A 64007-nucleotide genomic window follows, 5' to 3' on the forward strand; every position below is an offset into this window, starting at 1 on the left:
AAACGCTGATGTTGGCAACTACACCCCAGCACACAGTGGTCACATCGGCAAAGTGTGCAAACTTTACAACACACATGAGCGGAGATGCTTAGTTTAAAGTTGACTGTACTTGTGAAGTCTTGTTTCCATATAGCTGGATGCATATGTGCAAAAACAAATCGTAATACATGATGGTCATGATGTTGCTTTGCGCTTTTTTTCCGCGTGTGCACTAAAAACTAAAAGTCAAAAGGCTATGAGTAGGAAGTGAGGGAAGCTGCAGCCATGCCCTGCTTCCATGGCATTGTTGTGTGGACTCTGTGCGAAAGGAACACTGAATGGCATCTCATAAATGACACATAAGCGTGAGGTTCCTCGGGCATTCACATGGTCTTGCAGGTAAACATGGATTCAGAAATCAATGGAAACCATGATCCTCAGTTGTGAGAAAGCTTTGAGTGATGGACCAAATGATCAGAGCGTTGCGTCTCATTTCCATTCCTTAAGCTTGGGCTCACTTTTGATTGTATACCAGAGCACTGATGTGATATTGTAAAGACCATTAAATAGGAACAACAAGGTTTACATTTGGTGAAAAATAACACGGTGGTGACACAGGCATTTTTAGGGTTTGATTGCTGGGTAAGAAGCTAAGTTATCTTGGTCAAATGACCTGGCTGGACCTTAAGATTTTATGTATATATAAATTGGCAAGGAGAGCGTCGATATTGAGAGAGACCAAGAGTAAACAGAGAGAAAGAGGTGCAGCTGCCTGTTTTCCACAGGGCTGAGGCCTGCTGGTAATGGCTCTGTGATCCCTGGCATCTGCAGAGAGAGAGAGAGAGAGAGAGAGAGAGAGAGAGAGAGAGAGAGAGAGAGAGAGAGAGAGCACTGTCACTCAACATGAGCATTGATTAGCCATTGTTCTGAGAAGGTCACATCATAATTCATTAACAATAATTAGGCCCGTAGTGCCACCTGCACTCCTTCCCTCGATTGCCCTGTTAAATTACGAGCAACCATCACGGTTCACGCGTGGAACAATGAAGATGTATCCGCAACGCAAAGGCAAGAGCTATTAGTTACATTATTTAAATGGACCCGTTTAAACCTGGGGAGCTGTCTTTATGAAGGGCAATTAGGCACTAACCATAATTGATAATTCGTGCTAATTACAATTAGGAAATATAAATAGTGGGTGAAGGATTAATCATCGTTGTGGTTAGCAGTGGAGCCGCCGTGGTGCAGGCTGGGTAGGTGTGATGGAAGGCAATGGATTATGCCCCATTCATCTCCATCTAGTGCAGAAACAGATTGTGTTTGTCCCTTTATATTTCTCCATTGACCATTATCTCTGTTTTGTTTCTGTGCCCTTGCCAAATGGTCCACTAGGTTGTGAAACTGTGAGGCTGCAGTTAGTGAGCTGCAGGGTGAGCACACAGTGGCACTGTAATGGGAGATGTTACTGGGAGGACTGGTTTATTTTCATCCTTCCCCGGCCTGAAAAGAGGACATTAAAGGCCAACAGAGGGCTTCCTTTTACTTGAGAGCAACATTTCCTTCTTTTCAGTTCTGGTTTGGTCAATTTTCAGCATGAATTTGGTGGCTCTGGTTTTAATGTGAATATATATAATTATTATAATTCGTATTATTATTTGTTTCTAATTCTAAAGTATTTTCTTCAAGTTATATATGTGTTAGTTATGTGATTATACACAGTTGCAATATATTTTATAGCATACATTATTAACAGAGGCTGTTATTTATAACATTTTCCAGAAGACTACTAGCTGTAGCTCACAAGAAGTATTTATAATATTTTAATGTATTGCTTTCCCGTCTGATGAAAGAAAGTGGTGCAAATGCAGCCGTTAATTGGCGTATTTATCTATTCCAGTTTCTAACAATCATCATTGTGCTCATTTTAATTTCCTCCTTGTTTTTGCGTGAACTTAAATTGCTTTGTGAATACCCTCGTGCTGTTTGCCGAGCACCGAGTCACATTTCCAATTAAATCTTGGCCTTTCACTTCTAATTAGATGATGGTTGTCCCAAGGTCACCTCATCTGACCTTTGAACTTGGCATCTAGGCCACAGAGATGAGGATCCATAATCTCATCCAGCACACTCACTTTCTTTTCAGTGCACGATGGCGACATCATGTGACACAATACGACGTGACCTCTTGCCTCTCATGAAAAGACGTCTCGTCGTCTTGTTGGTATCCAACTGCTTCATTTAAACTGCTATAGTTTATGGTATGAGCTAAGAGAGGACACCGTTTCAAGCCGCCCATGCGTGAGAGACGACTGCATTGATAAGTCAACATACATCAATTGACTGACAGTGTCTTTGGTCTGAGAAGAGACAAGAGTCTGATTTCAATACAAATACAAAGCTGTCTTAGCTGAGCAAACAAACGTATGGAAATGATCAGGCCGGCCCCCGCGGTGGGTACGTCGACTCAGATGAGGCCCCATAAGACTTTATTGCTTTATTCACGGGGGATTTGAATAAATCATTGGTGATTTATTGTTTTTGTAAAAGAGGAAGACGGCAGGTAATTCTGCTCTGCTGCATGTGTGTAACAAGCACGTCAAGGGTTTTGGTAAATGTTGAGAAACAAAAGGGGTAAGGAATTATTTATGATAATGAGGAGCACAGTAAACATACGCTACTCTCCATCCAGCAGGAAGCGACCTCCTTTCCCCTTTAAGATGTGCATTCATTACCATCTTGCCTCGACTCTTTTTCATTAGTATTCTGCAGCTGGTACGATAAAAAAACAACAACATTAAATAGGAAATCATGTAATTAGACTGAAAATGACAGTTTAATGGAAAGTCAGGAAGATTCTTCTGTTTCAGTTTGAATGTTGTTTTTCTTTCTCACAACTATTAGTCCAAAACGGCTGCCTCTCTTTCACGTCGTGGTCCTAAAATTGGGCCCTGCACCGTGCGGCCCCCAACTAACGGCAGGCGGCTGCTGATGGTAATTGCTACAGTGAAAGCTGCATCAGTGGAGCTGCTCTAATCAATAAAGTCTTCATCAGCCGTTTCCCCCGATGATTCTCCCTCAATTCTCCTTTAATTGTTCTTTTTCATCAAACAAAGTCTGTGCCGTGAGCATGTGTGTGGGTCTTTGTATGTTTGTGTGCTCCCAGGAGTCTGTGCTCCAGTCCTCCCTCTCAATGGACTGCGGCTAACAGATTGCTAATGGAAGTTGGGCTGAAAACAGCGGAGGGAACCATTGCCTCCTATAACTAGAAAGTGACCTCCATGGGAGCAGGATTACTGTTGATCCAAGCTCGAGCTTCCCCCGAGCAGCTTCTCTTCTGACGCTGAGCACGACCACCGACTCAAATAAAGACCTAAATATGTTCAGCTGTCTTGTACTTTAACCTCAGAGTGTAGTTTCAGCCAACAGAGAAAGCAACGACTATGATCCAACATGCTCTTTAAAAACCTTTTTTGCAATTAGCTGCAGCTATCGAGCATGTATTTTACAAATGCACTGGCATATGTTGGCACCAGTTGTTTTTAAATCATCTGTATTTGTATTTAGCTGTGCAGATAGTTTGGGTTTTATTTGGGTGGAATACATTAGCTTTCTAAAAGCAAAACACTTTTTTTATTATCATTTTGAACCATTTTGTTCCTTTACAAAGCTATACATATTCTCAGCATCACTCTCTTAATTAGTGACTGATATTTCTGTTGTTCTGTTTGTAGTTTCTGAGCAAAGTGTTGGTCAGTGTTTGTAGTTGCCCTCTGCTGCTCTGTAACCTTCATCCTCAAGACCATTTTGGCCCATGACTGTCAAAGAATCGAAAATGATTGGGGTATAATTGTTTTCCTTTAGCACTTATTGCCCTTGTGTGCTAGTAAAACGGTGTGGGTCCTCTCTTCCCCCAGGGGGAGGAGTCGCCGGCTTTCATAAGGCGTCCGTCCTGCCTGTCTGGCTCTGCAGGCATCATTGCCCATGTGGAGCATCCAGCAGTCAAAGGACCAACCCTGATGCAGAGGAAGGGAAAGGGGAGATATGTTGTGTCTTTCGGGTTAGTTCATTCGTACCATGACAGTCATACCTGTACCTTTTGATATGAAATGACAATTAGAGTCACTAGTTCATTCAGTCCTGATTGATATAAAGGGAAAAGCAGAAAAGTTGAAATAAAAGCTTTCAAAAAAGGTGAATGAGTTTACAGATTTTCAGAAGTCAATGCACATTAAGCACTTTTACTAAATATTCTAGGTGGGAGGGACAAGATATGACTAGACAGTCTGAAATTAAAACTAACAGCCATCCCTTTAACCTCATTGATTTCACATTCACAGTAGAGTATAAACACCAAGAAAAGCCACTGCCGAAATATTTTTATTTCACTATTCATTCCAAAATTACACAAAATGCACAATAGCCAACCTTTGAGAGAGAAGGAAGTTTGTTATTAAAATTGTTTTCCATTCCCTGAATACAGATTCTCAATATAAAATATACACCCTTGGTCAAAAAAATCAAAAAAATCTCATATTTCTCCTATTAACTAATAGTCTCAATGGAGTTAGAATGAAATTCAACCTGAATACTTGCAGAGCTAGAATGACTGTGTATGACATGCTCCACATTACAAGAGGAAAGGGGCTAATTTGGCCATTAGCGCACACATAGTGTAGGATTAATGCTGCAGTGGCACTCTGCCATAACAATAAATACGGTCTTGATGAATATGTCCTGCATTACGATTTATGGAAGCTTTAGGGTTGTTGACTTACAGGGCTTTATTGAGAAAATTAGATTTGAGTTGTCTAACAGCCGGGCCACTCATCTCCTCAGTAAACTGCCGTAGATTGTGCCGCCGTGGGTTTTATCGACATATCCCATTACTGAAGTCTTCACATTTTATGACTATTTCCATAAATTCTCCGTGGGACAATCTCTGCTCTCTGTGAGGCTGATGGAAAGATCATCTCGGGGGCTGTCGTTTGACGCTCCAGCACCTCGCACATACACATTTACACATACACGCACACACACCCACACACATTCATTGATATACACTATGAGCTGTGTGCCTCCCTCAAACCCCCCCAAAATGATTCAGATTCTTCCCAGCCATCAAGGGAGAGAGGACGCAGAGTGTTGAATGAGTTTACAGATGATGAGAGTCTTAGTTCAGGTCAATCTGTATTTACAGCTCAATCACTTAACAGAGCGCAGGCCTCTCTATTAGACCGCTATCTATCTGGTCGGGTGACAGTCAGCAGCAAATAGAGCTGCCTAAAGGACGAGGGAGCAATTGATAAGACCTGCGGGACACAGAGAGCACTCTCAGGGGGGTTGACTTCATTTTCATCCCATCCCCACTTCACTATTAATGCATTTATGGCAACATTAAGCTATCCATCAATTATAGGCCATGCCCTTGATTACAAAGGATTGGTTCGTATGGCTAAATTGGCTTTAAGCAGTTTCCTTTTTAAAGTCGAGAGGGAATCATTGTATTTTGGTTTGTATATAGAAAGAAAAAGCCAAATGTAATCCACCCTGGGATCCAGTTTGTCTCAGTTAAAGCAGCATTACAGACTGCTGAATCATACTTTTCTGCACATATGGTGAGATGTTTTGATTGTTTCATACAAACCCCCATTAAAATCAATGCAGCATACATTTTAAACATTTATAGGAATACGCATGAGGGCAACAAAGGACAATTCAGTCGCGATACTTCAAAGTGTTTATTCATCCAAATTACAAAAAAAGAAAAGCTATTTCACCTCTAATTGTATCCATGGAGAGATTTTTTGGGGGGGGGGTTGTTCTATCGCTGAGCGTCCTGCCTCCACCTCAATACAAACGAGGTGAATGTTAAATTCAGGCAGTCGTATTATTATTTCAAATTTGGCCAGAGGCAATTTCCAAGATCTATATCTCGAAACCCGGACAAACCAAACCATCTGTGTGGTTAGATACCAGTCGAGGTAAGAGAGATGAATCAATGGTTTGCAGCCTGAAGTACTCTGGAGGGACATGTTGTGTGAACCAAAACATATTTTTGACAGAGGCTTTAAGCAAGGGTTGGAAAGATAACTCAAATATTATACTCATGTAAAAGAACCTTTACGTTAAATACAAATAAAATAACTTTGGTGAAATGTGCATGAAGAAAAGTAGGTCAGTGCAAATGTAATGAACATAATTATGTTACAAAATATAGTGATTTAACATCAATGTATAATGCATCAGACATCCAAACAAACAAACAATCATTTCCTGTTCTATAAACACACTTTGCAGCCAGTGCACACAACTGAATATCAAATATACAATGTCCTAGTGTCGCTTCTGAGACAAAGACAAAAAAACAGACAATTTAACCAAAATGGCCATTTAAAAGGAGCATGATGGTTGCGTTATGAATTATGCGAGAATTATTAAGCCACATACACTAAACAAGATGACACACATACATGCATTACAAAAGATGCAGTACACACATATGCAAACCATTATTCTCCCCTGGAGAAAGTTACAACCTCCACACTGTGTGTTATGAAGGCCGACTCACCGGTCGTAACGTGATTCTGTTGAGTCTCGAGCGTCGCTTTGCGATCAATTCCAGGTCCAAATGCTCTGCTCGTTCACTCTCAAAGCACAGATAACCAGCAGGCCCAAGTATATCCAGTCCACTCTGCGTCTCTGTCCCAGTATAACCAGTCCACTCTGCGTCTCTGTCCCGGTATAACCAGTCCACTCTGCGACTCTGTCCCGGTATAACCAGTCCACTCTGCGTCTCTGTCTGTATTATTTATATATAGTGGCATACAAACTCTGATTTGATTCTGGTTCTGGTTTTCGATCATGAAACAGGGAAGAGTTTGTTGTTAAATAGCACGTGAGCAATTTTATATTTAGATAAATGAATGATCTTAATGCCTCAATTAAACTGTCAAATTATTTGCCCCACTCTTTTACGTCCTATAAGTCATATTATTGACCCAGTGGAGGAAGCTACTACTTGGTTATATTTTTCTGTGTCACAAGAGGGAGCAGTTACCTCAGAGATCTCTCCCTGAACATTGATCGGAGGAGTTTCTCTGGAGGTCTACGTGTTTTATGATTAATAATAAATGACTCAATGATAAGCAGTATAAAGTTAATTTCATCATATGTTTGCGACATCCAGTGCTTGTGACATCCAGTGGAGCAATGTGACACACCAAAATGCTCCATAAAAAACATATATTTTACAATAAGGATGAAAAAGCTTGCACTCACAAAACCTTTTGAGGACGAGTCAGTGTGTAATATAAGTAAAGTCTGGCTGTGCAGTTCGTGTGGTACGCGATGACTTCGAGACCGAACATTGAACTCATCACCTCGTCACATATAACAGAAAGATGGTGCCACCTGGTGGTTCTGCGCTGTAATGAGGCACTTCAGAGTGTGCTGGATGAAGTGTTCCTCCACAAAAATGAAACACATTTTATAATGGCTTTATTGTTTTGGTCACTGGATTTGGCCTTTACATAATTAGTCACAGTTCTAAAATGTAAAATGTTGCTAAAACGTGTCGTGGCTTGTGTACTTTGTGTGTGTGGCACATGGGAGGCTGCTTCCTTTCTTAAGTATGAGTGTTATTGGCAGGACAGTGTGTTCCTTGGAGCCAGTGAAAGGTGTTGTGCAACAGTCTGTGAAATGATTACTGACCCTGACTAAGACTTTTAAAAGATGAGCACCTGGTAGAAAGGTCAGGAAAGAGTTATTAAAGGCACACACACACACACACACACACACACACACACACACACACACACACACACACACACACACATATATATACTCCCTGTCACCTGTCACCTAAACATTAGCATTGTTAGTCTGGGTCATTTGAACAGGTAGATGAAGGAAGGTTAACTGCCATATTGTTGTTGAAGATCAGTGCACAGACACACACACACACACACACACACACACACACACACACACACACACACACACACGTATACACACACATTGAGCTGCCATTTTGAAGTCAAAGCCATGCAGCTACCCACCCAACTTCATCTATCTTCTCCCACGAAGGCTCCGCTTGGGTTCAAAGCCGTGGGGAGCGTCGACTCCAGATCCCTGACAGCTGCCTCTCGGCCAGCGAGTTGAATAATCATCGCTGGCTTTATTGGTTTGGTTATGGCTTCTCAAATTCTCTGTCCTTCTGCCAGATAGGCATCTCTGGCTTTTTTTTTTTTTTTTTTTTTTACTGGAACACAGTGTAATAGAATGGCATTTCAGGAAGGGGATGTAATACTGGTGGTAAATATATTGTGTGTCTATGTACATTAACAATGCACTTGAATGCCATTTGGAATGTGATTTATTTATTTGTTATTTACTGCCTTGCCCAAACCATGTTTATGGCTTGCTGCGTCAACAACGCACTGCTCTCTCAATTACCTCCAGTGTGTATACACGTTCTGCAGGGGCAGACCAGCTGATCAGCTGAGATAATTGGACTAACCTTTTCAAGTCAACGGTGCCACCACTTCACTCTGTCAAAGCAAATCTCGGGAGATTACCTGCTGCTCAGGGGGATTTGGGGTGGACTGACATCAATCTATTTGCCTATTTTCTGAATTGTGCAAATGGAAACTGGAGTGAGGAGGGGGGGGGGGGGGGGACTGTTCATTTTGGGGTCCCGGTTGTTTCCGGATACGGTTTGTGTACATAATGTAAACAGGCAGAAAGGAACATGTGGCCCCTGCTGACTCGCTCCCTTGTGTGAATGATGCACTTGCCCCGTGTGTGTTTGTGTAGTCGGTCCTCGTTCCAGGTCGCCGTGGTGGAGCGGAGGCCATGTGGCTCACCGTTAATCTGTTAAATTTACAATACCTCTATAATATTTCCATGCTGATTTGTTTTGGTCTATTCTGCACACACGTCATCTATTGCAGTTTCTTCTTTCTCTTTTCCCTGTCAAAGGTGTACTTTGTCGGGGCGTAAAGCCCAAAATTGATTCATACAAGGCCTGCATGAATGGCTGGAAGGACAGCCATAAACAGAGCGAAAATCCCAAGATTGAAGGAGAATGTAATGCATGTGATATTTCATGTGGTTCGTGTGCATGGCTTAATGGAAAAAACAGTTTCCCCCATTAACATTTATACATTTCTTTGGTCAGCCTAACATCAACAGAACCCATCTGCCGGTTGATGTTTCCCAGACTCATCGACAAAAAAAGTTGCACAAGTCAAAGAAACTCTTTTTGTTATCGCATTGGGGTTCAGGTTTACTCAACGTTTTCTAACGAGCGTGAGGTGAATAACTTGGTGACGTTTCCAGTGCCGAAGGTCAAACGATGGGTCAGCATTTATCTGACGCAAACAAACCACTGGACTGGTTTTTACCATTGTTATAAAACCACGTCATTAAGATGTAAAGTAGAATGGCAGTCTGCCAGTTACATGCATAACTGATTTGAACAGTTCAATATTAGATCAGCGGGATTTATAAAATCTTTTCCTGTATCGACGTCCTGATTCTTGTTAAATCAACAACACCCGGAGCAGACTCTGTGGTGCACGATGAAGAGGAGGAACATTAATAGCAACAAACCAGCAGAGTTAAGTTCAAACATCAGCTCTGAGCGAGCAAACAGTTTCTCGAAGCCAAATAAAGAGAAAACTGCTATTCGGAAAAACATTCAACTTTCATCTGCACTCTGGATGATACCCATCAGCAAAGCTCTGTGCATGCCATCACCAGGAAAACCAAACACACATATCAGTAAATGACGGTCAGTGTGAACTCCAAACATCCTCAGGAGCTCGTGCCGCCGCCGCCGCCGCCGTGCTCTCAGTTTCCCACACGCTGTCTTCTGCTGTTTATTGAGTGTTTTTCCTCCTTTAGATTTATAATTGAGCAAAGATTATTCAAATGTGAGTAGATCTTATGAGACATCCTGCTTAGTTCTTGACTTGTCTGCCGTGTCCTCCTCCCCATCCCTTCCAGATAAGTGCTGGCTTCCTGTGTTGTTAGGCCGGCCTTCCAGGCAAGCAGCCACAGGGACCCAGTCCGGTCCGCCAATGAGGCCGAACACACACACACACACACATGGAGCAGAGAAAATGGAGAGCGGGGAACGTTAAAAACACCCAGAAAGTGAAAACATGATGATTTAGGTTGGTTTTTTTTTTAGATTTGCCTCCACCGTCGTTATCACAAAGACTTGATCGCCACGTTTATTTTAATTATCTCTCAATCCCTTAATCACCTAACAATTTGCACAAACATATGAATACCAGGGAAGCTCAAAAGGTTGGTCTGTTGCACCTCCGTGAGAGAGTAGGTTTAAATGCTTTCTGCGCCTTTCAAGTCTTTAATCTGAATGAATTGTTTTGTGTTTTGGTTGGCGTCAACCCAACTTATTGTGCAGGTAGAAGATCAGAATCAACAAATTATTTGTGTGCAGTCACACAGACAGACAGTGGTTGAACCAGATACTGTTTCCGAATGGCAGTTATGGCAGCCGGCCTAAGGTGGATTGTGTAAACTCAAACTGTTAAAACAACACTCACACAGTGTTAGGCTATCGCGCATATATTTACTGATAACAGGAGCTTCAAATTGTGTAATGTCACACTGTCACGACACATGATATTAACACAGTTAACATTCAAGCACAGACATAATGTGTCAGCCTACCTGTCGACCTCCACAGATCCAAGCTTTGCTTGCGCTGCATTATTCTCCGAAATGCCAGCGGGGGTACAAACAAAATTCACTGTGAAGAATCAAGAAGACAACTTCCATCACCGTCTTGGCTGTCTTCATTGTCTTCAATTCCTTACCGAAGTGTGAATCATCCTGTTCTCATAACGTAACGCATCCCTGTGACCCCTCCAGCTCAACACCCATGTTGCCCTCCCTTTACCCCTCCTCCCACAGCAAACCTTGACTCAGGCACCCCAGGGGCCACCCAATGTGAAAAGGCAGACAACCCACCCCCACATCTACTCGCCCATGACCCCCTAAGACCACAACAGGAACCACATTCTTTCCTTTGTGGCTGGTCTTTCATCCTTCTCCACGGCCGGAGCACCAGAAATAACCTGCAAGGAGCATTGTGTGGCAAAAAAACAGGGCCTTTTGTTCAGGCCGTGCCACCACGAGCTGATAAAGTAAACAGACCGTGCTTTATCTTTCCCACTTTATTTTATGTGTCTCCACATGTTAATCCTCCATTTGTTTGTGTGAACGCCCAAATGTGTGGGAGTGACAGGTAAAGCTCACCTAAAGCATGGTTTCATCAAGGAAATGCTCTTTAAGAAATCATGACATCATGCGTTCTTAGTTTTGAGTATGCTTCAGGGGTGAACTCCAGCTGAAACTGAGAGAATTGCAACAGCTTTGATGCTGTCAGGACAATAAAAGCTAAGCCGAGCAATTTAAAAAGTCAGGTATATGATGCTGCCAGTCCTGTTGCAGGAGGCAGAGTGAGACAGGATCTGACAGGACAAGACAGTACGAGGTGTGGTGTGTTTATCTTTTAATTAGGTTTCCTTCATTACACACGTACTTCCTGCTTCACAGATAACCCCCCGGAATTGTGGTTAACGTCGCCCTTTTTTGTTGCAATGTAGCTTTCCCTAAGGATGTGCTCATTAAAGTACCGGTCTGTTGCATACATTTAAAGGTTGACTTGTTTGCTTTCTGGTGGAGAGAGAAGCTATATGTACAGCTCACTGTGAAATATAAACTTACAGCCAGCGTAGGGTTAGCTTAGCTTAGCACAAACACTGGAAACAAGGGGAGGCAGCTAGCCTGGCTCTGTCCAAAGACAACAAACTGTCTTTATATTTCGCTGCTGAATCAGTGTGACATCCCGAATATCTTCAAGTCTTCAAAATGAATATTTCTTCAGGGAGGGCAGTTAGTGACAGTGTGGGCTCCATGGTGACTGAATGCTTGACGGATTAGCAGCGGGGGACTATGCTAGGCAAAGGGTCAGTGACAACAAACTGTTTTTATGCTCGCTTGAGGTGGTCTTAAACAAAAACATTGATGCACTAAATGTAGTATTGAGATGCCTTTACGTTGTAAGTTCTGTAGCAAACATTTAACTCACATTACTAATCAGCTGTGTCAGTTTTTGGCGACCCTCGTTCGTGCATTAAAATTATTGCATCAATTTATCTCCGTCTCCGACGATGTGAAAGGACAATTTAAACTTGCCAACGTCTGACATAACTACACTTTATGGAGCATAGTTATAGCATAATTTCTTTTAATGCAACATTGTAAAAGTTCTCTTGAAACTCGCTTGACAACTGAATGGAAACACGGCTAATGTCGTCTTTGGTAACTAACCTAAAAAAAAAAAGAGGCCAAAGGTCATTTTAGGTCACAAGACCTGTTGCAAATACACAATCTGACCAGAATATTCATAGAGTGTTTTTAAAAAAAAAAACCTCAGTCACTTCTAATTAATAAGACGAGTGATGATGCGAAATATTCATAATAGCCATTACACTCTCATTTAACCATCAGAGAGAGTCAGGCGCCTGACTAGCTGTGTGACTAGCTGTGTTTCTCATGACCAGGTATTAGCTTAACTGAGTTACTGACCAGGTATTAGCTTAACTGAGTTACTGTAACACAGTTTGCATGTGTCACACCAGGTTATTTGAACATGTTGAGTTAGAGAGACTTGTCTGTGCATTTATATTAGACACAACCAGTGGTGGAAAAGAGGGACGGGGGAGCGGGGGAGGCAAGCAGCCGGACAGATGGAAGGAAGAAACCGTACACCAATCTGTGGATGAGGGGGCGGGACCTGCCTGAAATGTTTAAAGGAGAAGATCAATAGTGATTCAAGTTGTTAACTTGCGATCTCTCATCTTTAGCATCGCTTTTATTAGTAAAACTCATTTTGGGATCCCCATGATCAATCCTTTGACCGACCGTTGACAGTTTAAAGTTAGCAGTCGTTAGAGAAACCTCCCTTCTGGATTTTACAAAAGAAGGAAGAGTGCTGTTTGTTTTGCATGTCAGCTCACTCCCTCTTTCATAAACCCACAATTTCCATGTCAGAGCGCCGAGCTTTTCCCTGTCTGACACACTCTGTTGGACAAACACCTTCGGTAATCCGAAGGGCTTTATGTCAGAAACAAGATGGTGTTCAGGTAATTCCAAGCAAAACATACAGTGCAGTGAAAGCAGCAGGCCTGCAAGGAAAAAAACTGCCATCTACAAAAACAAGTGTCACAAGTCTGGAGTCCACCCAATCAAGGAATCGTAGATAGAAACTGACAAAGGAAAATTATTTTGGAATTATCTATTAATCCATCATCCCTGTTATCCACTGTGGATTTGATAACTTTAAAGCTTAACTGATCAATAGTTTTACATTAATTATGGCTTCCATGCCTATATGTAATGTAAAAGGTGAAAGGATCACTTTATCTGTGCAGATTGACTCAACTGAACAGGGCGTTTTCAGGTGATTGTTTTGGTTTAGCTTCGCTTGGTTCAGTCTCACTGCTCTCCTCAACCTTGTTTCCAGCTGTAGCAGCCAGATGTTTTTCAGCAAAAACTAAGCACCAAACAGAAACGTGCATAGTGTGTGACTAGCGGGTGCACATAGTGGCCAGAAACACACCTCCGACGCAATTGTGCTCCATGTAAATAATCAACTTTATGCTATAACACTCTCCATAACTTTAAAGTAAAAATACAATCAATGAATGTAGATTTAAAGGTTTTCCCTTTGAACTCCGTTAGATCACAGCCCCGGTCATCGTCTGCACCAATTTAACATCATGTGCAAAAGATTAATACAAATCTAAATCCAAACCTCTTTTCTTTCTGTAAAACTGCATATGAAGTGTGATCACGTAAACGATAGTGCCAAATAAATTCATCCAGTATTACCAAGATGTTCATCCAAAATTGCATACCCAAACTAAAAGGGTTGAATCTCTACAACCACGAGGGATATTTGAATAATTTGGGTGATAATAAAAGGCTACACATGTGAGATTGTGTTGAGATGTGTAAATATCAGTCTTTATGCTACTGGTTAAACATATCATAGCACAATATGTGAACATTCTCTCTGCAAAGGTCGACTTTGATGAAGTGAAGCGGAACAGAGTTAGAGAGGGTTTAGTACAGAGAAGATTGTTTTTCAAAAGGTTCAAATTAATATAATCAAAGCATTGAGACACACACATCACCACCCGGTGCTGTAGTTATTTTTACTTACATCAAATATAGTGCCGCTCTGACAGCTCACATCCTTACAGGATCACCTGCCACCGCAACTGTTTCAATGATTGGCTGCCCTCCAAAATCTGATGCTTGGGAGGGATTTCGGCCTCACGTCCTGCACATGAAATCTTCTGAATAGGAGGAAGTTTTCAGTAAATATTTACATACAGCTAAATTACAGATCAGAAAGCAGATCAACTGTGTTGTACGTGAAACTGTCAAAACAAAACATGCAGCTCATTCTTCCTTTATGTCACGGTGACTATAGCCATATGACAGCGAAAGCACTTTGTGGCTGGTTTTAGCAGAAGGAAACACACCACTATAGCTCTCATGGTATGCAACAGGGGAAGATAAAATGGAAGGAAAAAAATTAAAGAAAAGTAGAGAATTGCTATAAGAAATCTCACATTTTTCACATGTCTCTGTGTCTACCCAGAGCTGTTGAGATGGCTCCATATGGGCTTGGATTGGCGAATATATGTTTGCCGTTCTTCCCCAGTGGAGGATATCGGAGAACAGGAAAGCAAAATCTGATAATCTCCACAAGTCCACAAAGGTCACGCAAAAATAATTCTCATTTCATGTGAAACATGAACCAATTTTTGAAGCAAACACAAAGATCCCTTTGAAGCTGCACAGATACTTTACACATGAGGTTTGACTCAATCAGCTACTTTGTTCCTATCACTCCACTGACGAGGAAAGAAAGAAGAGAAGTTAGTGGGAAACAGAACAAGGAAATCATGATGAACACTGAAAAAGAAACTGGAGCCTACAGCTCATAAAGCTCCTTCCTCCTGCTCTCCTGACACCCAATCAATCTGTCCCCGGCGTCCTGCTCTCTGCACAGGTCCGGCAACCTATGGGCTTTTTCACACGGTACCATTTTGTTCTGCATAGGTTATGGAACAGTTTATAAACAAAACAGGGTCTGGATTCCTGTCATTCGCTGACAATAACTTTAATTTGTGACTTCAGTGTGATTGACAAGCTGTGGAAATACAAGCATGGACCTTTTTTTACATGTCTACCTTCTTGGCGCAATCAAGTGCCTGAGGTACCCTTCATAGTTTTCCAATTATCTATTGACCTTATAAATGTTTGCATGTTCAAGTCCATCTTTATAGAATACTCACGTGTCCATATTGAAATCTGTACGGTCACTTTTGTTGAATAAAAGAAAGATATACAGCCACAGGTAAAACTGTTTAAGGTAGAATCTCTAATGTAGTATTTATAGTTGTTTTTTTACTACTCTATACTCTATATAGAGTGTTTTTTTGGGGGGAGGAATATCACATTAGTGAAATGTAAATGGTATTTAGTTGTTAATCATCAAAAAATTAGTCTCCAATTGGAATATTCCCTTTTTGTTATGACCCGTTGAACAAATAAATAGTTTTACAAAAATGTCAGTGATTAGCCAGCACTGATGACATACATTCTAACACCTTCCAAGTATGTTTCTAATGCATTAAAGACAGAAAGTGCAACAGAAAATGAGTTTTGTATTCTGTTGATGGCCTCGTGAACCCTTCAGATTTCTCTTGTGACCCCAGATCAGAAATCTGCAGCTGTTGTGTGTCATAGGCTTCATAGAAAGTCCTCCATGTGCCGGTGTGTCTGGAAGCCAGCTTTTGTTGCCCGCATGTGTTTTTTTGTCTCCCTATCTGGCAGTGGTACCACAAAACGAGCTGGTGACTGGTATCTCACGCCTCTTGCCAAGATATGTTTTGCTTGCTGACCGTTTCTTCACTCCTTCTTTGACTCCTCTTGTTTTTTTTTCTCCTCTCTGCCCATGTTTTCCTCTTTCAAGTCATTGTTTGTTTACATCCTCAGCAGATGGAAATCACAGACTCCAGGACGATGCAGCCAGTAACAAGGCTGTTCTCTCATTTTCTTTGTCCCTTCCTTCCCCTTTTTTTCCTTCGCTAAAATGCAGGCTGTCGGGGATGCTTTGGGTTTCCAAACTAGCGTCTGTGTTGGGGGTCCCTGGAGAGCAACCCTGCCATAATAGCCGGGCGGAGTGGGCTGGAGGGAGCAGGGGAGGGCCATGAATGGCATGCTATGGGGCTTTCCAAACCCAAACTCCGTACACGGCCTTTGTGCTGAATTTACCCGTATTTACCCCCGGCTTACAAACCATCCAGCATGTGAAGAAGGACAGAGATCGAAACATGTTTCGTGCCTTTCTTCCACTCTGTGGTTCCTGCGTGTAACACTGTACATTTGCAGAAGAGAAGCTGTTTGAAATCCTGTTTGTTTGTGTTACATTGCTGACCACTTGGTTCACTCTTTGGTTCAACTCTCCCCTACATTTCACAACTCATCCTCTCCCCGTTTCCTCTTTTTCTCGGAGCGAGACGTGTGCCGAGAGCGTGCACACGTACGCCGTATGGACGCCGACATGATAGAGTGCCTGGGGTATGCATGCCACAGCCCGTGACTGTATGCACGGATGTCTGAGTTTGCGTGCGTGTACGTGTGCGCGCGCCTCACCATTCATAGCGGCCTGTGGATTGTCGTGCAGAGGAGTAGACCACGGCTGTAAATCTTGAAGGGAAGCTGATAAATTGACGCACCAGTGACAGTTCGACTTCCTCCCCTTGAATGGATTTTGTTCCCTAACCTTGAGAGAGAAATGCCACGTGCTCAACGGAGGAGGGATCCGACAACTCGGTGATGGAGCAAAGAGAAAGACAGAAAAAACAACAACAACATCTCCGCTCTCTGCCCCGACACTAATTGCCATCCTTAAATCTCCCCGAGTATGAGTGTATGTCAATGGAAGGGAGGAGCAGTAAAAAAAAAAAAAAAAAGAGCCAGAACATGAGGAAACTTGCAAATCTCAGACAGGCGTGAAGTGCATCAACTGACTCACCCGGTGCGACAAACACAAACTTTGTGACTCCGGCACAGACGACAGCATTGTTCGACTGCTGAAAGGCATGCACAGGGTGTACACAAACAGTACAGAAGCAGGACGCACTTGGAAAGACAACACTGTGCAAACACGGGGAGAGGCCTTTCTCTTTTGTCACAGACATGCAAACCTACAGGGAGGCAGAAATAACAGACTCCAGTGCGGTCTTACTTAACCATGGAGCTCTATCTCCCTCTCCATTCTTTCTTATTTACTTATGTCTCTACGATGGTTCAGTGAACATTATAATGGCGCCGACCATCCGCACATGACGAGGACATTGAGATGTAAAGGGAAGTGAAAAAAAAAAGAGACAATATGCATCCAGTAAGCCTCCCGAGCTCGCTCTCTTTGTCAGTTACAGGTGTCACGTCTCCGTCTCTCTGTAGAAAAGACAAAAAAACCTTGAACTCTTTGCTTAGCGGGAAAAAAGTAAAATGAGCATGACACATGATGTACTGAGGAGATAATGGCAAGCTGCTGATGCACCACCAAGGATTTTCTGAGCACTCTAATTTTCTCTTTTCCCAGCTACATCAAAAAGGACTATCCATGCCTATCCTTGACAGAGACCCACACCAAAGCAACAACACTGGCTCATACAGATTAGTAATCTGTCAGTACTCGGTGGGAACCTGAAACACTGGAACCAGCCGCATCAAGAATATTTTCTCCCACAGGATTTGAGGGCATTCCAACGTCCCGTTTGTTCTTCCTCCCCTCCGATTTTGGGATCCAAAATGAAAACATTCATCAAACTGAATCCATTCATCACGCAGCTACAGTCGCTTAATGAGCACTTTTCTGAGCAAAATACGCAAGTTGTTATAATTATCTTACAAGCAGAAAATGAAATAAGGGTTCAAATCCAAGAATAATGCTCCTTCAGTGCTAATCAGGTTTGCAAGATACATTTCACCAGCTTGTGAGTCTCACAATAGTTCATTCTTAGCTAATGAACATGACTATATTTCATATTTAGTGTGTGTGTGACCCAGTACATTTCAGATCAGATTTAAAAAAAAGAAGTTTCTTAAAGAACGGTTTGGACAACGGTTACCAATATGTTTACCCCCTTTAAACCATTCAAGGACTTGAAATAGATGTTGAGACCATGAACGTCCTGAAGGATAATTTCAAGGAGGACTAGTCTGTACCTTAAAGTACAACTTCAGGAAAGGTTTGGACAATAGTTCAAATATTTGAACCCCCTTTAAAGTACATGATGTTTTAATCCCATATATAGTATTTGGAGTGTCCTCTGTGTTTGTTGATCAGTCAGAGGGACTCAACGCAGGGACTAAATTGTAAACTAATTACTATTTTCATGTTCACTTGCTGTCTGCCTGGCGGCTAATGTCTTTGGCGATAACATCAGCATCAGCTGCCTCCTCGTCTGCCCATGTTTACAGATGTGTGACCGGCGGCAGGCGCCTTTCCTGTGAACACCCTCGGGACCCAGTTGGAGGGTGGCAGAATAGATCTGATGGGCATTAGCTTCTTATTCTCAGTCTGACTGTGTAATTTATACAATGCACCTCCATAGAGCTCTAATCCATAGTTTACTTGCTGTAAATTCATTTCAAGTCATGTAGACAGAAGCTCTTTGAGGCTCTTTGTGTGTGTTGGTCTGCATGCGTACACTTTAATGAACCACCTTTTTAAAGAGCTGGTGGAGTTTACACATAAACATGAATGTATGCTGGGAAATGTGTCCTTTATTCATTTATTCTCTCTTCAGGGGAAGAGGAAAAAAGCAATATTAACACAAATTGTTCATATCACATCTTAAATATGTTGCTTCCAGCTGTTTTCCCCTGTTAGATATATAATTGACCAATCAGACCTTTGAAAGTAAGATTAAAAATAGTGGTTAACATTTGTTTTACGAATTATTCCGCGGTACCTATTATTATTTAGCAAATTCGGTTCATGCTGTCTGTGTAAATGGATGATGGATTGTGCAAATGGTATCTCAGAAGAAGAGCAAAGACTCATTGGAGAAGTTCATTCTGGGTTTTAAAGACACGTGGCATTACAGACTGGGGAAAAAGTAACAGGCAGCCTTTGCATGTATGCAGAATTGTACTTTGCACTATTTATAATCACTGTCCTAACCTGCCATATGAACCCATTTGTGATTGATTTTGTTTTTGTCATTCACCTCAACTAAGAGTTCAAAATTCGAAAGAGCGAGTGTCGCTTATGAAAAGGTCAAGATCAAATGCAATGTCCCTACTGGAGGCTTTTAATGACGGCTGTGAAAAAGTTTGTATATCTTGTACCTCTTACGACCTGTTCATCTGACGTCCAAAGGTACAAGATACGAGATTGTGAGCATTTCCATTGCTTCTCAAAGGCTCTCGACATGATGGATGTGAGCTGGCAGCTCAAGGCTGTAACGATGTAAACAGAGCTAACAGTGCAAACAACAGGGAAAGTGCTGAAAGAGCTAATAGCGAGTCGGGGCAGCGTTACTAGCTGTAACCGCCGTGTGAGAGCAGTGGCCGTGAGTTAGTCAGTGGGACACGATATGTGCGTGTTCGATGCACTAAAAGCACTCACGGACAGCCCGGCTATATCAACAAACCACCCAAAAAGCTCAGATAATAACACACTGAGTGAGAGGGACTTCATTCTCTGCTCAGATGAACATCACGCAACTTTATACCTCGGTGTTTAGTTTATTATTATCAACAAAAAAGGAAGTGACAAAAGAAAAAATATATAACAACAAATGCATATAATGTGCAGGAGAGGTTAGAACACCCTAAAAGGGCTTGTGGGATTTATAATTCATCCTAATATCAAGGATAGTTGTTATCTCAACATATTAAGATGAATTAATGTCTTTGCCAAACAGCCCGATCTCTAAAACTCTGTATATTTCATGTCGAACCAGGCCTCACTTCACATCCATTATCACCCCAGGTGGTAGTCTCTCCAATTCAGCCTCTATTAGCCATGACCAAGGCAAGACTCCTGAAATGACAACCCCCCACCATTACCTTTATACCCAAGGTCAAAGGTAAGCAGGCAGGCTGCAGCTGTGCTGGCTGTTGTCTGATAGTAATGGCTGATTTCACTTGGACTACAGCTCAAATGTCCTGACTCAACCCGGTCTGTTCGGGTCACTCGCATCGTAAACTGGAAGTGGAAAACAAACCTCAGGGATTTTAACTGGACGGAGCCGCTGATGTGAAGCCAGATTATAAATCAAGGTGTTTTTTTTTTTATAAAGAACAGCAATACAGAGCTGGTTACTCTGCCTTTGCATGATTCAGTGATTTAACCTTGTGCCCCATGTTTTCAGCAATTTTATGGAAAGGGTTATACGAGTTGCTGCATACAAACGAAGCTGTTGCGTAAAGGCTGATGTTGTTAACAGACAAATGCCTTATTTGCCATGGAGCAGTTCCAGCAATTCATTCGTATCATGTTTTCAGGAAGTGTCCATTACTTTTATATTCACTGACAACACTGGATTTTTTTGTCTTGATTCATGAGCAGCGGCCTCACGCTTGCAGGCAGCACTAGTCGACCCAGATGTGACTGGAGTAATGGATGGATGTGGACCGGCCGCCGCAACAACATGTCTATTTCAGTCCCCCATTGTTTGGCCCTCAGTCATCACTGTGTATGTAGCAAGTCAACAGGCAGTCTCTTGTGTGTGCTACCCTTTCACTCACAAAAGAAAAAGGATTCATCGCAAAAAAAAAAAGGAGGCATGTGCTTCCTCTCTCTCAGCATGTGTCCTTCCACTGAGTAAAAATCCCACTTTCCTCTCTCTCTCATATTCTATCATTCAGAGCACAAGCAGAATGGGAAATGTTTGGCTGACATGGAAACCCATTTCCAAAATGGAATAAATGCTTGGCAGCATATGCGTTGTCAAATAGTCTGTGGCCCTGTGGCACTCCTGTTTTCTTATAATAGGAGAGTACTTAGCAGGCCTGGCAGCATCGGTCCTTTGAGAAACACTTGATTTGAATGAGCTGCTGTGAAAACCACAAAGCACATCAACGCCACACAATGTTGCCATCTGCTCCCCATAAACTCTGCTACATTTACAAGCATTTCCAGACGTTTATCTCGACGAGCAAGTCAACAACAAGTACCGTTGAGGTGACCCTCACTATCTCATTCTCTGTTCCTCTAACTGACAGCTGCGAGAAAAAGCCTGCTCCCTCTCTGTAGAGACATTTTGCATCAAAAGAACGTTATTTAACGACCGAAGGAGAGAAATAGATGATTAATAGGTCTCCTTATTCAAACCATTAAACAACAAACTGTTAGTGGATTGTTTTTTTTAACCTAACTCCTCGGGAGAGTTAAACAAATTATGGGATTCCATGTCTGAGTCCTGCAAGAATACATATTAAAGAGCTTTTCCTTCATCAAACAGGGAGCATAGTGGCTTTAACATTTGCTTTAACGCGTGTGAATCTTAAACAAGAAAGAGGGAAAAAAAAGGGTTACTTGTTGTACAGGGATTTCCAGGTACTCTTGGGTGGCTGGCATATAACAAAACCAGTTATTACAGTGTGTTAGGAAGATGTAAATCACACTGTGAAGCAAAAGGTGGCGAGGAGGGCAAAGCATTCATGGCAACCATGGTGATAAAGTGTTGGGTTGCACTCTGCCACCTTTGAGTGGAGAATTAGTCAATCGGTGACATGTGACACTGCCGGCCACCTGTCTAACTACGATAGCTGTCCGCTAACACACGCACGTACTAACAAGTACACATGCAGACCCAGATAAACGCAGCTGTCTGGGTATAGGGACATGATATATCCAACCCAAAGCACAGAATGTATCTTCAGTAAGCTGGAGGGGTTCTCTGAAGTGGTCAAAGTTGTCAATTATTTTCATAAATTACCTTGTTGGTACTCAAAATAAAACTGAGTTATTTACTTGTAATCATGTTGCTTTTTACAGGTATTTATCAATTTTTGTACTTTTTTTTCCCTGTTTTTTTTTATCAGCTCACAATGTCTCGTCTACCCTGTCTTTAACAACTCACACGTCCTATGTCAATTCCCCCAGACAACCAAGCGAGCGACCTTCACCCAAAACACAAACACACCCACCAGAAGAGAACAAGAGTCTTCGAGGCCTAAATTGCGTCAGTATTTCAGAAGAAATATTCTTCCAAAGTTAAGATGCAAGCGTGGTTCCCACTCAGTTAGACATAAACACTAGATTACACCTTAAAAGGCTGATAAATGATGTCATTATTCTGACCTCCTCTGAAGTTCTCAACGAGTAGTTCAAGTTATTTTGCTGACAGCGTAAAACACAGCTTGCTTTGAAAACACAGCCAATGTTTTCTCACATGTAATCGAGGCTTTGTGCAGGCCAGGGCGCTGTAAATGTGTGTGTGTAACGTGGCCTTTCCCGTCTCCCTCTCTCCAATGTCTACATTTGTCAGCAGCAACTACAATGCTCCCTATTTATAGCGCTTTTACCTCAGATATTAACTCACTCCCCCACTTCCTGTTAGGGAGGAAACGTGTGTGTGTGTTTGTGTGTGTAGTTCACTGACCTCTGGGAGCAGCGAGCAACCAGACTGCGCTTGATGGCAACGGGATTTTTTTGTTTGCAGCCTTTTTGTGTCAAGTCAGAAGTGAGGCGTTAACGGACGTCTGAGCCCGTTTTTAAGCAGTCTAAATTTGAGCTCACTGTCCTTTTCATCGACTCATCCTTATTGTTGCAACATCTAGAGAAGGCAAGACAATATCTCAAGTATTGGGAATGAGAACGTAACAGCTCGTACAGTTTTTGTGTGCCGGGCGACAGGTTTTCTGCATAGACAAGCCAAGCACACTCTGTATCCATTTCAGGGCCTTTGAACGAGGGTGTGTGATGTATGTGTTTGGTTGTGTGTTTGTGTAAGCCAACACCTCAGGGTTGAGATGTCTGAGTTCACCTTCCTTCAAGGCCACGATTGAAGGAAAAGCTGCAACTGGCTGGAACATCCTGTTTTGGACGTAAACACTGTTCTGCAGCCAGGGCTTTCCTCCCGGTGTCGGAAAAACAATCTGTCCTATCTGTTTATGTCAGCATTCAGCTTCCCCGGTGGCCAGTAATAGTGACGACACAAGCCTTTAATGCCGTTTAAAGAGAGAGACCCCGCAAAGACGTAGGGCTTATAATGGGTGGCAGGTGCTTCAAGTTTGTTTTTAGTGACTTGGACAGACATAAGAGAGACATGATAGGACATCCCAGGGAGGAACACACTCTTCTGTCTGCCAAACAGGTCCCGGGACATTTTATCCTGACATCACATCCTCTGGTCAATGCTGGGTTACAGACCAGGGGAAATTCATGTCTAGACTTCCTGCCTTTTTGTTTGGGGCTTGTGGGCAACAACAGGGCTTCACACAGATGTTTACTAAACTTGCCGTCTTTATCGAGAGCTGTAAAGTTCCTAAACAAAAGGATGTCAAAAATGCATCTGACATTCAAAACAATGACGTTTGAATGAGTGAGCCTCAGTAAAATGCTTCTGAAATGTGAAGCAGGAAGTGGGCATAACTTCTAAATGGTATCTGGAAACATTGGCGCCTATTCAGAGCTTTGATGTGTCATAGTGAAATCTGTCATCGTAGCAAGCATTCATTTGTGAGCTGAAATGAAACCAGACACACGAGTGCAGGTTGTACATTTATTTTTATGTCCATTCGGTTAGAGAAAAGGCCTTGTATTCTTCCTCCTTCATGAACAACTCATAAAAAACAGTTACTTAGAAAAATATACATTGATATTAGAACTGAAAACTTTAGATTCAGTGTTTAATTCAAATATACAATTTGCATATTAAGAAACTACAAAAAAAAAAAAGGTCAGAAAAGGTGGCTTCGATTGAGGCGAGAGAACCGGTAGAGCAAACATCCAAAAGAAGGCACTGTCATTTTCCAAACTCCTCATAAAGCTTATTGAGCCTACATTCAGCAAAAAGATCAGATTTTCATGTGTGCACAAAAGACAAAGAGGAAGGTTAAGGGTAAGAGTCTTCATGTTGTTTCCCCTCCTCCCTGTTTTAACCCCTCTCTCACCCCCACTATCTTAAAAAAAAAAAAAAACTCAAGCTAAATACAGGCGAGCCCAGCTAGTGCTACAGTACTACAAACCTAAGGTTAGCTGACTTTGGAAAGGTCATCAGGTTGTAAAGACAGTGGGGGCTGTGAATTGTTTTTTTTTAAGACTAACCCTCACTTTCCTTCTCCTGAGTTAAGCTGAATACCCAACAAAAAAAAAACAACTAAGGTCACTGCTTCTTGATTCAAACAGTGAGAATGTTCAAGGCAAATGTGTCATTGAAAAGGCAGTCGTTAACAACATACTTAGTCCTTCATCATCCATCACTTCCTTGTTCTTTCCCTTTCATCATCCGTCACTTCCTTGTTCTTTCTCTCTCAAAGTCCACTCCTCCACCCTTTTCCTCGTTCCCTAAAAGCCATCTCTCAATGCATCCTCAATGTCCAATAACTTTCTCCAACAGTCCAGACTCACTCTTTTTAAATCTCCTATACAATGTTCAGTTTCTCTCGATCTGGTCAAGATCGAGCTCTCCGCCCAGCTGGAAAATGTCCCTCTGTTTCCCACCCTTCCAGAGGGTGCGTCTGCCGCCCGCCGTGCCGACGGGAGAGCCGGGTCGCGAGTCCACGCTACAAGCCGAGTCGCTATCCAGCTCCTCAAAGGAAGAGTCTTCTTCCTCGTCATCTCCTGCCACTTCCTGCCGTGACTCCAGTATCAACTCGGACGCAGCGCTGAAGTCCAAATCGGGTTGGTTGCAGGTGGGAGGGGGCAGGCCTGATTGGCAGCCGTCGGTGGCTGAGAATCCAGGGCAGCTCAAACTCTGAAAAGTCTGAAGTTTCTGTAAAGAGGAGACAAAGAGGGAAAATAGATGTTTGTTTGCGTACCTCAGCTCATGTTCACATTCTGGCTTCAATCTAATGAGGCTATGGAAGTGCAGGGGTTTGTCGGTGGGAGAGGGTTGAATCAGGCTCAGGGTTTTCCAAGATGTCAGTTTGAAATTGCGTTTCTTGTTTGGGCAGCCAAGAGCAGGCGTTCCCTTTCATCGGCCGGCATGCGAGCATGTAAACACGCAAGCACACGCGTACACACACATGCCGCCGGAGAACATACACGAAACCGTCTGGCTTTAGAAAAACACACAAAACATTGAGATGAGTTGCAAAACCACACAGGTATCGCGTTTCAAACGTGTGCTCCGGGCCTATTTGTCACAGTGGAAGCCAACGTGAAACACATACTGGGAACCCAAACTTGTGTTTTATAGTTTTGCAGTTCTGCCCCCAATGGAGAATCTGTACGTGACCTGCAGCCTGTGTTTTTGCACTTGACCTCGGGGCGGGAGGGGGGATTTAATTCACTAAAAGTTGTCTTTCATGCTCTCTTTCCACCCTGAAATCCTCGGCGCAACAAAGAGAGGCGGCCGTGCAGCGCAGTGAAGGGGTTAATGATCTCTGCAGTGCCCCAGCAACAGATGTTGGAGGCATGGAGGTGAATAGAGATGAGGTTTTCTCTATAGCGCCTCGGTTTACATGACGGACACCTCTAATGTTCCTTCGTGTGTTAGGACATTGCTTTTCCTGTTACAATGAGCTGGGAGTCTCCCTTTCTTAAGTCGGCCTTCAGTGGACTCACTCTTTTCCTTGCTCCGATTTAACACGGTCCGAAAGAAGACTATAGCACAGGATTTTGGCTGTCTGAGAGTTGGCCCACTTTTGCTGGATTAACTTTACATGTAAGATGCTCAACCGCGGGATACCTCATCTGTAAATGCTTAGGGTGCTTATGCGAGGAGCACGAGGCCTTTTGGCTTTTGCCGTAGTTACCCCACTGGAGTGGAAAAAAGGGATTTCGGAGCCCTCGCTCTTTCTGTTCAACCCCCGGTATTACCCCACTAGTAATTATCACAGCAGAGCAGGAGATGAGAGGAAGGTAGAAAGGAAGGGGGGAGAGGCAGCTTCTCCACAATATGCTTTCTATAAAAATGGACGGAGGCTGACTGGGATTCGGGTGGGTGTGGTGAGAGGTTGGGGGAGCAGGGTTAGATTTCTGCTGTGTACCCAGCTTTGTGTTTTTTCATTTCACTTGAGCAGACCCCCACCCAGATGGACACACACACACACACACGCACACGCACACACACACACACACACACACACACACACACACACACACACACACACACACACACACTTAGCCTCTCTAACCTCATGCTGTCGTGTCTTACACAAGTCGCAGCCGTAACAAGCTGTGAGGAAGGTTACTTTCTCAATCTAATAATTTCCTAATTAAATAATTGGCACTTTGAAAGTTGTAATCTCCTTAAAAGTGTCGGGCCCGTACTCAGTGGAGTGCTCCTTTCACCGTTCAGCTCCAGCCGATTTGGCACTGGCGCTTCAATAGTGTGACACGTGTGTCGGCCACTGGGGGCAGCGAACACGCCAGACATGCAAAAGAAGAAGTGCGGGACCGCGTTCCAGATCACATACTATTTTTTTTACTTGTTCTACATGCTGCAGCTGTCCTGATAAAGTACATACTGTTGCATGCAGTTTACATTCAGTTGGGACATATTACTCTGTCATACTATATATTTGCTCGGCAGAAGTTTGTCGGTCAGAGTAGTCAGAAAAGCATGCTGGCTTGTATTCTGCAAAATGCGACTTGCTGCAATAAAGGGCACCCTGATATTTTTTGGCACGCTGTATTTAATATACTATGTATTGGAACATACTACATATTTTTCTGTCACACTAGGGTCAGGGAACGCACAGCAACTCTTGTATCGGTTTACAGTACGTCCAAACAAACCGAGCAGATTCATAAGGTCGCGTCTCAAAATCTCAAATGAAATATGATATGTTTAAAAATCTTAAGGTTTACGCCATTCACACCATATTACATTAAGTGCACTTTTACACTTTTTTTATACACATAACTGATATTCTGGTAGACATCGTCCATTATTCTAAACCACAATCAACAAAACTGAAATATATAATATATTTGTAACAACATTGAAAGGCAGCTGATGTGGGAAGCACGAGCAAAAGCCGAGAGGTTAGGCAAATATCCTCCTGATAATTAGGGCAAGCACCAAACAACACCCCGTTAAGTACTCTGGCAAAGGACCTGCTGTGAACTTGAGACTTACACACAGATATGTGCACACACACACACACACACACACACACACACACACACACACACACACACACACACACACACACACACACAGAAAGAAAAAACAACATGTGGGTGCATTCTATTGACAGATTCAAAATATGAGTATATTTGAGGTCAAATTAACAAAACCTAGCCACAAACGGCTACCAAGAAGACCGGGAACCGGCCCTCCAACAGCAAACAACTATAAAACAAAAGGAGAGGGCAGAGGTGCAGGCAAAGACAGGAGAACTTAACTCATTCCTGACTGCCAGAATAAATACTTGCACACCTTCGCATCAATTATCTGTGCTGCTGCCTGTCTGCCTTTGCTTTGTTCTTTGTATTTGTCTGGCATTCACTGTACCACACAGTCAATGCCTCCACGTAAGATTCAAAATATATAAGATAGATATGTTTAGATGCATCAAGGGCTGAACCAGCCGGGGTGAATGCACGCACAGCCGTTTCTTCCTAACAGAGCGCCTTTGGGACAAGTCACGTCATGTCCTTTTTGAACCTCGAGCGGCGCACCTCAAGACGCCCACCTAGGTAGGTGCTCTAATGCCCGCGGGGCTTGACGCTCAGCTATGATCACCATGTGTGCCATCCCAAGAATGGAGAAAGATGGAGGGGAGAGCAGGTTGAACTTAGGCCAGGGAGAAGATATTAATAGAGAAAGGGTGAGGAGTGTGTCTGCCAGCTTCCCTGCAGAAATAATACCCCCTTTCTTCACCCTGACATTTCTCTCCTGAATGCACAGGCACACACACACACACACACACACACACACACACACACTCACACACGTCCAAGCATTGGCTCAACAGGCCCCCTTTTACCACCCATAACGCTCTAACACAGCTAAGCCAATGATAGCCTCTGATTTTTCCTTAAAATGTATCACGAGGCATTTCACATGGGCCCTTTCCTCAAAAACAAAGTGCGAGCGTCGACCATCATTCAGCAACGTGACCTAGAATCAAGAGATAACATTCCCGGTCTGACAACTCGCTACACCCACTATGCAGAGGAAACAACAACGACGGGCCAAGTTGAAAAGGCGATCTGGGATCAAAACGAGGCAGCGGACGGAGGAATGAACTGGGACACGCGGCTGACGGGGAGAATATTCGAGGAATTTTGGGGGGTGGTCGCATGTAAATCCCTGCGGTACTCGAGCTACAGCCGCTAAGCATGACATGCATCCCCAGAATTCACACCCGCCTTCATTGACGTGGTTGAGGAATCTAGAGGCTAAATTACCCCATGTTCCACTGACAACACACTCGAGGGACTTGTAACATGTTGACCCCCCCACTCCCCCCCACCTCCCACACTAACCTGCAGCAGACTTTACAGCAACCTTCTGCGTTAGATAGTCTAACAAACTACACAAATAAACATGTCTGTAAGGGTGAGACAAGTGACAAGTTTGTGTTTGCCATCACAGAAGTGCCTGACTCATCCACACACACCTAAAAAATGAATAAAGTATGGTGTAGGTGTGAGAGAAGTAATGACTCTTAGTTTACACCCAAAGGCAGGGCAGAGAGTATCAAAGCATTTGGCGGAATAGCATTTCATTTCACACCTACCTGCTTTATACATGTCAAAGTTTAAATCGAAATCCTTTTAGCTACCAACAAGTAATCAATTGTAATGCAATTGTCTGTCAAATGCTTCCGTGGGAGTGGGATACCTTTTCAGTCTGAGAGTGTTGTGATGAAAGGAGTGAGAGGGAGAAAGTGTGTGTGCGTAGACAGGTGAAAAAGGAGAAAGCACGTCACTTAAATAACACAGGCTGTGGTCAGTTCATCCAGTTTCCCCCAAAACAGCTTAAGACTAATGCCGTGTAGGTAATAAGGAACTGAATGTAGAAAACAATTTTAAAAAAATGAATACAAAATAAAAAAAATTCAGGCAAAGAACCAAATTCACATACGAGGCGGTAAAATCTCAGCTGCTCCCTGAAGGTGAACAGACAGGTTGTAACCAGCTCAGCGTTTGCACATTATCACTTCCTTTTTTCAGATAGTTTGCCAGCCACGAGGGTTTTTCCCCCTCGCCATCACCGAGTTAAAACCGCCTCCTTAACCCGTGACAACTACGAGCATCTTCAACTGGTGCTTCAGGTTATTTCATTTAAGTGACACAGCACCGTGCAGGCAGCCTTTAACCTGGACTGGTCATCGTCAGGGAGCCTCACATCGAGTTAAGCCTTAAGTAGCGTCGGAAGCGAAGGAGAAGTGAGTGAGTAAATGTGCTTCATGTGCTGTGTTGCTGCTTACTTTCCTTACTTCAGGCATACACAAGAGTGAGAATGTCAACAGTGGCAGTAGATACTGTAATAATGGCTCTAACCTGCACAACCCAACTCCTTTCAACAGTGCTACGTACATGCAATCACTCGTCTGAGACGAGAAACAATGGCTCTGCCCGTCAACGGCTTCGAACATATACAACGCCTATCATCTGCAAATGTGTGCTCCTGCATCAAAGAACTGCTGGGACCAGAGTTGACATTAAACTGACTCCATGTGTGTGTGTGTGTGGGTGGGTGTGTACGTGTATCTGTGCATACGTGTGATCATCGAGTCTGATTTTTCCCCTCTTAGCAGCTGGCATGACTAGAGGAAACATGCTTGCTAGGCTCCATTACCAAAGCCTTGTTGATCCAACCCTGGCTAGGTCCTGAGGGTGACTGGCTGGGAACAGAAATCTTTGGGAAGAGGAAGGGAGGGCAGAGGGATAAATAGATGGTACTTTCTATTAGGAGAACAGGAAAGGAACCATATTTCCGAGACAGGAGGTAAGTTGATGGAAGATTTTAGTGTGTCGTATGAATAACACGTGTAAGAAAGCGGGAATGTTCAGGAGTGCGGACTGGGTTTGGTAGCGATGCCTGCCGTTGATGCTGAAGCTTTATGTCGAATTTCAAGAGCATTCAAATGAATAATGAGGCAGGATGTGAAGAGTCGAGATCTTTCTGCGTTCTGTAAAAACACCAGAGCACTGCCAAGCATCAATACAGTACATGTCATTAAAATACTCCAACGGTTCCATTTTGGGTTTTGGTTTGTCCAGGGGTCATTTTTACCCTCTGGCTGTTCCACTGCTTCCTCTGACCTTACAAATGAACAAACAAACTCTTGTCTTGGGAAAAGCAATTCCGAACTCATTCAAATACCCCCACTATGAATCACGTTTGGTTGCAAAAGGAAGATGCAGCACTGGGGATGAAAGATGGGGATATGAGGCCGAAGTAGAAGAAGAGAGGAAGTAAATGGGGTCCAACCTTTGGACAGGTTGTTTACCAAACAGAGTAAATGAAATGATAAACTGGAGCTGGGCTTGCCAGAGCGTGGCGCTAGGCAGCGTGACCGAACATGAGGAATGCTTCTTCAGAAAGCACCACTCCCCGAGTTAAAGTGAAGAAGGCCAGATATCGCTTCGCCCTGAAGCTTTGGCCCGACGACTCAGAAAACTCAAATCTGCTTGATTTAGTCCCGTCTCTGATTAGACTGAGAGAGAGAGAGAGAGAGAGAGAAAGAGCGACCCAGTTGTGTTTGAGGATCTTTTGAACTTCCCTTTGGTCTCAGAACAAAAAGGTGTCTGTCTGTTTAGTAAGTCTGTTTGGTTCAGGATGCAATTAAAGGCACTTTAAGCCAGATTAGAAATGAACAGACGCTGATTCACATTGTGAGTTAAGAACATGTTACGTTGATGTAATCAGTGCATGTCAGGGATACTAAACTCTGTAAAGTTAGTCAAATTATAACAACACGCATTCAACTGACTGCGAGTGTGTGTGCTTGTCTGTGCATGCAAGCATGTGTTTGACATTTCCAGCTAACCTGAGTCATCTTTGCCAGGTCCAGGGAGGGCCGCTGCTCCTGGGCATCTTCTGGTCTTCTGCGCTTCATGCCAATCTTTTTGTCATTCAGCACGCAGGGCTGGGACTTGCTCCTGGACAGACACCCTGTGGCCCTGGCTCTCAGGCCCGCTCGCCTCCCCAATTCTGGGGTGGAGTCTGGAGAGCTGGCCTCCGAGGCCTCCTCCCTCTTAAGCTCTGGCAGGCTGATCTGCTCATGGGAGAGGGAGAGGGGCCTGAGGAAGTGGTGATGGCGGGAGTGGTGATGATGTAAGGAAGGAGAGGTAGGGGAGACTGGAGAGGCGGTGAATTGCGGGTGGAGAGGCAGTCGATGGTTGAAGAATGGCAGCTCCATGGCTCCATCTGAGGGTATGCTGGAGCGCGAGGGCAAGCTGAAGCTGGAGCTGCGCTGCATGGTGGGAAGATGACCGCTGGAGAAACCCGCTCCGCCCCGAACACTTCCTCCGCTGTGGCACCTTCGTTTCTCCACCGTTGTCCACACTCGGGAGCCTTGAGGCCTCCAAGATGAGCGGAAGCCACTGAATTCGTCAGAGAACGACAGGGAGCGACACTGCCGTTTGCTCGGGGGTGCCGTAGGAGCTTGGCTGGTGGCTGTAGTGGTGTAGTGAGCAGTGGCGGGCGTGGTGGGGGAGTTGGGAGCCGTCATGTCGCTGTTGCCGAGGCTCAGATCTCTTATCAGACTGGTGATTGCCGTGGCGCTGCCTGGCTCCTTGGGCCAGTGCCAACTCCCCGGCCCGGGCATCACATCCCATAGGCTCTCCAGGCTTGCACCAGGCTGGCAGGGAGCTCTCTGCTGGATGGCACAGCTTTGCCCCAGGTCCAGCCACCTGTCTGCCTCTGCAATATTCAAAGGATACAAACTCATTCTCATTGACCTCAATAGGAGCTCCTATTGAACGTCTCTCTACCTCATAAGTAAACTGGAAATACGTCGATGTCAGCAGAATGAGTTATGGTTTAAAGAAAAAAGGAATACCTAACCACACAGACACAAAAGACACAAACAAACAGAAAAGGAGCTTCAGGCAAAAGGGTATGATTGCTTTCAGGATATTGTCTGTTAACTGCAGTCGCAAAAGAAACTGAACGTACACTTTCTGTCGGGTCATTTGACTCTAGTTACACACAGCAAAGCACTAGAATCAACAGAAAAGCTTTGATGCATAAACAAATAATTGATTTGCCCTATGGTAAATGACAGGATTAGGACTCGCTGTACAGTTCAAATCATTGCTGCTCTTGTGTAACTGTACTGAACGCTGACAGCAAGCATTCATATTTTGCATGTCTGGAGAAGTTGAATGTTTTCTTTAATGAACTCTGCTGAATTGTTGAGTTGTCCACAGTGTCCACAGTGTGCTTTGTTTTGATTATTGTTCACATGAAGAGGACATGAAGAGACAAGCTCAGCTGTAAGTTGTTCTGGCGCCATTACTTTCACAGATACAGACAATAAGCTACAATAGAAATCCTAGATCCCCAAATAAGTCTGACTGTTCCTCAGTACAATGCAAGTTGTTCCACTAAATGTGATGAGTGCTGTTTTAAAAAAGGTATCCAACAGAAAAGCATCATCTACACTTTACTATTTCCTTTCCGATTCCAAAAACTTAATCAATAACAATCAGCCAGTGAACCAGTTGGCAAGTCACTCCAACTAGTCAAGTGGTTCGCGGAATATGCTTCGCTAAGCAGCATGACTTGCCAGCTATTCCCCTCATCTGCACAATAGAGTCTATCACACAGCTGTGGGAGATAATACACCTCCAGTAAAGTGCCATAGTGGCTTGAGCTACGAAGCCAAGTGTTCATGTCGTGAATCTATTGAAACTTTTGGCAAAAAAGGCCCCTTGCTGATCCAAATTCCCGTCCTTTTGGATACTTGTCTCTAATTTTGGCACGCTCTCTTACAGACTTGTGGACGGAAATCATTGTTTTGGGCGGACAAACAATGTACGGGGGCTACAGTGACGACCTGACAGGAATGTCCTGACAAAGGGAGAAAGGGATGAACTTCAAAAGGCCATCCTTTGAAAGCAAGATACAAAGTGTTGGTTGAACTAACAAGACAAGCTGGACAATGTTAATGTCAACATTAACAGTGGAAACAGTGAGCCACGCTCCTCCCTGTAACGCCACATGGCATGCGACACAACAGCTACTGTAAGTAGCATGTCTTTTAACACAATTACTGCAACACTGACAGAGCCAAAGGGAAATTGTTGACATAGGCAACAGCATATTCAATTACAGTCACTCCCATGAGAGTGGTGTGCAACGTTGTGTGTAGGCAGGTGCACCCTGATCATGAGTGGGGGATGAGTGATCGGCAGAGAAAGGGAGAAATGAGAGACCGAGTGGATTAACAGTGAGGCGGTGACAGTGGAGGGTCGCTGACTGTGATGGTTCAAATTAACAAGAGGTCAAATGGGCAATCCATTATGCAGTTACATTTGTGAAATTATGTTATGACAAAATAACCCCCACCTCAACCATTAGTACTGTCCAGTGTCCAGATCTTGAGTGAGTGCAGAGGGCAGAAAGATTGGGAATTTTTATTGCCATTGCAAAGAAGGAAAGACAAACAGAAAGGCAAAAATGAAGATAACCCACCCACAGTTCCACAGGAGAAGAGGGTGGTCCCTCGGCTCATGGTGTGGTGCTTACGCTGTGGAGGACACGCAAACATAGGGACCGACAGTCAGGGAGACACAAAAACTAAACAAAAAATGTACAACAAGAAAGTAAAACATGTTTGCCATCATACCACGATCGAATAAGACTACCAGTAACAATTTCATCTCTGCATCCCTGTCGGTCCAGTGGTGAGAAGTAACAAAAGTATATTTACTTTTAAATTGGCCCCTCCTCACCAACTCGATGACAGCATAAGGACACGCCCCCTGACCGTTTTGCTTTACTATATTTTCCTTTTTTGTTGTGTCCATCATTTTTGTACTTACGATCTGCCACCAAGGTGCTACGGTTTTATAGAGGTTGATTGAATATGAAAATAAAGAGAGAAGGCAGGGTCTCTGCAGACTTCTACTTTAAGTGTGTCATAAGTGATGACAGAGTTATGCATTATTTTTACATGTTTTATTATTCTGCCTGCAATTCTAAAACGGCACTGTCACTTCAGTTGAGTACTTGATTTTGTTACTTCATAAATCCTTTCCACTATATTTGAAAAAGAAAGTTTTGTAGAATGTATCCTACACTGCACAGCTATCATACGTTCATTTTTAAAAAGCCTATAATGAGCACATAAAATAGGATGCGTTGTTATGCAGAGTAACATGTCGAATGCTGCAAATTAATTTAACCAAAAGTACAGAACAGTTAAAGTAACTCAACATCAACCGGATGCAATGCTTACTTCAGGTTGCACTAATCAATTTCTTCATATTAACAATACATGAAAGGACTGTTATTGACTAACAAAAACGTGACTGTCTGCATTTTTTTTTTATTGTTTTTTTTATAAAGAACCTGTTATTAAGGAAGTAGAAAACTGTTTTATCGTTACAAGCATATCTTCTCATTAGACACCTATCCTCTCCCATGGTTCACTTCTTAAAACAGGGTGGTGGCTGTCCGCACAAAGGACAAAAGGGAAATGCCACAATGCATCGCACTGACTCACCTTGAGGTTATAACCACAATAACCAAATATTTTCTCAGCTACAAGGCATAGAATCCACAATGAAGGCTATTGTGTTGCAGAAAACGATTAGATGGAACCATTAGTTCACTACTTCAGGGCCAACATGGTTAACTCATGAGCGATCGTTAATATTAAGCTTGGTCAACGTTCATTGGAAATTTCCAAAAGCCTTAATACTGTGTATTGACTGATTTAGTCTGTTGGTGCCATCAAAACCTAAACTCCAGTAACGCTGACAGAGTGAGAATCACTCCCTCCAGGTATGACGCCACGGTTCTATGCTGGAGAACCGTGGATTGCACCCAGGAGGTCGGGAGTGAGTCACTGCCCCTGTCGAGGGCCTTCAAGTATCTCAGGGTTCACATTTGAAAGTGGAATAAGGATTGAGATGGACAGGGGGGTTCGTGTGAGTAATGCGGGCGTTGTACCGGAACGTTGTGGTCAGGTGAGAACTGAGATGGCGAAGGCCAAGCTGTCAATTTACCAGTCCATCGCTGTTCAGACCCTCAACTATGGTCATGAGCTTTGGGTATACGGATCAAAAGAATGAGATCGTGGACACAAGTGGTCGAAATGAGCAACCGTCATAGAGTGGCTGGGCTCAGCCTGGGAAATAGTGTGAGGAGCTCAGACATCCGGAGGGAGCTCTTAGTAAAGCCACAGCTCTTTTGCATCAAAAAGGTGCATGCTGAGGTGGTATGGGCATCTGGTCAGGACGCCTTTCTTTAGAGGTTTTTACAGGGAATGTCCAATTGATAAGAGGCCCTGGTGTTGAGCCAGAACACGCTAGAGAGATTATGGATCTCTTTTGGTCTGAGAGCGGCTCGAGGTCCCCCAGGAAAAAGTTGCTTGGGAGAGGCATGTCTGGATACCCTGCTAAGCCTGCTGCCCCCTGCCATCTGGCCCAGGATATGTGTAAGATAACGGCTGGATGGCTGGATGGATAGTTTGCAGCCGAGTTCTAATAGTGTCGAAGTGATGTCAAAAGCCAGGACTCTTGGCCTGCATGTTATAACCTAAATGGTTAACCCCTGTTAGCCCAAAAAATGTCATAAGAAACCTTACACAGACTTTTCTTTCAAAAAAAATAATATAGTTTTCCAATTACTCGATCAATTTGTGAAATGCCTGTTAAATGCATACAAGCAGTAAAAATGGCTTTCAGTTGTTAGAATGCTTCTTTATTTTTTTTACTTTAGACTGAGCGCTAGCTTTTACCTCCTGCTTTCAATCTTTGTGTTTGGCTCAGCTAAACAGATCCTGGACCTCTTGATGGTGAACACAACAATATTTAACTGACTTAAAACGTGTCATGTAGCTGTAGAGAAAATAGCGAAGTGTTAAATGAACTGTTACATTAATGACAACTAAAGACATCTAAAGATAAATACTTAGCATTCTGGCATGTTTACATTTGTGCAAACGAGTAGCGTGACTAAAACTGTCATCTCTGGCACGTGGCCATGCTCTAATATAATATAATCACATCAGCGATTCCTTTTGCTGACTAATGCCAAACATGTGAAACACTCTGCAGCACTTTGACTGCCACGACTGGTTTGCTTTGTGTGAAATTCAAAAGGTTAAGTTTTTCTCACCAGCCGACTCTCGGTGTTGTTGGACCTCACATCATCGACACCCTTCTTCTTTTCCAGTGTTTTCAAGAAAATGATCACCATGGTAACACACGGCTCTGCTCCAGACTGTCCGCATTTAGGAGAAGGCCACAGGCAGCCATCTTAGATGAGGGTGAATCGCAGATAGGATATTTCGGAGGAACCGGCGACCAGTTGGTGACCTCCCATCTGCAAAGAAGCCCTCAAGTGCTGATGGCGGTGCCGGCGGAGGTAGCAGGGCGTCTCTCACACGTCGGCCGATTCCTGTGTTGACGTAAAGAGATGACTTAAGTAAATATAAATTCTCATTGAAAATGCCGACACTGGGTTAAAATCTCGGACACCACAGAAAGAACATTGCAACCCATATCATTTGCACTTTCCCACACTGCTTCCACAGGTATGAAAGTTGGAAGACATTAAAAAAAAAAAAACCTTTTGGGTGCGTCTGGCTGATAGACCAGACGAGCAAAGAAATGGACCTATAAAACAGCTCAAACATAGCCTAAGGCACTGGCAGGCGAAGAGCAGCCAGTGGGAAAAGTCCAGCCTCCCAACAGAAAGAGTTGCTCCCTGAATTAAGTTAGGTTTTGCTTTTGTATTTTTAAATGGATATGTTTACATTTTTAATTAATAAATCTACTGAAGACAACAATCTAATACAAGGCTCATAGAAATTCCTCGAAGCATGACCCATCCAGTACTGTCCCTGCATGAGAAGCATGCAAACTGCACTTATTGTGCCTCGCTGTTTGCATTAGTGCTTCATTCACAGATTCAGAACAATCGTTTTACTCTCTTTCATTGAACTACTTTGTGCAAAATTTCACTACTGACATAGTTGGGAAAAGGGAGTGCTGACTTGTGTTTTTCCATTCAGCATTTTCACCACCCTAACACTTATAGCAACTTAACCACTCAGTTCTCCATATAGCTACACGCCTATAAAAACTACCGTCTTTGTCAAGCAAAACATGTTGCGATATGTGAAATTGTTTCTTTAACCCTGTAAATAATGGAACATTTGGCTTGTCAACATAATCCACAGAACATATGGGAATCTAAACATGCTGTAACAGAAAAGCAAAGTTCAGCTAATCCGGGGAAAGGCATCACTCACAGCACATGACTGCAGATGTGGCTAAGAAGTATGAATAGAGAAGGAACATATATGGGGCTGCGGTCGCCCCATTGACTGCAGGCACCCTGCAGATGGTAAAGCGCAGACGGTAGTTGTGGCAGTAAACACAAACTCTTAAAAGACACTTTGAGGGAGTTCCACGGACGACAGATGGTCCATGTGCTCAACATGTCTGATCATGTTTGCTCGACTCAGTCTCTCTGATGTTGCTTGATGCATGGGACACATCTAGGTAAATGTTGGGCAGATCCAGTTACGTTTACTTTATCATAGAGGGGGGAAAAAAGGAGGAATAGCTGGAGTGACCTCGGCCTTGAGCTTCTCTCAGTCATTAGCCAACCACCAAACACACTGATAGCATCCAATTAGAGAGCACCAGCGTGGTTCATATCGTACTCCCAATCAACTCCTGACTTATGACAGCTTTCTGCTGTGGAGCAACAACCCATGAAGCTAATGGATCTTCCAGGCCGACTGTTATCCTGCCCATGTAACATGTGGTTTCATGTTAAGCGAGGGTGGTTGCACTCTTCTAACGCGCTTTCGATAGAAGGGTGCAAGTGTGCTGTTAAATGAGTCTTGTGGGACAGTAACTTGTGCAAAGAAAAAAGGGACCCATCGTAAAAGAAAAAGATGTAAAGATAAAGACATGTTAAGCCAGTTTAGTCATGTTTTCTTACTCTACCGTGTCGTCTCTATCCCTTCCCTCTTCTGGAGCCCCATGACTACATGAGGACTATAAAGGTTTCATATAGAGCTGCCCCAAACCAACTGCTAGCATATGACTCCCATTATCTCCATTTATCCTGGAGAGTCAGTGGAGCACAACTGGGCCTCCGCAGGCCAGAGCGGCTGGTGTTGGCGGTGGTGAAGTCAGAGGAGAGGGGAATGTTCTTCTTGATCAGTTTTGCAGATTGCTTTACTGATTAGGGCTGACACTGAGTATTGGGCGCGGCGATGTAGCAAAGTTTAAGCGAGTGTGGTTGTTAGACAGAGTGGGAGTGGAAAAAGCATGACGGCCATGTGTAAAGGTTGTTACAGCGTCACGTTTGGCTGAAGTGAGATGTGCTCCATCGGGGCTAAGAAAGCACCTCGACAGTTAGAAGTAGAGAAGAAGAGTGTGTGCGTCTGTACATGCGTGTATGGCTATGCTAACCTGCACTTGTGTGCGTGCGGAGCGACTAGCAAGTGGGGTCATGGGAGAGGGCAGGCCGAGTGTGAATTCATCCCTGGAGCCATGCTTACTTAATGAACCAACTCCTCATGATGAGGAAACCAGAGCCTAATGGAGAGCGAGAGAGAGCTGCAGAGCCCTTGTGTGGAGCCTCTACTGATCAGATCAGAGTTTCAAAACCTAAAGTGAGTCGTCTTGTTGGCTACATCTCACGATTGCGGTCACATTGAAGAATATCCTGGATGGGATCAGTTTGCAGGACTCCTGGTTTACAAGTACTCCCTACTATTGTACACAATCATTGAAACAAGGCATTGTAGGTATCAAAAGCAAGCGTGGCCCTGCAGCTGGATGTGCTACTCCTTTTTTCACGTTAGTCTAATTACAAGAAATTTTCCAGACAGCTACCATGTTTTTGCAGTTGGAATATATGCAGTAAAGATCCAAAGCAGCCCATCAAGTTGTAAGTCTAGAGTTAGCCGTACTCATTTAGTCATATACCTATCATAGATCATATTGCAATAACACAGTCCCAAACAAATGTGTACCGAGATGTTATGTCGAATCTGATCCCTCTGATTGTTTACTTGTCATTTCACAATCGATACTAGTGAAACGGAAGAAAACTCTCGTCCCTAAATAGAAACTATGGCTATAATAGACATTGTTTGGACCCATACAACATTCTAGGTTCATGTAATTAAATTTGACATCCATAGTGAACTAAAATCTAATGGTAATTCAAGTCAGACTTGTGCACTCTGGGGTGCAGACAGCAGCTCTTGGCTCACAATAGCCAATGACTCAGGAGGGCACTAGAAAGGGCAGCTAAGATAATATGGCTCTTTGCCCGGGCGGTGATTTGTACAGGCAGATGAATAGAAGCCTATTCGGGGCCCCCTAAAGTTCTGTGACGGGGTGTTTGGTGTCCATCACCAATTGGCTCTGGTTACTGCATACTTGTGCAGAGCGCGTCTGGTGTCAAGACTTTGATCGGTGGCTGCGGCTGAAAGAAACCAACTAATTTCATACTAATGAAACAATGACGACCAAACCAACACTACACCGCCTGTGCAATACAAGTGATTCACTGTGTTCATATGAGATTCTTATTTTGAAAAGGTCACGCGTTATTGATTAACTGCCATTTTACCAGTTCTCTCTATTCAGTCGTGCATTGCAAGGACACATTTTATGGTGCAAAACGCTGGACGTCGGCATTGGTTTTGCGCAACGAATATGGCCGTGGGAACCTAAATGAAAACATTAATATGAAGAGTTTTGCCAGGTTTCCTGTATTCTGGGTTGATTAAAAGTAGGAGTAATTCTTTTGTGAAAGTCTGCGGTGTGGATTGTTAATTCATGGTGAACACACAGCCACCCTTCTCTCATATAATGAAAGGGGTCGTAAAAATGGTCCTAGGGAGGTCAAGACATACCACTGAATCCGCTGGCCATCACCCTAGTACCCAGTGACACGGAAACACTCGCCAAAAAACACACACAACTACACCACTAGAGCCTCAGACGTGCATAAACAAGGAAGAGCTTATTCAGTCAAACTTTATGTGTTGTCAGTAGTCAGGTTCTGGACTCCTGTTGCAGATTCCCCCGGTTGTTTCTTTAACGACATTGATCGTAAACATCTGCAGAAATACAACCAGCACTTAAAGTTCCTAATAGCAATTTTCAAAAAAAGTTGCCTCATCGTTACTTTGAAACAGAAGCGGTTACCTCTAACGGTAACTTGGCAATGAAAACAGATGCAGACGCTCAAAAGAACTTCTTGGGAATTTTCAAAAGTCAAACTGAAAGTCCAATGAGATAAAGTTTGTATGAAGACACACCAGTAGAAACACAAATATGAAAGCACACTTCCCTTTGCAGTGTCGGGGCTGTGCTTCCCTTGTGGTCACATGCCGCTGCTGATTTGGGTGTGGAACACACCGACTTTATGACCAAATACACAAAGAGAAGCAAACACAAGTCATCTCCACCAAGCATGGTGACAGAGTTGAGTTCACATTAAATGCCTCGTTGGCAACAAATATTACAACCCAACATAATTTCACATTTATAGCATGTAAGCTGCCTTATTAAATAAGAAGTGACTTGGATCACTAATAGGTTTACTCATATTTGATAGCTTCAAGATAAGGCTAACTTAAACATATCTACTATTGTATTATTGTGAAATGATTTTAAGAATTCACAGATATTTTGGGGGGGGGGGGACTAGTTTCTCTCTGACTCTGACTTTCATAAAACAGTTGCTAAGTAGTACACTGTTTCTCTAAATTTAATAGGAAAGCCATGGCAACCAAATACAAAACAGAGAGTAACAGAGACAACTGGTGATGTGAATCAGGAAGACATCACCCAGACTGAGTAACATCTGAACGGCTCATCATTTCTTTATCAGTGTTTGTTATAGGGAGCTGGACTCTTGAACAAGGCCTGTTTACTAAGCTGCAGCACAATGACACGCAACCTGCATACACAACACAGCTTCTCTATTTAGGCCGCCTGAAATGCATTTGGGGTTGACCCCCGGTGTCTCGGACCAGAACTTAGTTAACTGAAATCTTAAGAAGCCTGACAGGCGTAGGATCAGGTGTTTCAGTTTGACTAAAAGAGAGACATGGGGCCTCTTGCCCCCTGGAGTGACCCTCGCATGCCATGACTCTCCATACATCAGGTACCCCACTAATTACACTAACCACCACCCCTTCTCCCCCCATCAATCCCGGCCTTTCCGCCTGTGGTTTCCTCCATTATCCATGAGTGCCTGTTCTGTTCTGTGCACACTAACCAGAGCCTTTATCCATCAGGGATACATTACATGGAGCCTCCAGCGCTGCGAGCAATCCCCTGCAACTGATCAGCTTTGTTAGGGTGACCACTCCTGTGTTGTGTAAGAATGTGATGTTATACAGATTGTCACTACCACTCAACTAATAAAACCACAATACTGGTGTTGTGTAATATTATGCTCACGTTGCAGAGGTGTATTATGGGCGGGTTGAAAGTATGTAGGGGGTGGGAGGGGGGAAAAAAACTATGAGCAGCATTCCACCGGTCCATTCATTCATTCATGAGGCGGCTCAGCTCACCATATGGACCCTGTGAATGATCAGCATGCTGTATAGTGGTGTTGTAAAATCCATGCATCGGTTCAATATTTAAAAGCCGAAATGAAGGTGTTTCATTTTGGGTGTTTTGACTGTTTACAATACAAATAATAGTATAAAGAAAGCAGACGTGTTAACGGTGACGATTGATCCAATTTGCTTTAACCTTTATAGAGTTCTTATGTTTGTGGGACTGATTTATTTCATCAAATCATATCAAATTGTGGGCAGAATGTGCCACTTGATCCCATTTTGGATGAAAGACTTGCACTGATGAGATCCATCTGGTGGGCAACTTGGTTATGAGTTAAAAAGGGAATGCCACGTTGCTCAATAACAGACAACTAATGATTGGCTTCAACTTTTCTATTGTAGTACATGTGTTAGGTCTTCATCTGTACCATCCTACTCCATTCTGCAGTCAGGTAATTGGTTGTAAATCGTGGTGTGATCAGTCTTGAGCGGTCCTTTGAAATGACATGCAGGTGTATGTAAAGCATGCCGACAGACTCAAACGCAACTACCGAGAACCAATTAGAACACACTGCGGAGGCTGAGGGTACGACAACGTTGCTATTATAATTAGCCTTCTTTGTGCAAGCAAGATTTTCATGACACACTGGCTCTGTTCTCAAGCCGAGGCTTGCACAAAAAGCCACTTTTGGAAGATGTTGCACATTAAGTGTCAGGCTTGTGCGAGGAAAAGCCATTGAAGTCAACTGTATGAAGTTCCATAACTTGTCCAGGACTGTAGAAAAACAGTACTAGAAAGACAGAGTGCTTGTGCCAAGCACAACTCAAAGTTAGTTTCTTTTTTTTTCTTCTTGGGATGCATTTCCACATAAATATGATTCAGTCAGGAGCTATGTGATGGCTGACATTTTGAAGAGAGGCCTATACAAAGCAGCTCAGGAAAATCAACATAGATGCAGACAAAAGTAAGACCCAGAGGGTATAAAATCCCATTTGAGAGTCAAAAAGCAACAGCAGAGACAACTTTGCTTTTCTTTTTTTAAACTAAAGATGATTCCTTACTATTGGCCCATAGGAAAACCACTCTTGGCCCATAGAAAAACCACTGTGGATTGTGTTGATGGGAGCCTTCCTATTTCGTCCCAGAATGCTTTTCATCTCTAAGTAGAGAGTAGTGCCTGTCTTGGGGGGTTGGGGGAGTGCTTCTCTGGTGTATGTGAGAATGCCTCTTTCTTTTCTTTTCAGCTGCAGGTCGTAGGCTCTGTGGGCGTTGAGACGCCAGACTTACAAATCCATCATAAGGAAGTAATATAGAAAATGAAGAATAACAACATGACAACATGAAATAATATAGTATTTGTTGTTAACTCCCTGAAGCCAAGTCTTATGAGGTTCAGTATGTCTGAAACAGGAGCAGTTATGATTGCTAATCGCAGAGAAGAAAGGGAAGCTTCTCAAGTGAATGGAAAGTAGCATGGAAGCACAGACAGGCATCGCTAACAATCCTTTTTTGTTAGCTTTGCATAATGCCTTGGGCTGGAGAACAAGTGAAAGAAAGAGAGCCACAACTTTAGAACAGACATGTTTTCTTCTTCTTCACCTTTCTGGCAACAGGCAAAAATGTTAAATGGAAATATACAGAAAGTCAAAAAAAGAGAAAGTGACAGAGTGGAAGCATCAGTGTGTAGACTGAGGAAGAGTTATACACACACACACAAACACACACTGATGGAGAATGGACCGGTGGCTCGCTCAGCACACAGCTGCCCACAGACAGAATGGAGCTCTAATAGGGCCTTTCGTCTGCAACACAAAGACATTGCAAATGTGCGCGTCTTGAGCACACACTGGAGTGCAGAGCGATTCCCTTTAAAAACCCACCAGCCTTAATTGCTCCCATAAATTATGTCTATAGTATGTCCAAAACAAGTCTACAGACTAACAATGCCAGAGCTGTTGCTGAATACAATTGCAGTGCATAAAGTTGTGCTTCACTTACAATAATAAAAGCAAAAATTGATTACTAGCAACTGTGATAAGAATGCGTTAGTTCCTTTTTTGTCAGATATTGGGCTTGGTTGCTAACCTCTTTTGAACAAGACCAAATATTTCAACAATGCCTTTGAATGTTTGATCAGAATATTCTTTCACATAGTCATCATACGCTTTTGATTGAAATAATAGTTTTGCTCATCTTAGACTGTATTAACTCAATGAGTATTGTAAGGCTGGTTTGATTGATGCCAGTATTATACACATATGCATAATAAATTTGAGGTTTGGCACATTTTATTAACTCAGAAATTGGCAACAATATAGAATATTTTCAGCCCAGCCATTGTCAGATTAGTAGTTCACATGATAGAATTTGCTTTGCTTTATTTTTTTAATTAAAGCCAGGTGTGGTCATCATGATCTTCCCAAAACTGGAAAGACAGATCATAAACTCTTCTAAACCTAACCTGTGTTTGTGAGGCATTTATCAACATTCCCTTTGTAATTAGACACTAGAGCTAAAATGCCATAAATCTTAAAGCCTGCTTCTCTTCACTTCCGACCTGAATTTGTTGACTGCCTTCTTTTTTTCAAAGAAACCATACCAAACTAGCCAGCCATCCCCTGCAAGTCAAGGACAAGCGCTGCCATGGTGGCAGCCCGAAACATTTCCAGGTATTTCCAATTAAGGTACCCTGGTACCAAACCAGTTCTTCGTGGTATTGTGTTTATGGTGTCCACAAAGATCAACCAACTGCCGTGCAATATTAGAGGGGGTAAACATAAGCACCAACAGCTACTTCCTAACCCACAAAGGAAAGGAAACACTGACAAATAAGACGTTTGGTGCTTGCTCTGCAATGGCTCTTCATATACAGAGTGCCTTCCATTTCAAACTGAGAAGCCCATAAAGTAGTTTGAACACATCCACACGTAATATAGACATACATAGACTTTACTCTTTATGTTCTTATCAGTATCTTATCAAGATGCGTAAGCTCTGTTTCAGTTTCATAAATGTGTAATAGCAAAAATGTAGTGTGCATGACTATGGTATGATTTAGATATGTTGCCTTTTATCTCTGCTTAACTGGAATTGAGGAGGAACCAAATGGCTCATAGTTTCAGCATCAATATTTCTGATACATGCTCAGAAAAGCTGGGGAGTTTAGTAAAATCGGACCACAATCTCGGGAAGTAAACAAACAACAAAATCGAAATGCTTGGGGGAGATTGGAGAGAGCTATGCAACTAAGCCTCATGACTCAAAGCACTCATGCTTCTTTCAATGTCTCCTCATAGGTTGTGGTGAGGAGACGCATGTCAATATGAGCAGCAATGCAACCACGCTGCCTCTCGCCACCTACACAGGTCCTCTATCCAACACCAACCTGGTCTTTAATACCGTGGTTGATAGATTTGTTTTGGGGGTAAGGGAGGGGGGCTTGTTAATGTGTGAAAACCATTAATGCAGCAACAGGTTTGTCCGGCTGGTTAAGCAAACTGGGACTTAGTTGTAAACTTCTACAACAGCGACTTTTGTCCAGAAACTTTGTAAAATATAAGCTGGAGACAACAACGTGACATCCACAAATAGTGCTGTGGTTACTTTGCCAGAAAGTAGCTTATCAAAGGGTAGCAAAGACAGACACAAAATGGAATAATTCAACGAAAACAAAGACATTCCTGTTTGTTTTTCTGATTTATGGTCCAAAGTAACCCAACGATGTGGTCATCTAACGTATCAGTGGCAGAGCAAACCCCAGCATGAGCAGCAGAAGTGAACTCCACAGCAGAGAAAGCACACACGATGATGCACGCTTGGACAGTTATAACGATCACGTATCTGGACAAACTCCCTATTACCTGGCCAGCGGGGGCTCTTTCGATGTTAGGTCATCGTCAGCAAAAAGCCAAAGCAGGAAAATTCACAAAAGTCTTTTCGCAGTTGCAGCCGCCAGTTCAGCGTAGCCAGCGCAGGACTGAGCCGGACTGCGGGCAGCTGGGAGCTCCGCTGCTGCTTCCAGCCTTCAGCATTGATTTGTAACAATATGCGTGTACGGACGAGCCCATGTGGACAGGGGGTGGAAGAGTCGCTGTCGACCAGGAAACGTGTTTGACAACAGGAACACCAGATTATTGTCGTTACAGTTGAATATTACAGTTCAATAGTTATAATGTCATCATGAATTGATAATTAACACATATTTTAAATACGTTTTAATACTCCGCTCAAACCTTTATTTAAAACAGACATCCCTCACCCCTTCCCAGTTGGTATGTTCCGCTGTGATCCACCCGTAGGCATTTACAATACTCGTGTGCTACTTTCTATTATTATGCTTTTCATTGATGTCTATCAAGCAAATATACGATTACTTTTCAGTTACATAAAGCAAGCTCATGAACCAACTACAAGTTGCGACCATGCCTCTTGGTCGTTCACGTTGTGTTGTAACCAGCTTAAAACAATGACCAAGGAAAAGTTATTAAAACGTCGATACAATAAATAACGTATAAATCTCATTGGATTTTGTCATGTTGCAATGTAGTCACGGTAGTGAATGTAGACGTCTAGCAGAAGAGTGCGAAAATGTTGAAGTGCTTTGAAAGAGGAATCTTTCCACCTTCTGGCTTCCCTGCGATGGAAAACTTCACTGCTAACGACACATGGAGTAACTCAATCAATCCACAAAAACCCTGGTCGGATCACTTCAAACGTGTTTCCAGGGAGATGGGGTGGAAAAAAAAACATAAATATTTGCAGTATCACACTTGAGAGGTTAAAATGAAAGCATGGCATTCATTGCTGGTTCGGGCAGCCACTGGGCTGCTGTGGCATCACGTCTAAAACCCTTAAAGGTTTAATATTATGAGTGGAATAAAAGTGGAGCTTCAGGCGTGAGTGCCAACCCGAAAGCCATGAAAGTGCTGACGGTGGTAAATGAACTGCACAGTTCAGTTCAAGCCAGCACGATCTTCATTTTACTTAATGGTGGATGGCAATACTACTGAAGACGAGAGGAAGACACGGTTCAAACTGTCCTTTTAAATGTGGCCGTTTCACAAAGTTTAGCGTCCTAAATGAATATACGTTGCACAGTGAAGCATGTCTCAGAGACGTGGTCAATATATATATATATATATATATATATATATATATATATATATATACAGGTTTTTTTTTAAATAATAAACACGCATTTAACTGCTAGCACAGCCAGGAGCACACATTTTCGTTATCTCCACATCATGTGTCACCCCGATACATTTATAGCAAATAAGATTGACAGACAAGTAAGGGTATGTCTGAATGACAGCCTAATTACGTATTTTCTCTTGCTGTTTTCTTTTTTTGTATGCACCAAATACAAGACAAACTCGTTGTATGTAAATCATTGTGATTCTGATTCAAGAGCAATCCAATGTTAAGAAAACTATTTCATGTAAAAACTGAAGAAAAGAAACTCTTGACTTTGTTGAGGAAAACAGGATTGTAGTCTGTTTCATAGCAACAGCACCTGTGCAAGGGAAATGAGTAGGCTGCAGGATATTCGTATATTCAAAGAGGGACTGTAACTTCAGCACATATTAAAATCTAATTACACAATAAAAAAACACTCAAAGATCTGTCTACCCAGATGTTTTGCTTAAGCAAGAGTGCATTTTGACAAGAGGTAAAAGGAGGATATTTAATGAAGTAGGTTTCACTCCATGGGAAAATCGCAGTTGTAAATGTGGGCATAATGTGCACATCCAGACAGGATATCCAGGGCCTTGTTAAATTCCAGGCAATAATTCTTGTAAAGCTTGCATGTGTTTACTTAACAGCGTGCCTTAACATCAACGGTTTCATTGGACCACTGGCCCAGATTGCAATTAGAGTCCAGAGTTTGACAGTTATTAATGATGTCATTAAGGAAGTAAATGGCAGACTGGCTTCCCTTGCACACAAGGCATGGCCTCTTGTTTATTCATTATGTCAGAAATTCTTAATCAGGGTGTTCGAGACCCCAAGCTTTGGTGGTTTCCAATCCAGCCAATTAGACACACGCTATTTTCCACGTCATGAAAGATGGATGCAATTCATTATTTAGTGAAACAGAACAGGGGTTTTCAAACTGTGGTTCATGACACTCAACAGGTTCCTTGCAAAGTAAACTAAGGGTCCTTAAGATTATTTATGCAACGGAGAAAAATGTTCAGTGCAAATTGTTGTGCATATCCGCTTTCTCTTTGAGCCCCTTTATGCATAAATACAGAAGATATTTAGCCTCTAAAGCTCAGCACGAGAAGTCTCTTGATGCCGCAAAACACGGCGGACATGCACTATGTCAAAGGTCAGAGAGAACTGGTTATTCAGAGGTAAAAGGTTCCATACGAGTGCATTTCAAAATGTCCCTTATTCAACTGTACATCTTAATCTTCTGAGCAACAGTGTCAAAAAGATTACTGAACAATTTCCTATACATGTAACAGGTTATCACACGATGGCTCAAGGCAATTCAACACGACAGCAACAAAACAACAGCTATTTTTATTTCAAGAGAATTCCACTTCGTCATTATACAATACCTTTTCAAAGTAAATAATGTTTTATTGTAAAAAAGAAATGAAAGTATGTACAGTTATTATGATTTCCTGTGATAAACAGAAAAAAATTAAACAAAATTGCGAACACAAAAAGTATCCTTGAGTTTCAAAGTATTCGCTTGAAGATGAGGGCTGTCACACTGTTGCCTTTCTTGCCTCCGAATTGGAAGCTTGGCGTCGGTAACTCCTCTACAAACTCAAATCCTGTGAGGCAACACAGAGAAAACACGCAGGTTAAGAAACTATAACATCAACATGTCTCCTTAAACACAGATGCCTGGAAGACTTTCTGGTTAACTACGGCTACAGAGGGTTAGGAGAAGAACTACGAGTCAAGAACTACCCCTCCATCTGTGGCACTTCCTGGGGCCTTGTAAAGACAGCTTGTCAGTGTGACAGATGAGATCTCAGAGCCCTTTGGCCCCCTGCAGGCTCTCCAGAGGGACTACACATAGAGGAGTGACAGCTCATGGAAGCTTGCCGAAATTGTGGCTTTACAAGGCTGTTGTTGCCTGAAATTGAACAGCCTGCCAGCTAACTGTGGACGCAGTTGTGGAACTGTGTCTGTGTTTTGACTGGGGGTCTCACGACAAAACTGTTTTCTCGTTATCATAATACATTTACATTATTGCACACATCCACTTAAAGCCATGTTTTCATTCAGTCTCACCTAACCCCATTGTATATATTATCCTTGAGCTCTATCAAACATGTGAAAAGTAGTTTATGTTTTTCCTTTCTAATAAAACATTAGCAAAGCCAATTTTGTATGAGGAGTATTTGAAATCCAGGAAAAAAACCTCACTAGCACGCATGGCTGTAAATAGTTTACAGCCATGCTTGCTAGTGAAGTCTTTTTCCTTGTCCTTGTTGGAGTATTGCGGAATATGTTGGCATGTTACCACCACCTGTCAATCAGTGAAACAGTGTGAAACCTTTGGCAGGACTGTGTCATGCTCCACCCGGATGCAGGTGACATGTGCGTCCTCATCAACATGCATGAGAGAAACAAAACGGGGATCCGCTCAGAGAAAAACAGCTCCAGAGTGCTACGAGAGGCCACAAACTCCTCAGGAAACCTTTTAACATTACGAGCAAACCCATTATATATTTTTAGATTCTTAATGTGTTTTCCCCTGCAGGCAGCTATGTGTTTGGCAATAACTACCAAGTAGTGAACCAGATTGTACTGTAGAACAGACATTGATCCTCTTTCTCAAATTCCCTGAAGGAAATGTGCTGGATTAAACTATCAAAATTCAAATATATTACATCTAAACTCAGGTATGAAAGTTAGCCAGGGTGTGTGTGTGTGTGTACACAGTATATACACGCACACAAACACATTTACAGGCTTCTTAATTCAATGACTTAAGAATTTACATCACCAATTCTGAAATGCAATAGCAAGGTAGAATCAATCGCATGAGGAATTATTTGACATAATCCTAATTAACATGTATCATCAAAGAATAAAGAAATTGACAAGGCTCAACAGAATCTATTAACAATAAATAATCCGACATAGTAAAAAAAAAAAAAGTGTTTCCCCTCACCTTCAATAAATCGGTCTAGCAGCTGCTCTTTCGTCCAGTTACAGGAAGTTATAGCGAAGAATCCTTTGTCCTTGAGAGCATCTTTCAGAACTTGGACATACATTTTTTTGTCCTCCCTAGAGCTGTCCGGGTTTAAGCTTATTGCATCGAATGTGCCTTTGTCAATGCAGACATCAAAACCCTTTAGCTCACCGGGGCAGTTTAAGAAATCCATCTCCTAAAACGCACACAAACAAAAGTCAGCAGTTAAGGAAAAGTTTGTCTGTGATCATCCCAACAACATACATGACGCCTCACGCGTAGTCAGACTCTTTAGCTGTGGGGTAAACTATGTACTTACCTGCAGAGGATATATTTCAGTGTCAACAAAGATGAAATGTGTTAAACCTCACTGTTTAACGATAAAACTAAACTCCAACTGCTGACATGGCAGCAGTTCATTCTACAGAGGTTGCTGACCTACCATACCAGCAGTGAAAGGAGCCCTTTATTAGGACAGAGGGCAGAACACCAGACCTCTGGGGAGAACTCAAAAGCAACATACACACAAACCAGGGGTCACAAAATGCGTGATCTATGATGATCAAGGGATTCACAAGAGAGAGAGAGAGAGAGAGAGAGAGAGAGAGAGAGAGAGAGAGAGAGAGAGAGAGAGAGAGAGAGAGAGAGAGAGAGAGAGAGAGAGGCTGATATATTGTTGCAACTAATAAGAGTTACATTTGAGTGTGAGTACGTATAATGAAAGAAATCCGAGGTGATCCTAAAAGAATGCATAAAGGTAACATACTGATGAACGTAAATTCAGGTAGGACTCGACATGACCAATAAGACCTGTCGAAAAAGAGCTCCTTTTTTTCCCTTTACATGTGGCTCAAACTCCATTCAAGGCTACACATTCACACTAATTATTTTGGCAATCTGCAGCATTAAAGAAATACCAACATAATATTTCTCTCTCACATACACACACTGTGCTCTCCTGTCCAGCTCAAGTCAATATTGACTTCAGTAGAAAGCTTTCTGTCCAAGCAAAGCACGCATGGTCATAGTCGTGTGATGCACCTAACATATATGCAACTGTACTTTGCACACAGGAGAGGAAAACTCACTCATCACATCCCTTCCAGATCGACCATGCATTTATAACTTGTTTTTCTTGCATATATATGTCAGAATATGCGTTACGTCCTGCCAATTCATTTCAAGCGGTTTAAAGTGAATGGTGGGCAGACTTCCATCACATTCAGGGCCTTCTACCTGTCCAACTCTCCCACATAGCAAACACAGGAGAGTTTCCTCTGACCGTCTCAGAACGGCTCCCAGTATGCTGAAAGCCATGTTGTATTATCTGCAGTGAGGAATAGACGGGATATATTTTGTATCAATGGCTGATTTGTTCTTAGCACAATATCCACAAAGTACACTAGTGTGGAGTGAATTCAAATGTTGCAGTACATGTTGATTCATGCTGTTCTCCAGCACAGCAAGTACTCACATAGTGTGCCTGGGATCAATTCAAAATGTAAATAATGTCATTCAGCAGCTACACACGTTGTGATACTTGTGTTAGTTATTTAACTAAGAAGTAATGTAACAGTTTTAATGACAAACAAAACAAAACCCACCTTTACAGTGACATTCGTCAAGTCCTCCGCCTGCAGAACGTTTCTGGCCAAATCTACAGACGCTGGAGAATAATCTATACCAGTCAGATTCTTGCATCCATGTTTAGCCTTGACGCACACAAAAAACAAAGCACAGGAAGAGCTAAACTAATCAACTTTTGTAGAATGCCTTTGACAAGTTCATTAAAGTAAATATAGCTGTCTTTACAAACTCTCAGTTAAAGACTCAAATCACCAAAATAGAAAACACATGTTAAACTTAACCCATCGTGGTTTTAGTCATGTTGAATTTATTTGGCTTAGTTTTGAGTTTTGCTGAGACTTCTATGACTTCAATGGAGATGGAAGGCGTTTGGATTGTTGCATCCATTCCTGTTACCCTGAATAATCCACAGATCTTGCTATGTGTTAATAATCTGGTTGTGATTTTGGTCACGTGGCCCTTTAAGAACGACCAAACAAAGTGCTATGAATTAGTAAACATAATATTATTGTTGAAAAGTACTCTGTGCGCACCAGTTCAACTAAAAAGGCTCCGTTTCCAGTGCCAATGTCAAGAATGGCAGCGTCTGCTGGGATCTGAACTTTGTCCATCCAACGCAGCACACGGCTCATGCTTTCCTCGCCAAACCTTACAAGATAATGGAAACAGATAGACGTCAGTAACAAGACAGAAAGCAATAATACTGCATTGAACAAATCTCTGATTACGAATCATCACATTTTGACATAACAACTATCACAACTGTAATAACCAGTGGATATCTGGCTATAGACATGACAGAATGACATATGAATAGGATTACCATATCTCCCCAACATCCCCAATGTCTGTGAATGTCTCAAGTTCTTTTTGATATGTATCTTCCCAACTGCAGAAAAGAACAGTCAAAATACATATGATGAGCACAGATGACACGTTGCTATAATATAAACAATACAACGTGTGGTAAACGGAAGTAGCTTGATTCAAGTTTATATATATTGTGGAATGAAGTTAAATACATATGTAATGTTATTTTCTCATAAGCATACGTATACAATAACTGCGGTCAAGTGAGCCCTTATCCGCCGAGTGAGATGCATGCATGAAAATAAATGACCGTCTATTCCTGGTGTTACGCTATGGTGGTCTACGGTGGCTTAGATAGCACAAAAAGCATTCAAACGTAATTTCCCAATATCCCAATATTCAAACAGCTAGGTCTGTTTTCATAGCAGTTTGAATATTGGCAATTGTGACATTATGAATATAATTATAACATGTAAGCTGACTTTGAAGTCACTTTTCTCCAAAACTGTACAGTACAAACTCATGGCCATACCCATGGACATAGCAGAGCTCCCACTAAACAGGACTGTGTTGTGATTTTACTTTACAAATTTAAGAATATGTTTTTATAGCAGTTTGAATATTGGAAATTGTGACATTATGAATATCATTATGTCATTGAAGTTGAATTCAGTTTTCTCCTAAACTGTACAGTAAAATATCATGGACATGGACATAGCAGAGGTCCCCCTAAACAGGACTGCGTTGTAATTTTACTTTACAAATTTAAGGATCTGATTTCATAGCAGTTTGAATATTGGAAATGGTGACATTATGAATATCATTATTACATGTAAGCTGAATTTGATGTCAAGACTGCGCTGTACTTTTAATTTACAAGTTTAAGGATATGCCGTTTGAATATGAATATCATCATTTCATTTGAGCTTTTGAGTTCGGCTTCTCTGTGCCGCGTACCGCCCCCAAACCGTAACACCTGGAATAGAGGTGCATTCAGAATGGCAATTGAGGCTCACTCGGCTGATGTGGGCTCACTTGACCGCACTATAATATCGCCAATGTTTGTGTAACAGTTAAAGGAAATCTTAGATCGTCTATCACCAGACTCAGGCTACACATTTCTCAATTCCACGATAAACTGACTGTCTAGCAGAAGTAGATTTAGGTTGGGTTAGTTTTCAAGCAAACAATATTTTATATATATGTATTTTTGCTCTTCACACATGAAGTGTCAATGATAATTGTCTATGTTGCTAGCAAGAATAATCAACCATTATGAGCTTAAGTTGATGTGAGTAACAAAACACGAGACTAACGACTCTCGACCACCGTCAACAGCTTACTATTCTTTCGTCCCGAGTTTTGAAGGTTCAAAATCAGTGTCCGAGCAGCTGCTGTCGTCTGGGTCCGAGATATTTCCACCTTTCACGTCCACGCTTTCTGCAGCGACTTCCATGCTGGTTGGCGAGTAGTCGTCGTGTCGTCGCCTCAATTTCCCATAAGACACTGCGTTCGAGGAGCGTGACTGGAAACGCGAGGGCCATCGGGATTGATCGGGATGTTTCCATCATGGCGGCATCCATTTCAGGTTATACTTTTAGTTCTGTGTGTTATCACAGCGCCAACAGCAATTCAGATCATGTAAGTAGTACAAATTATGTTGAGCAACTATTAGGGGATTGTAGCGGGACGTGTGCGCAGCTCGGCGACGTGTCTGTTCGCCGATTAACGCCGAATAGTTTGTGTTGTTTCCCCGGTGTCATCATCCTGTTGCTGGCTAGCTAGTGTCGGTTCCGTCTATTTACCGGCAGGTTTAACCACATTGTAGCTACAGACACATGAAGGCGAACTAGGGATTTTAAGATGATCCCGTATGTTACAGCCGCACGTATGTTGGATATCTAGCTTTTCACGTGACATATATATAAATGGGTGCTGTTTAACCTGGACAATGCTGCTGGGGAAAGTTTGAGTTCCAGGAAATACATAGTAGTTGGCTACTTAGCACGTTAGCTAGCTGCCAAGTCAAGTGACTTCCGTGTGTCTTTGCTACTCGCGTCTACTCTTTTGACCTGTCATCTGATATCAGTGTGTCGTCAATGGTATGAAGTGAGGTCAACGCAGTTATATCGTAGCTAACGCTAGGTCACACGAAACCTTTGCACATTGCTCGATTAGCTTCTTATACACGTTGCTATTGTCAGTTGTATTCAAATCTATAAAACCGTAAAGCAAAGTGTTTGACATACGTAGAAATATAGTTATTTTTATTTTGTTATTCCCTTTGATGTGCTCGTGATAGTATTTTTGTTTTTGAAATACAGCTTTTAAAATAACCGCAAACGAAGCTAACGACAGCATTGTTTACATACCAGACTGTAAAGGCTATCCTGGACAGGTGGATAGCTACCAACAACAAGTTCGTCCGCATTCATGACAGAAACTAAAAGAGTAAAGCAGAGCTGTTTTGTTGCATGCTGTCACTTTTTTGTAAAAAGTAAACTACTAAATAGAAAATGCACTACCAGAATAAAAAAAGTGTATGTTGCACGAAGGGAAGTCTTGATTACGTATCAGTGATTCGGACACGCATATTGTTGTTCTGTATTAACTCAGCAAACCATGAAAGGATTATCCATCTGCTAGCCTAAAATTAAAGAAAAAAAAACAGAATAATTATTGAGAATACAACAATTAATGGAAACATGTTTTTGTTGTTTAATTATTTTTTGATCAACTAATTGAATACTTGTTTCAGGTCTACATTGATGCCCTAACCACAGTTTTGTCAAAATGTGTTTGCACAGGAGGGCTTCCTATTAGGAGATGTAAGGCAAGAAGAGACTGTCAGCATCAGTGATGCACAGATCAGCACTTCAGAATTGCTCCAGGTAGTAGGTAAGCCCTGTAACAGACAGAGCAAGTTCTATGACGGCACTCTGGAGAGGCAGAATCTCAGTGTCAGTTTCCTGGTATGCATGAAACTGAAATAGGAAAGAACCATTGTTAATGTTACTGATAACACAGATGCATTCTCTGCTATGAGAAGTCAAAACGTCTGCGGTCCTTTAGCATAGGCCATTCACTTTGCACCATTTTCTAAAAAGGCCGGGCTGAAAAACTTAGTCTCACAAAGCCCCTGTGCCCACACAGGTGTTCTCACTTATTGTATTTGTTAAGAGCTCTTCCCAAAACTGTGTGCAGTGGTGTACAGACTTATGTTGTTGACATCTACCTCAAATCTCTGTTTATCGAATAGCTTTGGGCAACTTCAACCTGACGAGCCACAATTTAAAGCACCTGTGTAGTTGTGCATGTGTAATATATCTGATTTGTAGGCAGCTAACTCACTATTCATGTTGAGTAAACAGTTCTTGTTGGAGATGCTGATGATAAGGCGACATTTAAATAAGTGGGGAAACAAAACACAATTACAAATATATTCACTTTGACATTTTAATTGTTAAAGAGTGATCATCCCTCGGCATCACTATAGAAAAAAACACAGGAATCTGAATTGGATTTTAATCTGCCAAATATGGCAACATAATAATATATAAAAAATATCAATAATGGGTTATATATATTTTTCAGTTGTGAGGATTGCTTGTTTTTTTTCGCTTCCTGAATCCCTCCTCCGCCCCTTGAGTCCCACGAGGTGATGCCTTTATGCACCTGAATATGAAATGTAACCGACAAAGAAATTAAGCAGCATTTCGCTCAGCACTTATTCTTCTGCTTAAGACTCTGCTTCGGTATTTTGTATTGTAAACATCAACAACGGAAACAACTTTGCATTTTAAAGTGTTTGTGTGGCTTTGAGGGCAGCTAATTCTTTGGCGATATACATTTCAGGTGTCCTCATGAATATGCTAAAGATACTTATGTGAATGACAGCAGGTTGTAGTACTCAGTTGTTTGGGTGTGAGGCTACACCTTTGGCTTGCGTCTTTTAAATGTTTTGCATATATGATGCTCTATAACTGAAACGTATGTCACCATTTGTTCCCAACAGAAATTCATAACCATGATCCTTGTGCACAGTTATTTAGGTAAGACATGAACTTTGTATTTCTATTATCATTGATTATCAATGTACATGTTGCCAAAATGTCTTCATTGTAGAACAGACACTGATTTGGGAAGACAAAATGTTCAGCCAACAGTTTTGTTGATCATTTCGTTTAGAAAACCTGATATAATACTGTTGTAAAACAGGTATAAAGGGGTAAGGTAGGTTGAAGGGGCATTTTAGAAGGGTTAATTGTTGTGTAATGTAGAGAGCCCAAGAGCTCTAGGCATGTATAAGCATTGTTTTCCCCTCAATAAAAATGGCCTTTGTGCATTTTAGCTTGTGGCATCTTAGTTTTAGGTCATTGTAAATATACTGACAATTTCAATGGATAGTTCTCTTGTCATACGTGCACATGGCACAGGCTGAATTTATTTGAAATTGGACAGTAGGTGGCCCCATTTGACAAGATTGGATAAAGTAATTAGGCCAAGGTAGAGTAGGAGTAGGGACATGTTGAATATGTTTAAACTTACTTGTGTGTTTCTTTTTTTCCTCTCATCAGCTTTTATGACTACGCAGGAAAACTCAATGAAGAAAATCTCAACAGCATTCTAAAAGATCGCCGAAAAGTGAGTGATTTTGTTGTTTTGATTGTCATTTCAACATGCATTGTGTCTGATGTCCTGTGAAATATCAGGAAAGCATCTAAATCAAGGCAGCAATAACCTGAATTCAATATGAATTTAGTTTTTCAGATTTAAATTGTGTGTATCTCAATATATACAGTATATTGTTTAGCCCTTTAGAAATTGCTTTCAAAGTCCTGATAATATATGTCCTGATAATATATTATAAAATATTGACATATTTCAATAATTAGCTGTACACATCCTATATTTAGTGTTTTGGTTGGCCATGTACTTGTCACATGAGACGTTACTGAAATGATCACATTTTAATAAGAGTTGTTTCTTCGTCTGCGTAGAACGTTATTGGCTGGTACCGGTTCCGGAGGAACACGCAGCAGCAGATGTCGTTCAGGGAACAGATAATCCACAAACAGCTGACTCAGCTGCTCGGTGTGCCCGACCTCGTCTTCCTTCTTTTCAGCTTCATCTCCACCGCCAACAGCTCCACGCACGCTCTGGAGTATGTGCTCTTTAGACCTAGCCGCAGGTAATAACTCCATGTTCAACATGAGCAAACACATATTTATGGTCAACGTCAAACTACTGTCTGATCAATAAATATTTACTCTCGTCCACGCTTTTGAGTTACATAGAGGTAGTAGCTTATTGTTCCATTTGAAACATTATGTTTAGAAAAGTTCAAACCTGACAAACCTTGTGCATATGTGTTACTGTAAAAAAAAGAAAGTGTTTATGGATTCATTCATTTTCTGAAAATGTTTTAACATTAGCTAATTGGTCATCTTTTCTCAGTAGGTTCAACCAGAGGATCACCCTCACAATCCCAAACCTTGGCAACACAAGTCAGCAGGAATACAAAGTGTCCTCAGTGCCCAACACCTCAATCAACTACACCCAGGTCATCAAAGAGCATGGGTAAGATTTGAGCTCTTAGCTTTCTCTTTGCACTGCAGCGATGTCACTGCCGACAGCATCATCAGCATACATTTGCGTGTGACTGCCTGAAGTGTAAAACTGGAATGTGACCGGTTTCACATGCAGTAGCATGTATTTCTGTTTCTTTGTGTTAAAACTTAGAGCCGCTCTGTCTGTTATAAAAGTAGACATACTGTGTGTCAGTGTAACTGCAGGAGATTTAACCAGCCCTGTCGCTCTAGCTTCTGATAAAGATCACTTTGTTTTAAAAAAAAAATGTTTGTCAGCCAGTGACATGTTTGATTTATTATATAGAAGGAATACACAATTGAACTACAACACACCTTTAGTGCTCTGCCTTTGATTAACGTGCTAGGTGAGTTTGTACTGTGTGATGTTATGTAATATGTCTCGAATGATGTAATGGTTATTGGTAAATATCTTTCAGGGCCGAATTCTTTGACAAAGATGGTGTCATGAAGGATATCCGAACAATATACCAAGTCTACAGTGCACTACAAGATAAAGTGCAGGTGAGCTGGATATTGGATAGTTGGTGGAAGACATGCGGCAAAATTGTCTTCTCACCAGATTACCTTTTGTGTGAATTGTGTACCTGTTTGTCTTCTTTTTAGGCTGTGTGCGGGGAGGTAGAACAAAGTGAGCGTGTGAAAGAGAACATTCAAGAGGATGTGAACAAACTCAAACAACAAATTGCTCTCAGGAAACGCAAGACGGCAGAAGAAGAGAGAAGTAGGTGCCTGTTTTGGATTCGATGAACTTGACTTGTGTCATACAATTTCAAACGTGTGCTGGTTTTGAATATAAACTGGCTTTATTGCAAGCATTAAGCTTTTTACCAGTTGCATCTTTTTCTCTGCTCGACAGGGCTCCTCGAGGCTCAAAATACAGACTCCCATCCCACTCCAGAGGAGAACGCGGAACCTTCTGAGGCGTCCCCTCTTTCCAGAATAACTTTCCGAACACCCTCTGCTCCTGAGCGGCCGAGTACCTCACCTAACCCACCATCTTATTCTGACCTCTTGGCCCAGGGGGACTCTCTGCCCTCCTCTTCTTCCCCAACTACCAGTGCTGCTCTACTGCCCCGGCCCCAAGCTGTGGGCTCTCCAGGACACCCTACGCCTGGCCCACTGGGGATGAGCCTGGGCCTCGCTGCCAGCTCCAATCCCATTGCCACTCCCAGCACGCCGTACCTTGGCAATGGTGACGGATCAAGCTCTGACTCGTTAGACAGACAGGCCGCAGGGCAGGAAGACGACGAAGAAGATGAGGAGGAAGACGATGACGAAGATGAGGACAGTAGCGAATATGAGAATTTGGTGAGTGAAGCCGGTCATCTGCCGATGGTTTCCACCAGTGTTTTAGCACAAGGCCGGCCAGCTGCCCTCGGTCCGGACGGGGACGCTCGTGGCTCACAGGCCACATAGAAACATTCTACAGGGTGTGTATGGGACACGAATAAGTGACGCACCTTGAGAGGTGGGCATCTTAAGCAATCAAAGATAGACAAAAGTGCCAGTCCTGAAAGTGAAAGGCATGCACAGGTGGTGTCTCGCTGTGAGTGTTTATTGTCTTAGTCTGATCTCCATTTTAAGGGGAAATGTTGCTGGGCTTCGCACACAAGTTTGTCTCATTGGAGGGTGAAGAGTCTGTTTTAATTTTTTTGGTTTTTGGAATGGGGTCAGTGTGGGTAATTGAGTGTGGATGTTTCGACTCCCTAAAAGACAGGCCCTGCTCCACGCTTTCTTCTGTATCTTTTTGTTTCACCTTTGCATCACCAACTCTGAGCACCCACTCTCTTGCACTATTTTTTTTGCCTTCTTTTATCATCTAAGAAAAGCAAATGGAGAATGTTCTGCAGCCTTCAAACTTAAAAAAAAGAAGTAAATGGTCCTTAGCTTTTTTTTCTTTTTTTTTCTTTAAGAGATATATATGTAACTAGAATTACTTTAACATGCACATTTGATTTGGGATTTATTCATTTTGTTCCCCATGGTCATCGTTCTTTAATTAATCATACAATTGCCTATTTAAATGATGAAGAATAGATTTTATAGCAAAATTTACTCTGCCACTTCTACGATGGGTGCTTTATACATATATATTTTGTCAGACTATTAGTTAATCTAATTTGATTGACAAGAATGTCAATGTCTTGTTCCTCTCTGTTAACACTGAAATTGTATGCGCTTTGCTGCACTTAACAAAATTTAAGATTTCTTTATTATTGTGCTATACCAATGCTGTCGTGTTGTGCCACTTGAGTAGTCCTCTTCGACCCTGAGCCAAATTCAGCTCAGCTTTTGTCTGTTGTATGGAGCTCACAAGACAAACACAATGTACTGTAGCTTTACTAACCAGATGCTTATGGTTCCCTTCTGCTGCTGCAACACAGAGCTACCACAAAAAAAACTGCATCTGTCTGTTCTTCGTCATATAAAAACCTGGCTGCTAGTTCCACTTCACAGTGCTGGTTGTCTCCAATACTACTGACCGTGATCGTATTACCACTTCAAGCTCACGTCTCACTGACTTGTTTTCTATTAAAGTCATAGAAGGCCGATACCCCCTGCAGAGTGTGACTTGTAACTTTGGAAGCAGAGAGCAAACGATCACCTTCCGGTCTTGGCATAGTCGACAGCAGACCTCATTTATTCTGACCTGGTTAGGTCAATGTCACGTGTATGGACCTGGATAATGTGATGAAGACATCATGACAATGCTTCAATACACAGTGCCTTCCACTCAGGTCAGTTTCTATCTGCACACGGAACACAGTCACAGGTCCCTCTTCAGAGGTAAAATTACAGTATAACAAACTGTTTATCTATTTGCAATAATCAACCTCCAGCTGCTTCTTATTTCTTTTTCTTTGTCCTGCAGCTTTATTTCTCCCTTTCTATGATGTGGTGTTTTGTACAAAGCTATTTTCCCTTTTTACTTTCACTAACGACTTCTAAGTGGACCTGTATCTCGTGGATGCAGCTGTGACTTTGCCTGCTTCATAATTTGAAACTGGAATTTTAACTGTAAAGTCAGAGGGGATCTGCTTAGTAACTGATACTTCTTGTAAGGCAGAGATGGTATGATGATCATGACAAACATGACTGACCTTTTTAAACAGTTGTCTTCAAATGAGACAGCTAAGTAACAAGGTGTGGATTGATTTGGTGCTGGATGTAGGACACCCTCACATGAACTTGTCAATTCAACATGGAAAGACATTTGCACTGCACATGGAGGACGTCCTGAGAACGTCATGGAGGATCTCTTGATCGCAGGTTGCACTCATTTTGTGGTGGGAGAAGCTTTGCCTTGTGAATAAGCTCCACTTTATTTATGCGGCCTGTTTCTTATGTCATGTTTTTTACCCCATTTAATTTACCCGGACGTGTAATGCAAATGCAGCACTTATTGGGGAACTGTCCCCTAAGATGTTACTTTTTAATTACCCCGAGTAACACAATCACACAATGTTAAAAGAGATGGCAAATTTAATATGTTAGGAATATGGTTTACTTTGAGTACTGGAATATAAGAAAATATATAATGAATGTATAGTAGACAAAGGTGGGGGTAGCACTAGCATTTAAACAGCACTTACTGTATAAGCTTGTCTCAGTTGAGTGTTGTGGTGGTATAGAGCAGCCATATGTTGGTTCTTACTCTTAATCCTTGCCTTCAGTTCCTCGACTGCTTTGAAAATCTTTCTTTCTGGTATCCGCAGGTGTAACCCTGACTTGACAACCAGAAAGAAAATCAGTAGGGTGCTGAGGGCAACTAGTAAGAAGTGAGAGAGGACTAACATAGTTAGTATCCTATACCTTTAAGTTCCAACATAGTAGAAATATACACTCATGTACTCTTACTATTGCAACATCAACACCTCCCTGAAAGCACAAAGTCCAGTGCACAGCTTCGAACTTCTCAGCTTTTATCTGGATGTGTGTACTTGATGAAAGTAGATCAAGGACTTGCTTGGTCGTGCACAGAAAATAGAGTTCTTAAATTGGGGAATAATAAATGAGACATGCATATGTGATGTAATATGACTTTGTTTTCTTGTGGCTAATGTACGACATTTGAATGTGCAAATTATTTGACGTCATGCTCATATTTATTTTTAAAGATATTTTTGCAGGTTAATTTAACAATCAAAATTAACACTCACTGGAAACAATCACAATAAAAATGTGCAATAACTAAAAACAACTGGCTAATCCCAAAGACAAATCACATTTTACACATTCAATTTGGATCTGAGCTTTTCTATCAACAAGAATTGCAACAATGTGTACATTTTGACTTGGTAAAGTATTGTGGTAAAAATACATTTTCGAATTTGGATTGTGTATATGCCCGTCAATAATAACAATTGCGCTGACTACTGTTGCTCAAGCTGTCAAGCATTACTGCAGACTGCTTGCTGCAGTATTTTTACGATGACATCATCCCCTCATCCCTTTTGAGGGCATACCACGTGGTTGCTTGCGAAATATGCAGCGCATTACGATGCACGAATTAAAAAAGAAGCATATATGTTTGCTCTAACTAACTGGGCCCATCTTCTAAAAGAAACAAAAAAACATATTTTTGAAACATAATTTGTCGTTGTTATTATTGTGATGGTAGAGCCGGTTTTGTTTTCGCTGAGCCTTTTAACAGTTGGAATGAGAAGCGTAGATTCTGATTGGTCAGTGTCAAGGGATGCACAAAAATCAACCAATCAGATAGGTTGGCGGATTCAGGTGGTAAATCCTGACTGTAACACGGCCCAGAGCTCTCCCCCTCGTAGTGTATCTTTTTGCCCTGCCTCGGTTGCTTCCCCTTCGCTGTGCCGCCATTAAAGCGCCTCGGCTTGGTGTTTGGGAACCGAGGGGAAAATGCTAAAAATGGTTTAAAGCGTCAAAGTAGACGTCCGTGGGACGGGACTGGGGGGGTGGGGGGGTCTTGCTCCGCGGTATGTACGGACCTTCCGCTGCCGACTACACGGCGCCCCAAAAGAAGTAAATATGCGGTTAGTGTCGGCCAAGTGAGAGCAACCCGAGTTCGGATCGGAGTGGGTTTCTCTGCCTGGGGGGTGGGTGGGTGGGGAAGAGTGGGGGGAGCTCGGAGAAGCTCCATTTGTTTTGGCTGCAGTGGGAGACGGAGGAGTGTAAACACAAGCAAAGGTAAGGATTTAACCGAATGTCTTGCAGAGTTGACGAGGGCCTCTTTAACGGTGACAGGCGGACAGGGGACGACACATAATCCCGTAACGTTAGCGGGCAACCAGCTAGCCTTTGGCTGGCAACCGAACCGTGTAACATAACAAACGGCTCGCTCGCTCCGCGGGTCTGTTCACGCGACGCGCATCAGGAGCTAGTTTGTTAGTTCAGGAAAGTTAGTTGTCTTTAAACGGACTCATTGCACGTAGCACTGTAATTGTAGACACGAAACGAGTTGCTCGTCACGAGTAAACATGGTGAAGGTGACTAACGTCACCGCAGGTAAACACGAGTAAGGTTTCCGTGCAGATAGTATTATTGTTTTTATTAGCGCCTCTAAACCTGCAACACTGGAATATTCGCGTCATCAAATGTTATTGAACGCCTCACGGTGTGTTGGTAAACTTAGAGGCGTGGTGCGCAGTGCAACCAACTACTAGCGAGTTAACTTTATCGGCTTTATTTCGTAAATGTTCTTAAGAATGTGGCACCTGGGGGAGGATTCACTTTCATATGTAGGTGATAGGCTTTGGGGGGTGAATGCAGTTTCGGTCCATCAGTAACGTTAAGTGTCTTAACCAGTCACGCGCCTCCCTGCTGGGTGTCTGGTTTCATATGTCCTTGTCTCCTGTTACCCAGCTCGGTTGTAGGGCACATTGGT

General features: G+C 42.5%; 4 protein-coding genes across 8 annotated transcripts in view; 2 read left to right on the forward strand and 2 right to left on the reverse strand.

Moving 5' to 3' along the window:
* Nucleotides 1–23836: 23836 nt before the first annotated feature.
* LOC137779440 (protein FAM53B-like) lies at nucleotides 23837–45972 on the reverse strand. 2 transcript variants are annotated; one of them, XM_068567156.1, is made up of 5 exons: nucleotides 45838–45972; nucleotides 36540–36821; nucleotides 33888–33942; nucleotides 31237–32111; nucleotides 23837–25055 (listed from the first exon to the last, which is right to left on the reverse strand). In XM_068567156.1, the coding sequence occupies exons 2-5, from the start codon at nucleotides 36618–36620 to the stop codon at nucleotides 24717–24719; spliced, it is 1350 nt and encodes a 449-aa protein (XP_068423257.1). In that variant the 5' UTR covers nucleotides 36621–36821; nucleotides 45838–45972; the 3' UTR covers nucleotides 23837–24716. The 2 variants fall into 2 exon arrangements, with proteins under 2 accessions (XP_068423257.1, XP_068423258.1); XM_068567157.1 differs by lacking the exon at nucleotides 45838–45972 and adding an exon at nucleotides 33762–33792 and having other exon boundaries at nucleotides 36540–36559.
* A 2517-nt stretch (nucleotides 45973–48489) lies between these two features.
* On the reverse strand, nucleotides 48490–54030 carry eef1akmt2 (EEF1A lysine methyltransferase 2). Its single transcript, XM_068567754.1, has 6 exons — nucleotides 53882–54030; nucleotides 52552–52617; nucleotides 52262–52376; nucleotides 51746–51853; nucleotides 50121–50337; nucleotides 48490–48768 (listed from the first exon to the last, which is right to left on the reverse strand). The coding sequence occupies exons 1-6, from the start codon at nucleotides 53992–53994 to the stop codon at nucleotides 48671–48673; spliced, it is 717 nt and encodes a 238-aa protein (XP_068423855.1). The 5' UTR covers nucleotides 53995–54030; the 3' UTR covers nucleotides 48490–48670.
* Nucleotides 54031–54042: 12 nt separating this feature from the next.
* On the forward strand, nucleotides 54043–60713 carry abraxas2 (abraxas 2, BRISC complex subunit). Of its 2 annotated transcripts, none has more exons than XM_068567753.1 (9): nucleotides 54043–54179; nucleotides 55346–55436; nucleotides 56554–56590; nucleotides 57116–57182; nucleotides 57539–57729; nucleotides 57996–58118; nucleotides 58567–58651; nucleotides 58754–58871; nucleotides 59007–60713. In XM_068567753.1, the coding sequence occupies exons 1-9, from the start codon at nucleotides 54108–54110 to the stop codon at nucleotides 59564–59566; spliced, it is 1344 nt and encodes a 447-aa protein (XP_068423854.1). In that variant the 5' UTR covers nucleotides 54043–54107; the 3' UTR covers nucleotides 59567–60713. The 2 variants fall into 2 exon arrangements, with proteins under 2 accessions (XP_068423854.1, XP_068423853.1); XM_068567752.1 differs by having other exon boundaries at nucleotides 54081–54179; nucleotides 57999–58118.
* Nucleotides 60714–63231: 2518 nt separating this feature from the next.
* The window catches only part of zranb1b (zinc finger, RAN-binding domain containing 1b), a 15495-nt gene continuing 14719 nt past the window's right edge, over nucleotides 63232–64007 (forward strand). For 2 of the 3 annotated variants that reach the window (XM_068567761.1, XM_068567764.1), the window contains exon 1: nucleotides 63232–63310. The gene's annotated coding sequence lies outside the window, so the exon portion shown is untranslated. The remainder of the gene's footprint in view (nucleotides 63311–64007) is intronic. The other variant, XM_068567762.1, reaches the window with a different exon arrangement.

The sequence above is a fragment of the Clinocottus analis genome, unplaced genomic scaffold (genome assembly GCF_023055335.1).
Source record: "Clinocottus analis isolate CAN_PGR_092001 unplaced genomic scaffold, fCliAna1.0.p SCAF_8, whole genome shotgun sequence".
Classification (NCBI taxonomy): domain Eukaryota; kingdom Metazoa; phylum Chordata; class Actinopteri; order Perciformes; family Cottidae; genus Clinocottus; species Clinocottus analis.

Excerpts from the sequence above, each read along its gene's own strand:
- eef1akmt2 (XM_068567754.1), bottom strand. The coding sequence starts at position 53,994 with ATGGAAGTCGCTGCAGAAAGCGTGGACGTGAAAGGTGGAAATATCTCG. Across the intron at positions 52,377-52,551 it reads GGGGATGTTGGGGAGATATG|GTTTGGCGAGGAAAGCATGA; the intron begins GTAATCCTATTC and ends TTATCTTGTAAG. Across the intron at positions 50,338-51,745 it reads TGACGAATGTCACTGTAAAG|GAGATGGATTTCTTAAACTG; the intron begins GTGGGTTTTGTT and ends TGTGCGTTTTAG.
- LOC137779440 (XM_068567156.1), bottom strand. The coding sequence starts at position 36,620 with ATGGTGATCATTTTCTTGAAAACACTGGAAAAGAAGAAGGGTGTCGAT. Across the intron at positions 33,943-36,539 it reads ACAACACCGAGAGTCGGCTG|CGTAAGCACCACACCATGAG; the intron begins GTGAGAAAAACT and ends TGTCCTCCACAG. Across the intron at positions 32,112-33,887 it reads CTTCTCCTGTGGAACTGTGG|AGGCAGACAGGTGGCTGGAC; the intron begins GTGGGTTATCTT and ends TGAATATTGCAG.
- abraxas2 (XM_068567753.1), top strand. The coding sequence starts at position 54,108 with ATGGCGGCATCCATTTCAGGTTATACTTTTAGTTCTGTGTGTTATCAC. Across the intron at positions 58,652-58,753 it reads CACTACAAGATAAAGTGCAG|GCTGTGTGCGGGGAGGTAGA; the intron begins GTGAGCTGGATA and ends TCTTCTTTTTAG. Across the intron at positions 58,872-59,006 it reads GACGGCAGAAGAAGAGAGAA|GGCTCCTCGAGGCTCAAAAT; the intron begins GTAGGTGCCTGT and ends TCTGCTCGACAG.